This window comes from Seriola lalandi, unplaced genomic scaffold (genome assembly GCF_002814215.2).
Source record: "Seriola lalandi dorsalis isolate HSWRI2012SDOR001 ecotype SW California unplaced genomic scaffold, Sedor1 jcf7180002051960, whole genome shotgun sequence".
Taxonomy (NCBI): domain Eukaryota; kingdom Metazoa; phylum Chordata; class Actinopteri; order Carangiformes; family Carangidae; genus Seriola; species Seriola lalandi.
The window spans coordinates 46,823-103,038 of record NW_019522513.1 but is presented as its reverse complement, the minus strand read 5'-3'; the positions used below and the strand labels follow the sequence as shown (position 1 = coordinate 103,038).

The 56,216-nt window shown below is 39.9% G+C and overlaps 4 protein-coding genes across 8 annotated transcripts; 1 reads left to right on the top strand and 3 right to left on the bottom strand.

Annotated features, from left to right (window-relative positions):
- Positions 1-6,820: 6,820 nt before the first annotated feature.
- pigm (phosphatidylinositol glycan anchor biosynthesis, class M) lies at positions 6,821-10,562 on the bottom strand. 2 transcript variants are annotated; one of them, XM_023399468.2, is made up of 8 exons: positions 10,201-10,562; positions 9,176-9,349; positions 8,907-9,027; positions 8,549-8,792; positions 8,166-8,269; positions 7,739-7,896; positions 7,332-7,433; positions 6,821-7,074 (listed from the first exon to the last, which is right to left on the bottom strand). In XM_023399468.2, the coding sequence occupies exons 1-8, from the start codon at positions 10,369-10,371 to the stop codon at positions 6,907-6,909; spliced, it is 1,242 nt and encodes a 413-aa protein (XP_023255236.1). In that variant the 5' UTR covers positions 10,372-10,562; the 3' UTR covers positions 6,821-6,906. The 2 variants fall into 2 exon arrangements, with proteins under 2 accessions (XP_023255236.1, XP_023255237.1); XM_023399469.2 differs by having other exon boundaries at positions 7,739-7,893.
- Positions 10,563-13,628: 3,066 nt separating this feature from the next.
- LOC111649778 (leukocyte elastase inhibitor-like) lies at positions 13,629-26,013 on the bottom strand. 3 transcript variants are annotated; one of them, XM_087172074.1, is made up of 10 exons: positions 25,697-26,013; positions 21,166-21,354; positions 18,912-19,013; positions 17,515-17,655; positions 17,102-17,219; positions 16,579-16,721; positions 15,363-15,440; positions 15,014-15,103; positions 14,738-14,918; positions 13,629-14,550 (listed from the first exon to the last, which is right to left on the bottom strand). In XM_087172074.1, exons 2-10 carry the CDS (start codon positions 21,340-21,342, stop codon positions 14,324-14,326), a joined length of 1,257 nt encoding a protein of 418 aa, XP_087028200.1. In that variant the 5' UTR covers positions 21,343-21,354; positions 25,697-26,013; the 3' UTR covers positions 13,629-14,323. The 3 variants fall into 3 exon arrangements, with proteins under 3 accessions (XP_087028200.1, XP_023255241.1, XP_023255242.1); XM_023399473.2 differs by lacking the exon at positions 25,697-26,013 and adding an exon at positions 22,645-22,762; XM_023399474.2 differs by lacking the exons at positions 18,912-19,013; positions 25,697-26,013 and adding an exon at positions 22,645-22,762.
- A 2,259-nt stretch (positions 26,014-28,272) lies between these two features.
- Positions 28,273-36,457, bottom strand: LOC111649774 (leukocyte elastase inhibitor-like). The gene is made up of 10 exons (XM_023399467.2): positions 36,325-36,457; positions 34,959-35,158; positions 33,461-33,616; positions 32,580-32,720; positions 31,901-32,018; positions 30,467-30,609; positions 29,761-29,838; positions 29,387-29,476; positions 29,120-29,300; positions 28,273-29,031 (listed from the first exon to the last, which is right to left on the bottom strand). The coding sequence occupies exons 2-10, from the start codon at positions 35,151-35,153 to the stop codon at positions 28,805-28,807; spliced, it is 1,329 nt and encodes a 442-aa protein (XP_023255235.1). The 5' UTR covers positions 35,154-35,158; positions 36,325-36,457; the 3' UTR covers positions 28,273-28,804.
- Positions 36,458-37,700: 1,243 nt separating this feature from the next.
- Positions 37,701-51,029, top strand: snx16 (sorting nexin 16). Of its 2 annotated transcripts, XM_023399476.2 has the most exons (9): positions 37,701-37,858; positions 39,310-39,826; positions 40,393-40,479; positions 42,793-42,941; positions 43,180-43,249; positions 44,365-44,501; positions 44,721-44,843; positions 46,417-46,459; positions 48,018-51,029. In XM_023399476.2, exons 2-8 carry the CDS (start codon positions 39,446-39,448, stop codon positions 46,433-46,435), a joined length of 966 nt encoding a protein of 321 aa, XP_023255244.1. In that variant the 5' UTR covers positions 37,701-37,858; positions 39,310-39,445; the 3' UTR covers positions 46,436-46,459; positions 48,018-51,029. The 2 variants fall into 2 exon arrangements, with proteins under 2 accessions (XP_023255244.1, XP_023255243.1); XM_023399475.2 differs by lacking the exon at positions 46,417-46,459.
- The last annotated feature ends 5,187 nt before the right edge of the window (positions 51,030-56,216 follow it).

Genomic DNA, 56,216 nt, shown 5'->3' with positions numbered 1-56,216 from the left:
GCAAACACTTTAACATTCAAATTACTTTGTTCTAAAATGCATTAGATAATCCAGAGATAATTTTAACAATGGCAAATAATTATCATAGAGCTCAAACCAAATAATGCAAAATACAACAAGGTCATTCTAGTAACCTAATGGTTCCCTGCTCTCGTAAACACAATGAAAAATGACCAAATTTTATTGTTCAGTTAACGTCCTTGTCTCTTTGGTAGCTTTTGAATTTTTCACATGCAGCAAATGTGGTCTCATCCTTCAGATTTGTGTCTCTATTAATAATTAATACTCAGCAGAACAGGATACAGAGTATCTCTAGCCACATTGCCTGTATGATTAATGTGCTGTAAAGTTGGTATGACAGCTCCTTCACACGATCTGAGAAACTTAACACTCATCTCTCACCACTGTCTGGGACAAGGGCTAGAGTCAGGGAAATGTTGGCATCCACAGAGAGGGAGAGGGCAAGAAAAGAGGCAGTGGACGGAGAGAGGAAGAAAAAGCTGGGCTTGAATCCTGGTCCTCAGGATTCCCAGGAGAGCTGGATTTCTAGTGTACTCTATAGTTAATTGTATTCACTTAGCAGATCGGGTTTAAAATAGTCTAAGTTCTCCATTGTTCCTTTTGAACAGGTCAGCAATTTCAAAATCATACAGTTTGGATGTCATATAAAAACTGCATTGTGACAGAGAGATTGTAATCTCAATGCAAACGATTATAATAAGATTATTATGTAATTTATAGAGACTCTGAGAACAGGGTCAAAAACTGTCATTTTCTACACAGTAATAAAAATCTGTTCCTTTGACCACTCCTTGCACACCAACTGTCCCTGTTTCTTAAAAGTGCTTTTGCAAGGTCTAGCTGCCCAACAACAAACCATCTAATGTCCTTATATCTATATGATTTAGATAAAAAAAAAGAGACCTCCAGGATCATATGGTTGCAGATAATTTTATGACCCCTGATTTAGAGATACAAACAGAGCAAACACATTGTACCAAACATGGGACATGGAAATGTGAAAAAAGATTGAATTTAGATGAAAATGACTCACTGAAATGAATTTACAGTAACTGGTACTCGAGGAACAGCAGTGGCCAAAGTCAAAAATAAGGTCATTTGACACACTGGGGCTTTTTGCCAAAAAAAATCCAGAGTGTCACATTATTCTATTCTAAACTCTAAAACTATTTAAGTTATTAGGTCCATTATATATTTAACAGCCACCAAGACTAATATTAAGATTCTCTCTCTGACACTCGCTGGCCAGGTAGACACAGCAGGAAGTGAGTGAAACTTTTTCAGCACATGTGCTGCTGGAGTAGCAGAATGTCACACTCATTCCTAATCTGTTGTTTATCACAGCTACGTAACGTTAATTAGGTGCACCTGGCCTTGGAATGAAATGCTTTAAATTCCCTGTGCTGGCATCAGAAGGGAGAGGCTTCTTAACATGGAGACCTGTGATTAGCTGTTGTCTTTTGAATTTGTGTCTTTTGTAGTTTTGATCAGGTACTCTGGTTGTTTTGTATATTTGTTATTAACTTCCACGGATTTGGTGGTTTTAATGGTGTTTTCTGTGGGTGGTTTGGGTCAGCGGTGGAGTGTTGCATGCCCCATATAGGGTCACCCAAGTGTGGGGCGTAACAATAGGTTATAGGGCATTACAGGGTGCACCAGGATCAGTGGAAGGATTTCACTTATGGGGATGACTGTGAGTGTGTATGTTCTAGTGTGTGTGTGTGTGTGTGTGTGTGTACATGTCTTTCTATGGTTGTGTGGACACATTTTGGTTTGAAACCATCATTATGAGGACATTTTGGTGGGTCCTCATAATGAACTTCAAAAGGGTGTTTGAGGATTAAGACTTGATTTTAGGGTTACGGTTAAAGTTAGGTTTAGGTCAGGGTCAGGTTTAGGGCATTCTGTTATGATGGTTAAAGTTAGGGTAAGGGATTAAGGAATGCATTATCTCAATAACGGGTCCCCATTGATATAGTAAAACAAGGGTGTGTGTGTAAATCGCAGATCAGCTTATGTTTGTTTACAATTAATTAAAAGGAAATCTTGTTATGATCTTCACTTCTTTAGTAATATTATAGAAATGATATCCACTATGTAATTAAAAATACAACATTCATATATAGAACAGGTTCAGTGTAGTGTATCACATTTATTTTGCAGTATCATCTTTCTTTTTTTTAAAGATTTAGGCTTTTTGATTCATTTTATAAGTATCCTGTTTAAAACATCATAAAATGAAGCAACAGAACAAACAAGACCAGAGAAAATTCTTTTGTGGCTAAACTATCCTCTACTATCACTGGATTTAATACAGTAGCTAGTGGTTAATAACATCCTGCATCAAAAACCACATAAGCTATTCAGTGTGGTGCCTCACTGTTCTCTCATAGTCGCATACTGGTTTACAGCCCATCCCAGGATGGCACCACTTTTCCTCCCACCTTACTCTCGACTCCTCAGCCCCACAGAGGAACTCTCCTCCTCGTGGAGGGGGCATAGTTTATGACCAGATGCCCCTCTTGGACACAGCGACGCTGGATGTCTGGAGCTGCTATTTCTATATTTGTAGCTATTTCTATAAATGCACTGTATGTATAATGAATATGTATAGTATTGCATTAAATTACTTGAATCACTTTAGTTTCATTTTGTGCACTTGGAACTATTCTATGAATACAAGGCAAAATAAAGAAAAAATAATAAATAAGATAAAGCCTATTGAAATCCAATAATAGAATCTGGTTTCTGCTAAAAAAAAATAAAAATAAAAACAGGTAAAAGACAGTACTGATCCATATTATAATGTCTTTTTTCTTGTTGGGAGACAGATGTCAGTGTTGTGGTCCCAGAGTTGATCCGGTGTTTTGGTAACATTAGTGTGACAGTAATTTGGATGAGAGAGTATCTGTTGTGCTGAGCTGTGTGTCAAAAAAACAGAACTGTGTGTAAGAAATGTAAAAGTACACTTCCCATAAACCAAGCTAATTGCTCTGCAGAGTTATAAAATGGCCCTTTACGTGTCAGTGCTGATGTTTAGTACACCCATGTAAAGCCCAGACGGTTGTACAGGAGAACCATTCACTTCCTCTTGACAATTATCAAATTAAAAACCCACTTCCTCCTGTAGTCCTGAGAGAAAGTGCTGCATCCAGTTTAGGAACTTCAAACATTCACATTTCACCTTTACAGAGAATTTTTAAGGATTTGCCTCTGAGTTTGTTTACAGCACTGCAGGGCTGGTTGCACAGTTAACAGTTACTGCTAGAAAATGAATGAGGTTCATTACTTTGCAGTTGGCAAGGAGACGTAAAATAAAGTACGGGGGAATAATAGCAGTTAAATGATATTCATAAGTCATTCTGATCCATAGAGTAATAGTCCATGAAAGCTGTATGTGTTATTCAGTTTCATAACTCTGGCTTGAAAGGAAAACACAGTAAGGTTTGTGTTATTTATTTGTTACTTTTATGTGTGTGTACTTTTTTTATTGGAAGTACTTGTAGTTTTTCTGACTAGACTCAAACTGTGGTCAATGAATATGAAAAAGGATAATGAAATATACACACGGCTAACTATGTAGTTTAATAGTCTCAGAACAAAAGAGAAGCGCAGTGCTCTCCTGTGACCTTACAGAGATCAAGCTCTTTAATCTGAATTACAAATGCAATTGTGTCTCTTACACACATACAGTTCCTCATAAGTGAGTTCATGTGAAACAGTGTGTAGCCTTTCCCTCTCTTTTCCCCAAAGGAGCTCTCTGCCTTTGTCTCACTGTAGTTTCATGACTGATGATGTGACAATGAACTTTAAATGTTTAATATTCGTCTTCATGCACGCAACCTTCCATCACGCCATCTGTATGACACTTGTCCTGCCCAGGGAGGGGAAAGGGTGAGAATGACAAGGAAGAGAGAGAGAGAGAGACAAAGAGACAAAACCTAGAGGTGTGAAAAGAGAAGTTAGTTTGGGAAAAGGGTGAAAACAATGAAAAGAGCACATCCAATCAAGAGGGAGGAGTGACTGCTTAGGGCAACTGTAATATAAGCAAAGTGTTTGATGCTTGTTGACAGCTGTATCTGTGAGGGGGGTGTGTGTGTGAGTGTGTGTGTGTAGACCAAGACTTATAATCCTATACTATGCAAGGTTGCGTGACCGTTCATACCCCACTCTTTGCTGTTCCGCACACCATTTGCCCTAATTGGCCACACCGACTCTCTGTGTCTTTCTCCCACACGCTAATACACACTCATATAGGCAGATGCACCAATGCATACATAGACACAACAATGTCCACGTCTCCTCTCCCCATATCCCCGGTGACAATGAGGAGAATCCTTGAGGGTATGTCACAGACACGCATGTGCATATACATATGCGTGCACATTATCATGCACATATACACACACCCTACTAAGCATATGGAAGACAGTCACGCAACCCCCCCCACCCCACCCCCACACATAACCCCCACAACCTTGCCACTTCTTCACTACAATTAGCTAATGAACAACAAACAGACCTCCTTGCCTTATTGCTTACTTTCCTTAGCTGCGTCAGTGCCTCTAAATCAGTGATCTCCGTGTGTGTGATGTACCCCCACAGCCCTGTCATATGAACACACACATCATGCTTCAAATATATTCATTTGAAATGTTAATGTTTAGGGCAGTTTAGATAAGTTTGTAGTACCACGACTTAGATGTTTTAACCATTACTTTTAGCTTACTGTTAGCTTGCTAGCTATTCTCACTGACAAGTACATGTTGAGGTCTACAAGTACGCCTAGTTGGGAATAAGTGCTCTAAAAAATAAGATGAAAGAAACGTTCACAACCATTTTCTCAGTCCTAAAGATTTGAAAAATAATAATCAGCTGAATGTGATGGTGTTCAGTGTGAAAGTCAAATGGTTTATGTATGAGCCTAGGGGCGACTAGCCAGTTGAAAGGTTACTGAGTGCAACCTGGTGATTCATAAACTAGATATGCAGGCAGCAGCTGACCGTGAGTCATGAGCATGCACGCACATATGCAACACACAAGAAGGCAAACTCACTTCACTTACACAGATACCCATAGTGCTTTACAGAAATGTCCCCAGAAAGTCACCAATTCAATATCTCAAGTTTTCCTGCACATGCACATGTATCCACACACACTGCCACTGTCAATCCCCTGAGACAGGACCAGCAAACATGCTCAGAAACTACAGGATTTAAGTGAATGCTCTAATAATTTCCATGTGAGATTAGGAGGAAGAGTACAGTGAGATTATGGAGTCACAGCCTGCACTGTTTGTTTTGGGTTGCGTTCATGCTCTAGTTGACAGATTAATCTGTGAAGGTTACAAAGATAGATGCTGCTGCTGCAGTCTCTTCTGCTGGGAAATGCTTCTACCTACTGGTCACAACTGCACACTGCAGCTGAGGAAGCGCCTCATTTAAACCATGGATAAAATTTAAACTGAAAAATGGCACCGGCTTCCACACAATTGCACTTTTCTGTTGTTCATCACTCTCAATATCCCAGAAGCTTCTGGGGAGACACCCACTTGACACTGAATGTTTCAAAAAGTAGCTACATGCCTGGTCCCTATCATGATTAGTTATTCTGTGGTAGTAACCGGCTAATATAAAATCTGTTAAAATAGAAATCTGATTATTGTTTGGTCTGGACTGTACCTAATATCTTGATCTGTAATCACATGGTGGGTCAATCTAGTTTCAGTCACCTGGGTTCATTAGCTCCTCACTACTAAATTCAATTTATTTAATTGAGTAGTTGTCCTCCTGTATGCTAATGAAATTCTCAGGAATCTTTTAACTTTGTTCCTCGTTTCACTGTGTTGGACCAGAGTTTAATCCAAATTCTAACTCACTGCAAGACTTTCCTTACATGTACAAATACAATTACAGCCACAAAATACCTAAATCCTAATAACTAGAACCCTAAAAAGAATAACTGAATGGTCCCAAAACGTCCATCCCATTCCAGTCCAAACATTAATCCAATAGGCAAGATACACAATCAGAAAAAAATAGTAAATGAAAATAATAGCACTGTAACCAATTCTGAAGACCCCAGCCTTTCATGGTAAACAAGTTTTAAACATATTTTAGTAGCAATTTTTTATCCTTTGCCTCGATTTAAGTTTTCGACAAACTGTTATGGGCAATAAGACAAAAACAAAGTCATATCTTCAATTCAATGTTTCTGTGTACAAACATTTTATTCCTCTATCATCATTTTAACAAATATTCCCAACTACCGTTATAAATAATGCCACATTTTGCCTCAAATCACACCAAAGAGCATCTCTTTGTAGCAGTAACTGGCAGTTCTCCACAGCGATACATCAACACATGCATTTGATCTGTTGGAGCAGTGAACAACAATACTTTAAAGTATTTTTCTCCAAACTAAGAAAACATGCCCTGTGGTTGTTAGAACTGTGGGGAAACTTCATGTGATCTCTGATCTGCAGCAGGTATTTTGCCCCTGCCAGCAAATGGAAAACATCTGCTTGGTCATGTGGTACGGCCACAGGTGGAACGGACTTCAAAGTTTCCACCTAGAGAAAGCAGCGCACCAGCAGTTTTCTGCCCAGTGTGAGTCACTGAGGATTTAAGGGTTTTGACCTACAATGGCAAGCACTTAATCAGTGGGTTTAACTCGGAATGACTGAAAATACCACTGTGGTTTTGTCGCTCAGAGAGTGGTGCTATATGACTGATTTGTGCTAAGATTACTAAGGTAACATGAGAAAGTAATTACCAGTAAAGCAGCTGGGAGACTAAGATTCAAGAAAATACTAACTTTATTTTTGTATTTACATCCATAATCTTCTTATTGAAGCAGCGTACAGACATTCATATCACCTCAGTATTATTCAACCTTTAGTCTCTGTGGAGTTTGTGTAGGTTTGTAGTGGGTTATGATCTGAATCAGGATGAAGCAGTTGATGATCAAGAAAAGCAATCCAGCGAGCCAGATCAACAGGAAGGTGTTGTAGCCCTCAAACTCCAGGAAGTAGGCTGGGCCCAACCAAATGCCCTGGTATTAGAGAGACATTATAATGAGGTCAAATTTAGCTATTTCATTCAAAACCTTTGCAAAATAAATTCAGTGGTGTATCTACAGAGTGCAACATAAGACCACAGACGGATGCAAAACAACTCCCAGCCACATTTGGAAAGCATCAGGGGGACTACCTTTTAAAATGCATAATTTTCCAGGGCATCTTGTTATGATGTTAAGATTTTGCTGAAATCAAATTTAACTGTAACTCAAAATGTGCTAAACTGAATTACCTGTCCAGCAAACCAGAGCAGCAGCAGTCCCACTCCCTGTTTTAGTGACAGACTCAGGTGAGGAATAACCAGAGGGAGTAAGCACAGGTACCACAGGAAGTACTGCAAAAGGATAACAAGCAACTTTGTTCGTCTATGTGAAGTTATGTAAACAAAATATTAATACAAACATGATATTGAACTAACTAACTAAAACTAATGACTGTTTGATATCAAATTGAAATTAAGAAAATTAATTGTTGTATATGTATATTTCATTTGTATAGTTAATGTAATTTATTTTTTTACAACTCATCACAGCCCGAAATGTAATCTGGATGACTGACAGGGGAAAGGGAAAAAACAGAGAGGTCAGGGCGCTGTCTGATATCTACTTAGACTCTGTTGGTTGATGGTGGTTCATGTACCTGTGAAGTGCAGACTTTGTTGAAGGAGACGAAGATGGCTGTGTGGAGGAAACAGGAAAAGGCCAGGTCAGAGTGAAAGGCCCATGATGCTGCCAACAGCAAGATGAGCTGTGGGATAAAGGCAGCCAGGCCAAGCCACTGGCTCCACCTGCTGTCTGCTCCAACATAAGACAAAAGAAACTTAAAAAGCTGCATCACCTCCTCTAAGTTTACACTCCCTATTTATTAACACAGACCAGCAAAGAAAATGCCAAATGAACATACGTGCAATTTTATAACTGATTTTATAAACAAGCACCTCATCACTATTGACCACAAGCAATGTACCGCTGCATGAGCTAGAACTTTATGCTGGTCTTTGCTCTGTGGTTCTATATACTGCAAGATGTCACACTTGGAAGCTATAAACGGTCGAATGGATGAATACCTGCAGTGAGGTAGAGCATGTAGAAGTATGGAGAGAAGTTGTGTCTGATGTCCCTTCTGGTCAGATGGTACAAATAGGTCTCATGAAGGAACTCCCAACCATACCTGACAAGACAGGAAAGGATTATGATAACATGATTTGAGAATTTCTATTCAAAGAAATGAAAAGTTTGTGTATTTGTTCAGATAAGAAGACATGCCAATATTGAGTCAAATCAAAAATAGATAAATCAGACATTTCAAGCATCCATGCTCCACATTTTTACCATTAAACTACTATTAATACATCTGAAAAACTTGGACTAATTATGTATTTGGTGTTATTGCTAGAAATGACAACTCAATATTTAATACTTGTCTATGATGGAAAGCAACTACACTCACATGTAATAGAATAGGGCTGTGAGCACACAGAAAACTCCCCCAGCCACACTCGCAAAGAGGAACAGCTGTGCGTTGAGGAAGCTTCCAATGAACCCAATAAACCTCCTCCAGCTCTGTCTGTCCCTCTCTGCTCTGGTCTCTGGTGTGCGCAGGGTCAGAGCAATGGGCAGAGCATATGTAATGGGGTAGATCTTCATATGGACTGACAGGCCGTACAGAGTAGCTGCCCATATGAGACGCCGGCCTGGAAGAAAAAAGGTAAAACGATTAGCAAGGAGCTGTTTATTTACATTACAATATTAGCAATATTGACATTATTTTACAGAGCTCAAGACACACACAGCAGCCACCCCCTTACCTTCCATACAGAGTAATGTCCCCAGCACCAGGGCTGCCAGGATGGACTCAGCGTTCCCCCGGCTGGATACTCCCATGGGCAGTGGGTTGAGGAGCCACAGAGATGAAACACGACGTGCAGTCTGAACATTAATCCCCCAAAACACACAACTTTATCTGTACTGCACTTTTTCACAAAACAAGATTAAAGAGTTGTTTGTGATTGTAGTCAAAAGTTATGAATCAACTCTTCTCAAATATTTCTGGTCCAAAAGGGTCTGACTGACAAACCTCAGAGTCCAGACCTCGCAGGTGAAGGATTCTATAGATGAGTAGTCCGGACAGGACGTCACATAAAACAAACAGGATCTTGCCAAACACCAGGCTGAGATAGATGTTGGGGGTTAGAAGCCAGGCTAGCAGAGGAGTGTAGCGGTAGGTTGACCTGTTGTACGGCGACTCACCCTGTGCAAAAATTGCCCACATTGAAATGATGAATGTAAATATGAGCATGATAAAGAATTTAAGAAGGTATCCAGTAAAAACAGCCTGTTTAACTGTTATAGATGACATGTCTGTTAATCACAGTGTAGAGATACTCTATTACATGTAAAAGCGCATCCTGCATCCGTGTTATATTATTGGCTCATTATTATTGATGTATGAACATGAAGTAAGCAGTACTGAGGGGGAGCAATGTTTATGTGCATCATATAAATGTCAGGAACTTGAATTTCTAAGAAGCATCACATTTTATTCACTTTTCATATGTTTTACTGTAAAAGCTTAATCTGAAAGGTTTAGTTATAGTTAATAAATATATGTGGAGGAGTAAAAAGCAAATAAAGGTTGTAAATTCTGCAAGAAAGTAGTAGTGCCACAGAAAAGTACAATAAATGGCAAATAATGGAGTAAAATTCAAGTACACCACAAAAGTCAGTATCTTCCACTACTGTTTTTTTTTGTTTGTTTTTTTTAAACCCAGTGACACTGGAGTTAGATCCCAATTCAGCAGTTCAGGGGGAACTGAAGTTTTTCCCAACCAGACCACTTCAGACCAAAGCAAAGACCACTCTACAATCAGGGAGTTTATATACCTTATAAATCAAAGTTAAAGATTCGTGAAACTCGTATTCCATTTTAGAAAAGACTAAATAGGGAGATTTCTCAGCTTTCCCCCCACCTACACTGTACTTGAACTACATCTGAACTAGATTATCAGGGAGGGTGTAAACATTTTTAAAACCTGACACATTCAGGGACCTGACAGCTTTACCTGACCACTTTATTGCTGTCACAAGTCATTATTCAGTTACCTCAGTGATGAACCTTGCAGCATCGGTGAACACATGGTAGTCAATGTCGGTGTACTTGACCACCATAGTCCGGTCCTGGTGGTCTCCATAAGCGACCAAAGCGAGTCGCACAGCCAAGGAAGCCGAGAAAAGGACGTGTTTGTCCGTGAGCCTGGAAATCAGCCGCTCCATCACCGGCCGAGCAGGGGAACCAGATTAGCAAGAGAAGCTAATTCGACTAACTATTTTGAGCTGGAGCACGTTGACCGAACCATCCGTTCCTCAATGGCCATCTCAACCTCCAGACATGTCTTAAAATATTACCGACATGTTTCATTGACAAGTTCTTGAATGACCAGATTCCAAACTTGACAACCAGGAAGATTTCCGGAACTGCTTTTACAGACACTTTGAGGCACCAGCACCACCTACTGTTCTGGAGGACGACGCTGCACTGACAAACCTGATCCACTATGTCGACCAATATGTCCAGTATGCATCACTGCGACACTGTTCTCCACCTATCAGCGGTGTAAAATCCAACCCTGTTTGTTTCCACAGGTGGAAAGTAACTAAGTACATTTACTCGAGTACTGTAGCCTACTTAGCTATACATTTGTTTTTTCACGTAAGCTTACTTTATACTTATACCCACATCTCCCCTCTGAACTTCTCAGATGGTTTCATTTAATAGTTTGAGGACTATTACATTTTCCTATAGAGTGTGATTTTTTGCAAATGCTAAGGTTAAGAAACAGTACATGTAGCCTATGCTTGTTTTTTATGGGTGGGGGTGTTAACCTGCCCCATAGGTGAATATGATAGTGGACTGTGCAATGTGCGCAGACTGTGGGTCTCAGCCTTCCTTATTGATTGGCGGGTCAATCGGTCCGTCTAGGGGTACATAATGCATGGGGAGCTGCACTTCACTCTCACTGCCTGCTTACACCCTGAGTATGTTGTTATGGAGTCTTTGGATCTGAACTATGGCCCTGTGTTTTTGTGCATTGCTGGGGAGTTAAGTTTAGCATTGTACCCTTTTCTTTTGTGGGTTTCAGGCCTATTGATGTTTCTAGTTAGGGCCGTTTGGTTTGTTATTTTGGCCTGGGCTCTCTCTGAAGATAAATTATGCATCCAAGACTGGCATTAAAAGATTGAAACTTAAACAAAATGACTCACCATAGCCTTCATTCAGTTTTAGGTTATTCCCCTTTCCCCTCGACTAACCTGGGGTTGTATCAAAACTTCAATATTTCACAAGATTAAAACTTCTTCTTTCCTCCCTCGCTAATCATCTCATGACCTTTACTTTAGTAAAGGTAGCTGGTACTTCCTTCAAAATGTTTCTACAAAATAATTCTACATTGCTCAGATAAGATACTTACAGGCGCATTTAATCCATCTAAACATATCAATTAGATTATTTCATGCTTGAAGCTAAAGCCATAGGGGTTCAATCAGTGTTGTTTTTTTTTAAGAACATATTACTCTTGTGCTTTGAGGGTAGAAACAGTAGTACACTAAAAGTGGTTTCTGTAAAATTTTATAAGAACAGATCATATATTTTAGAAATGTTTTAATCGGGTTTCAGGGCAAACCAGTACAGAGACTTAGTACTGATGCCAATAAGGTCTCTTTTCTGATTCTTCTGGATGTAAGTGCTGCATTTGACACAACAGACCCTGAAATTATTTTGGATTGCCTTGAGAACAGGGCTGGGCTCTTTGTTTTAAACTGGCTCTGGTTGTGGGAGGAAGTTCTTTGTTGTGTCACAACCTGGCTCAAGGTTGGAGAAAGGAAGGAAGACCAGACATACAGTAAGTTATAAATAAAAAGAAGTTTATTTTACATAACTGAAGACGAAATTAATCTAAAGACAAATAGTACAACAAAACCAAACAGGGTGGAAGCCAGAGGAGAGAGAGAGAGAGAAACTGGTGTGACCAGCTTATGTAGTGCAGCCAGACCAGGTGGGCTGAATCTCCCTGGCAACCGAACTACACAACAGGATCCTTCAGGGAGAGGCTTAAAGAGGGTCGTCACAGTTGCAATTGGGTCAGGAAAATGTGATTTGTCGCCTTACAGTGAGAAGATTCTGGGTTTGAATCCCAGGCCTGAAGTCTTTCTGTGTGGAGTTTGCATGTTCTCCCCGTGTTTGCGTGGGTTCTCTCCGGGCTTCCTCCCACAATCCAAAAACTTAGGTTAATTGGTGAGTCTCAAGTCCCCATAGGTGTGAATGTGAACATGAGCGGTTGTTGGCTGGGATTGGCTCCAGCCCCCCCATGACCCTATAAGGATAAGCAGTATAGGTAATGGATGGATGAATGGATGGAAATGTGATTTACTTTTCGGTGTTGCTCAAGGAAGCTGTCTTGTTCCACTTCTTTTTTTAATGTATATGCTTGCTATGCTTAGGTGATATCCTCAGGGAATATAAACTCAATTTTTACAGTTGTGCTAATGACATACAACTGTATATTTCCCTTGAGCCTGATGATGACGACAATACCCTGTGTTCCTTTAACACTGGGACGGCAGAAGTAAAAAACTGGATGACCAATAACTTCCTGAACTTAGGCATCTGGCCCCTGAGGTTAAATCAGAATTAACATGCCTGGGCATTATTTTAGACTCTGAATTAAATTTTACTTCATACATAAAGAAGTTAACCAAAACAGCTTTTTACCACTTAAGAAATATCGCAAAATATCATGAAATAAGTACAGCCGTACCTATCCCATAAAGATTCTGAAAAAAAATCATGCTTTTATTTCAATTAAATTATTGCAATGCTGCAATGAAGAGAGAGCATATCACCTCAGTTTTAGCTACACTTCATTGGCCCCTTGTATCTTAAAGAACAGATTTCAAGGTTCTTTTACTTGTTTATAAAGGTTTATAATGGTTTGGGACTGGCTTACATTGTAGACTGTTGTTCTATTATCCCTTCACAAGCTCTGAGATCTTCTACTGCTAGGCTCTTAAAAACACAAAGTGTTACACACGAGAAAATAGGTACGCACAACTTTTTTTTAATTATTAAACTTTACCCCAAAGCTGTGGAAAATCCTGTCAAGTGCTATAAGAGATATGGGCTTTGGACATGACAGCTGAAAACCTATTTACATAATTTTTTATTCTTACTGGTTTCTATTTTTATTTAAATTTTATTTATTTTTATCTTTCATCTACATCTCTTTATTTAATTGTTCTTCTATTCGACTTTGTTTTATTGTGCTATTTAATTTTCATTCACTTGCATGAAAAGTGCTCTATAAATAAACTTTAATTTTGGTATTATTTTATTATTATCAACATTAGCAGTAAGTAACAAGACTTTTCATAGACAAGAAGTGTATTATTAACACTGCCACATTGAATAATCAAACTGAACAATATCATTATCACATGTGGCTGAACCAGATCTGCAAAAATGACAATAAAAAGGATTTCTTTCTTTGAAAGTGATATACAATATTTGTGAATCACACACTTTTATTCCATGTGTAAAAGCATAAGGATACATGAAAAAGACCTGGACCCAGTTCAAAACTTCATGCAAACCCTTGTTCTTTCTAGTGTATAGTCATTATATGCATTATGGTACAATTCCATATAAGTGTTCGTTTCATTAAAATACAACATGGATCCCTTTTTCTTAGATGCCTCCCTTATTACTGTTCATGATAGATAAAAATTGTGTATGGGCGCGGCTTTTTACACTTCCGAAGGGGGGCATGCCAGAAAAAGTCCAAGAACCACGGCTCTAATGGGATAGATAAACTTATGTAGGGTGTGAGGCAGCAGCAAATAGGGCCAAACATGTATTACAGACATTAAGTAAACCAGGATGAGAGCAGGAATCTAGTGCTCAGGGAGGCACAGGATAAACACAGAATCACTCAAGAAAGAAGTGATGCAGACAAGAAGCCACAGAAAAATCCAGCACCATAGTTTTTACACATTAATTGGTGCTGAAAATATAGGACGGGAAGTCAGGGTGTGATTAGCTATAGGAAACTCTAGAGCGGTGATTCTCAACATTTTAAAAGTAATACCAAATTAAATGCTATACTATTGCAATTAAAGATATACTGTAACCCCCCCCTCCAGTTGAGATAAACTGCTCTCAGTGATATAGTCCTCACTCAGGGGAGCAGTAACGGCCAGCAAACAGAATGCTCATGGAGGGGTTATGTCGGATGAAGAAGAGGAAGGGGTGATCCGCAATGAAGGTGGCTGGACGAAGTGCACAGCGCAGCATCATGACGGCGGCAGTGGCAGCAGCAGCCTCGGTTCCCTCCTCGTTCACCTCCACGAAAGCCTTGTGGACGACCTTTGACAGCGCCAGGTCGTTGGCAGGAGACATGCCTGTCACAGAAGAGAGAGGCAGAGAATATTTTAAATAAATGTAATACCTCCTCTCACCCTTCATGTTGATGTTGATTTGGGAGAACTTCAGTATTTTTACTTGACAGGAGCCAGTTCAGGTTTTTCATGTCCTGATCTTTACAATGAAATATGAACATTTCCAATATAGTCCAGGTACGTGTCCTACCTGAGAAGTCACTCATTATCATGTCAAAAGCATCCACCATGCCCATGCTGACCAGGACATCCTTCATGTCATAGTTCTCCTCCATCTTGAACCGAGGCAGGCCGACCTGGACCTCAATTTCATCCATCATGTCTGAACGAGTCCACTCCACAAAGTTTTCATAAGTCAGCTCCTTCTCCAGCTGGAGGTGGACACAAAATGGACAATCAATTATCAGTTTGTCTGTGTCTTGTGGGCGTCTTTATGTGTGGAAATGTAATAGTGTGCATGTCCTACCTTTTCAAGACCAGTTGAACTGTCCTCTATGTCCATAGGTAGAAAGATGAGCATGCTGAGCTCCTTCCCTTTGTAAGGCATCTCCAGAATCTGTACAACAGCATTTTTCCAATATTGGATAGCTTATGAGTTTACATGCAACAATCAAAAACAGAGATAGTTTCATAGTGATGGTAAAAATAAAGTTTGGATCATAACCAAAATCTCATCGGTTTTTCTTTGACTCATGGTCAGTCTCATTCATATTCCATAACCTCATTAAGAAAGGTAATAAATGATTGCCTTTGTTGCCAGGTCAGTTAACAGACATACTGTATTACCTGATTAATTAAGTGAATTTCTTGATTACCTGGCAGTTGGCTTCAGGGATGTAGGTCAAAGGGAACTTAGTTTTCTGGTGCATCATCTTAACTGGCTTAGCGTCATTCTGAAAACAGCAAACAGAAACATGTGTAACATAACAACAGCTGAAATCTAGTACATATGACCATGTTGCAGTGATGTATAAGTGTACAACAAGGTGTGATTGGTACACCATGACATCATTGTTGAGTGAGCGAAACATACTCAGGCAGCAAAACACATAATTTCAGTCTAGTGTGAAGTTAACAACATACACTACAGAATATTTAAAGCTGCCTTAAGCTGCATTTTGGATGTTAACGTGAAACAAAATGACAGAAAAGCTGGTCCTGCTGATGTCACAAAAAACAGTCATCACAGTTCACATTCAGGAGGCAGATGCACAACACGCCTCATTGAGAAATGTTTGAGCTCTGGAATAAGTTTAATATTCAGCATCAAAATCTCTTAATGAAGCTCAAACTTTTTGTAGACCAGTTCAAAGCCAAATCACTTATTACTTTATTACTCTGACTAAGGCCCAGTGTCTTCAATTTTTTTTTTTTACTTTGGTAAATCATTTGTCAATAAATAACGCAATATCTACAGACTCAAACTCTATACTTACTTAAGCAACATTTTCTTATGAACACCACATAGTCTAAGAAAAGGCGTCGCCCTAAACCAAATGGAAGTATAACAGTGTCCTTTTTACTGACCACAGTGACCCATGATTAACACTCACATGTTTAAAAAGCTATTGGGAAACGTTTTCTCCTGATCTTGACTAACATGCAATAGAAAAGGGTCCAACAAATGACCTTTTGTTAAGTGACGAGACTCTCGCCCTTTTGCCCCTGATTTCCACATTCTCCTGTGGTCAGGTTTCGTGCAATGGCCCTGAAGTTGAACCCTTTTCGCTACTTTTCATTAAGAAAGTGGAAATAGAACCTTAGACTGTGCATTTTCTCTTTTCATTTTCACTTGTTTGACTAAAAAAAGATGAATTGGTTTTCCAATATTCCTACAGCATACGCACCAGAACTCTCATTTTCACTTGATTCTACTGAGCTGTGGTCAGATCAGTAGACGGACAGTATACGACTGCACATGTCTGATATTAATCTCTGCGTCATGGTATCATGCGATATAGTTTCACAAACCCAGACTTGAGTTCAGTTAACAGCGTTTGTCCACTGAATGTTTTCTCTGTGCAGTGTTACCTTGTTGAGTTTGAACTGAGCATCATGTGTGGAACTCTGCTGAAACTGCTTGTTCCAGTTGCCTTTGAAGTAGATGGCATTTACCAGCACCAGCCTGGTCATGTTATCAACCACACCTTCGGCCAGCACATCCTTAATTTTACCTAAGAATATGAAGCACACAATTTGAAATGATTTGCCATGTTTCCTCAGTGTAGAATTTAGTTCAACCACATTTATTAGAACACATGGAAAAATTGGAAAGTGGCATCGTTTCAATATTAATATGTAATCTTTCAGGCTTAATACAATTACAACTGGATTAAAGTAACACTTGCCCTTTCTAACTGAAAGGAATTCTGGTCCCTTTCAGGCCACCATAGAGAAATCTTTTAAACTCATGGCATTGTAAGGTCATAAAAGTTTGCACATCAGTATGTAATTCTGGAAATCCAGCTATTTCTCCATACAAAGATGAGACTGACACAAAACTGTGATTAAGCAACATGAGGTGTTAACAAACTGATAAGTGTGTATGACCCACCTTGTGTCTGGCTCTCCACCCAGCTGTTGATGTTGAGCCTGGCTGCCTCGGAGCTGTTGCTGAAGTCCACAGACTCCAGCTCTGCATGGTAGTGCTTCCTGGTTTTTTCAAGGAATCCCTGGAACCACCAGCAACACATTTACTGATTCTGATCACCCAATATCCTCTTCACCTGACTTAGTGGAATTAAAAGCCATTCCAGCTAGAGAGAGTATTTCCACAGTCACTGCTTTACTTGCTTGTATGCTGGCCTGCTGCCCACTCCCTAATTCATCATTCCATTTTACTACACGCTTTAAGATTCCTATCTGAGCCTCTCATTCACTCCAGCCACACATTCTGTAAACAACACCACACCCACACATGAAGATGCATAGTCACATATATCCTGAAATACACACACACACACAAACCTCAACAAACTGGTAAGATTGCTCCCCGTACAGTCTGTTGGCAACACTGAGGGCGTACGGAGCGTCTGGCTTGTTGAGCTTGTTCAGCAGGAGGGCAAAGCTAGTGTGGACATCATCCTGAAGGTCCTTGGTTTTCAGACACTGTGGACAAAGTAGACAAGAGGTGTTAGAGAGATGCACTGAGTCAGTGTTACACCAGTCTAATAAACAGAGCTTGTGATGACAATATTGACAACATCAGCAATTTTGTCTTGGTCCGTCTTTGGTGCTCCATGCTAAGTATTTGCCTACACTATGTTAAATGATGATGGATCGGAAAGATTTCCAAAAATGAACTTGATAGATTTGGTTCTAAATCTCTCTCTTGTAAATCAATTGGTCATAAAAACGAAAAGGTCAGTTATCTAAAATTTGGACATGCAAATGGCATCAGCACAGAATCTAGTATAACACAGCACAGTGTATAGATTGGGCCAGTTTGGTATGCTGGAAAGAAATGAAAGCTGATGACTTCCAGTAGTAGAGTCTGAAAATATCTGAACCATTGACATGTCAATGTTGATGCACAAAATCTCAACTTTGAATGAAAAAAATATGGCAAAAATGAAAATACAAAAAGAAACTGACATGGAAAATATAAAGAAAATATTAATATTTCACACCTTTCACACTGACTTTAAAGAACCCATGGAAATGCCTGCCCAGGCACTGAAGCCTTTCCAGAAAAATTCCCATGAAGACACACAGCATCCCTCCACCATGGTGTTAAAGTATTTACACGGTTATTTTACAAAACAAAGGCCTGTCTTTTTAATAAGAATTTCGGATGGTATGTTTTGGCTGGTGTGCATCCATATCAGCAAGACATAAACCACCGTCTTCTGTAAACTGTAATAATGATGTTTGCCAAATTTGGTTTTATCCACATACAAGGGCATTATCAGAGTAATACACAAGACATACAAAAGGAAACAGATTCATTTGTGTGTACTCGATTTTCCTAATGCATTTTTGATGGGTTGTCATTGCTTAAAACGTTTTAAGTGTTTAATCTCACTGTGGTTTCTAGCAGCTTCTTATCCGAGATAAACAGCACACCCAAAAAGAAGCCATACATAGAAAAGCCAGTACTACATTCCTGTGAATTATGCAACACTATGAGGTTTGGAGCTGACAGTCGACGCATACACTAAACCTTCAGTAGGGCTACTCCCTTGCATTGTTGCGTTTCTCTAAATTCATTTCAAAATAGCGGCATATTGGAGATTAGTAGAAAAACAAGTGAAAGATCCCTGTCTCCAAAGATCCCCTCCACCACATGACACCACCTAGACCACCTGTTAGTAAAACGCCCCTCAGGTAGTTTATCATCCCTGCACTCTTGGCTTTGTAACCACCTCCAGCATGTCTGGCAGCTTGAAGTGGACCAGCTGCTGCATCTGCATCATCTGCTGTGCTCCCGCATGCTGTGGCTGCTCTGCCTCACGGAATCTGAGGACCTAAGGGCGCAATTGGTAGTGTTCACTGTTAAGTTAGACATAATGTGTCTCTCGTTGTGTACAGGAAGTTACAATTTCATCCAAGCAGCGATGTGTGGGTTGAGTCATACTCAGCAGGCCTTGTACACTACCCTCAAACTCAAGCCAGGTCAAACAGCTGATCAAAGAGAAGTGCAGAAAATTTTGTTTTTTATACAGCTGTGGGATAAACCTCTCTTCAACACAAAGACACAGGGAGATGATGATTGTAGTTATATATTACTGGACTGGAAAGTAATTGCATTGGTATCTACCGTCATGACTTTCATTCTATGTTACATTGTCTTTCTGTGTGGTGCTAGAGCGACCACACCCAAGAATGACGTCAAGGTGCACTGACCACACCTTGCTGCAAGGCAACAACTTCAACCTCTGCAAGATCAGAGATTCTCTATTTATTCACTGACGGTTCAACTGTTTGAAAAGTAGCATTTTTATACAGCTGGTTGAGTTTAATGACATCTAACATATTTGGAACATGACAGGTGATGTATATGAATGAGTACTTCGGTTCATCTGACCGGGCTGTGGGGGCGTATTACAACATATTTTATATAAACTTATTTAAGCAACTTTGCAAAACTATACCTATAACCTACATTCTTCATTTTCCTACAATACATATTCATTGGCTTTCAGCTACGTTGCTATTTTGTGTTGCAGTGAGCTGATATGTAGAATCACAGCGACAGAAAAATAATGTACCAGGGAATAAAAGTACCAGTGTTGCACATTTTGAAATTGGACCAAATCATGAGGGTGGTGTTTGGCAAGGAGATAAATAAAAAGTTTTTGCAAATTCAGGTGGCATCATTCCTGATGCACATATTTCTTTTTCCCATCAACTTACTGCAGTATTTGTACAGCACATGACACTGACACTCCCTCCCTCCCTCCCCTCTGTCACTTTGGTTCTTGGTGCAGCTCTGGTGCAAGTTCAGCTACTGTCAACACATCTGGCTGGAAGCCCAATGATTCACATCCCATTTGTTGACAATTTTACCACATTTTGGAAGAAGCTCAGCCTTTATATGCAAGACATGATTAAGTCAAAACAGGTTGTCTTTTGTCTTTTTAGACCAGACCATGTCCCTGTTTAACAGCCAGGTAATACCCCTAGTTCTGTTGCATCAGATGAAAGAGGGGCACAAACTACAGAAAATACTGCTATTATCTGCTATTATATTTCACTGTCTTGACATAAACTTCACATACTTTGAATAACCTTATTACTCTTAACTGTCATCCTTCTCTTCCATTACCCATCATCCCCCAGAACATGATCAATTCAAATGACTGGAGTTGTTTCCCGACCCACGGCACATGGATGGTGGATTAAGGGCAAGGGCCTGGCCCTCATACATACTCACACTTCCTGGGTGTGGTTTTGCTTTAGGAATCGTTTAGAAAAATGTGAGTAAATGTTCGTGTTTTACAGCACATCAACTTCCACATTTCAACTACCTGTTTCATTGTACTGGTTATTACAGAGGCCTTTCTGCTGTTTATTCTACAGACGGCCACTGTCTGAGGGCATTTTTTTTTTTTTCCCTAAGGATCTCCATATTTCTTAATAATGAGATGAGACAGTTGTGAGCCATTCAGTGATTAAACGTTGAACGATTCCCAGGTAGCCAGACAAGTGAACATATGGATATGCACATAATGGGAACTGATAAGGTGTACAGATTGCTTTATTGTACCTAGATCTTTATTGCCCCTACACTTCCAAATTATGTATCATGTTCCTATAGTAACACAACACAGATCTGCCCTCCATAAATCCTGGTCAGAGTCTGAACAGAGCAGATCTTTGTCATTTTTGCTGACACTGGAAAACAAAACTGGTGATTCATACTGAATGTGGGTTTACACGCCCCCAATGTTCCACTCCACCCTTTCATTCCTATCAAACTTAATCAAACGCTGTCTTTCTGGAGCGTTAATCTTCAGTGTCAGAGAGGTGTCACATCATGGGAACTTGAATTTCATGAGAAATCTGCATCATTCCACTGAACAGGCAATACAATATCAAAACTGAACAACCAGGTGCACCAACCTCTGATATCATGTTACATTTCACAAAAACAGTGTGTGTGTGCGTGAACTGTACCTCTGACATCTGTTTGGCCGTGTTGCCTCCAGACCCCAGCATAACCATAGCCAGGGCTGAAGAGATGCTAAAAGGAGAGAAAAAGACATTTGCGGTCTTGTCGTTATCGCTCAGCTTGTTGAGCAAAGCCAGAGCGAAGCCGGTGTTGGCCTTGGACAGAGGGGTTAATGATGCCATTGTGTCTTGTGTCTGCAAAGAAACGAGGGCAGAGCTTTCATTATTACGCTACACATTTTAAAATCTTTTATCTCTAACCAATTTACTATCTCACTCTGTAGGTGAGCCAAACTTTACTGAAAGTTAATCAATTTATAATTAAATTGTTTGTGTTTGAATAGAAATGCCTGATAGACGATATATTCACATCATTTAAAATCATTCAATATAATTCTTCAAAACTTTATATTTACCCACCTTAAATATTCCCATTATTTGTGGCACTGGGAGTCTACTCAATTTTATTTTATGGAAATAATAATATTAATAGTAATAATAATAATAATTATAATCTTAATTATATAGAACTTTTCTTAATATACTAACAAAGTGCTTTACAGAAAGAAAAATGGGGAATTAAACTAAACAAAATATCATAAAACAGAAGTAAGTTACATTCAAATATTGACTGAATTAAATAAAACACAACAACATATCAAACATTTATAAAAGCTTTCTAATAAAAGAATGTTTTAAGAAGAGTTTCAAAAGACACTTAAGATCTAGCCTGTCTGAGCTCAGTGGGTAGACTGTTCCACAATTTGGGGGCTCAAGTAGCAAAGGCCCGGTCACCTTTTCTCACCAGCTGAGTCTTCAGAATAACCAGCAAGGCTCCTTCCACCGATGTGAATTGTGTTATTTCGGTTTAAATGTCTAATTTTACCGCCTAATTTCTAGTTTTTCATGTTATACTGCTGTCGAAAAGCACTTTGACACTATGATCTATAAGTTATTAGCCTATTACTATTAAAAAGCAATATTATAGTAATATTATAATATAGTAATACATTACTATATAGTATAATATGTGGTTGTTACCAATAGTAATTTAGGATTTTATTGAAATTAGCAGGAGTTTTAGTGGTGTTTATGCAAATTCACCACAAGATTGTAAATATATTATTACATTTGGAGATTTCTGAATGGAATATGGTAGAAAAATAGAGGGTTAATATATCTGTTGGATTTCACAATGAAAACGCATTCTTTTACAGGCACTAAAACGTGATTTTATACTTACAACTACATATAGCACCGTTTAGATAAACTATAATCTACACATAACGCCACACTTGACTGTATCGACCAAGTTCACTGTCAAACTGGAACTTTACACCTGTAGCATGAAGAACTTCCTGTTTATACTATCCGGTAAAATCAATGAATAAATCCCTGTGCCTGCACCCTTAAACCAGTTAAAGTCTACAAACTAAACATTAAACCCTCCGGTCACGAGCAGAGTGTGACGCATCCTTTACTTACTAACAGGCTCTTTCCTTCCAGTGCTGGGATGATCAGGAGTCTTTCAGTAACAGACTGACTTCACTGTCCAGCGCTTGTTTTATTATTGACGAGCTGACACGCCCCAAATGCTCTTCCGCATTCTCATGTGTCATTCTATGGAAGCCGAAGAGATAAAAACCCTTTCTTTCGCCCCCCCCCCTTCTCTGAAGTTATCTCACTCAAACGGTAATTATTGCTAAGGTTTCAGAGTCAAACGGTCCAAACACTGACTCACTGATTTGTGAACACATGAGTATACTCCCATTCATTTTCTAAACAGTTTCACACAGTCTGAAATCACATATCCATCACACTTTCCCTGATGACTTCATCCCTGCTAAAGCAAGTGGGTTAGTTTAGTTTATTTGATTGGGACAATGCAATTTAACATAGTTTCAAAACAGGGTATGAAACTAATGTGTTGCAGAGTTTATAGCTATTGCTAATTTTCTTCTGCTCCTTTTCCAGTTGACCTTTTTTTTTTTTTTTTTTTTTTTTAACACATGTTAAAAAGTCAATAGTAAAACCAACACAAAACAGGCAACACAGTTGGTGATACCGTACAATTAGCTAAAAATAGAAGAGTCTAAACAAATACAACTACAGCACGCTAGAAGTAGTCAAACAAAAACAATTAACAATATATACAGTTGCCTAGAAATGAGTAGAGCTCTGTTTTGTTTTTAGCAGCACTTAACCTTTATTGTGAAGGAGTCTATGTCTGGAGTTAATTTGATTTCAGTTAGTCATTTGTTCCAAAATTGACAGCCCTTTATGGAGAAAGTTGATTGTACAAATTTAGATCTTCAATGTGATATTTTACAAACACTAAGAAATGAAAGTACAGAAACAGACCTAAGAGGGTACAGAGGCTTTGTCGCTCCAGCTGTACTCCAGCAGGGTACAGCATTGAAGCTTTGAACATCGGTACATTTTATACCTTCTTGTCTGTTCCTCTAAAAGGACATTTCTTTGTACCCCTTGTGACAAAAGTGTACCTTCATGTCATGGCACAAAAGTATATCCACTGGAAAGGTACAGATTTGGTACCTTGTTTTTTTGTTGTTTTTTGGGGGGGCATTTTTGCATTTAATTTGATAGGTCCAGTGAGAGAGACGCGGGTCAGAGTCAAACCCATGGCTGTTGTGGTTAGGACTAAACCCATGTGGTACACGCCCTACCAGGTGAGCCAATGAGGCGCCCCCAGACTTGGTACCTTATGAGGTACAGTTGGAGCGACATGTCATTTTGTACCTTTATGGAGCAAAAACATATCCCTAAATTCAGAGACAAAATCATTTACAGTTAGTTTACATTTTTTTTAAACAAAATCAGCATTTTATATGTAAACGAACCCATTTTGGGTGCATGTATTGTATTGTTCTGGTAAAATGTATTTGTCCTTAAAAAAAGTTTGAGTACATGAGAAAAAGCAGTGCTTTTCTACATTAAGCTGAAGCATAAAACCAAAGGAGCCATTCGCTATAAGTGCAAAACAGGAGCAAGGTTAAGTAAAGTACACTTCCAAAATGTGTGCAAAATTCATAACTCACATACTGTATTAGATTCAATTAATTCAATGTTTCAATCACTAAAATGCACACGCAGCTATGTTGGTAGCCTATTTTATTACAACAAACCCACCTCTCTATTTAAATCAAGATTTTGTAATCACTGATTTGCAGCATCATCTGCCTCTACAATAATCTCCTTTGCTGTCAGCAGTGGTTTTTTACCTTTAAAATCAAAGTCAACAGTTAACACCCTAAGGACCATTTCAGTACCTTACAGGGTACTTTTCTGAAAAATGTAAAAGAAAGATACCACTATTTCTCTGTGTGAGATTTCCACACACCACGCTCCTGGTTGCTCTGTTACGTTCTTACCTTTGGGTATATGTGGAGAGAGACTTTGGCTAAACTGTTGATACATTTATAAACTAATTTCAGAAAGAAAAGATGAATAAAGCCCTCAAAACTAAGTAGATCTTTTCAGTATGGGACAGTGAAGTCATCAGACAGGCTTTTTGTCCATTATTTTCAGTGCCTGATTATAAGGATAAGGATGTGAGGGGTCTGACTGTAGATCGTGACGTTTGAGCCCATACTGTGATACAATATGAAAAAAAAACCCACACTAGCATACTTCCTATGTAAAGTTATGATTTTATACATTTAAATCAGTATGGGATTGAACCAAATATTGCAGATAAACCCTCAGTAGCAATGGAAAAATTAAGCAACTTAAACTCAGTTATTTGACTCACTCCTTGCAATAAAACTATTTGTACCTTTAGGATTGCAGTAGTGTAGAAGTTAATTGTACCGATTGCTGATATTTAATTCTGATGCATCAGACTGCCAGTTCTTCTTGGAAACCATTTCACCATAATTCTGTCATCAAAACAAACATGAGACCAGTGAAGTCAGAGTTATTTTCATATGAGATGCAGTAAAAAAGCAGGTTCAGGGAAAGTGGCACGCCTAAGCTTAAGGGGTAACTGGATTAATTATGTCATTGAAAAAAAATTAATGTAGATGTATTGACAGTGTCACAGCACCATCCCAATCTGACAGTGTTAGATAAGGAGTCAATGAATTAAAATGCCAACAGCAATGATTTGTTTTAATACTAAAGACACACACAAAATTGCAAGAGGAAATATTAAGGACTACAGAGTAGAGGTGGGAGTTAAGTGACTGCAGCTGAGAGCAAATGGAAAAAAGCCAAAGATATATCATGAAAGCAAGAGCCGTTAATGAAACAGGTGTAGTATGGACCCAGATGCAGCACACATCTGGATATAGTTTGTTATGACCTTTATTTATGAGCCAGCGGACATATTGCACACAGGTGGATATTGGGGACAGGGGAAGGGGTCTGGAGAGCCGTGGGTAAGGTGCTGAGCAGGTGAGTGGAGCGGGCTGGGGAGGCTCACACACACACACACACACACACACACACACACACACACACACACACACACACACACACACACACACAGGTAATTGTTGAAGCGAAGCAACGGTACCGTTAGGGGGCAGGCTGGAGACGTCGTCGAGGGAGCAGGAGGATCGGAACCAGGTGATCGGGGCGGACAAACCCAGGAAGGAGCAGGCGGGCGGGTAATCAGAGCCAAACGCCAGCAGGGAAGTACTCACAAGACGAACCCACCAAGAAAGCTAGGTTGACGAGGCAGGAGTCTCTGGCAGACGGGAACCAGGGAGGGCACAGGCAGAGCTCGTGGTCAGGGACAGAAGGCTGACGCGTTTGCCGGGGAAGAGACGAGGCAGGATGGTCAGAGACAAGCGGGTTCGATACCAGGAAGTCAGTCCGGAGATGAACGCTGGCAAGTTTTGCATGAATACGGAGAATAATCTGGCAATGAGTGAGTGGACCAAGGCTGCTTAAATACTGGTTTAATTGGAGCTGGAATGCAGCTGGGAGCAACAGGTGGGGACGGTGAGGCTGATGAGGAGGTGTGGCAGAGTGGAGAGTGAGACGGAGGCGGGTTGAGTGGGAAAACACCAGAGATATCAGGTAGGAGCAGAGGCCGATTTTGTCAGTTTAAACTGGAAAAAAAATCAATGATGATTATTTAAACCATCTAATGAAAATAATTGTTGGCATAAGTCAAACATACAAGTCCCTCCAGTTCCTTCAAGCAGGCAAGGTGTATTCATTTCTGACATATAAGCCCACTCACCACTGATTATAAGCCTTGGTCCAGTAAGGAAACAAATAAAGTAAATTTTACATCACAAACAATAGGCTATATAGTTCACCTCTCCACCTCCTGTTCCCACAGCTGAGCAGACTCAATAATCCCACAGGAAACAGCTGCAGCACCTCCAGCAACTGTGAGACTGTGTTCAGATCTGAATACTCTTAAATTTTGTCAATACAATGAAAGATACTAATCAGATGAAGAGATAATACGATTGTAGTATCTGGATTGTCTGCTTCTCTCCTGTAAGCATTGCTTCAGCTCTGGTGATGCCGGGGCCCAGAGGCAACCCAGATGTCAAAGGTGGTACAGACACAAACACACACAAGTCTCTGTAGTAATTAGAGTGTAGAATTGCATTGCAGGGTGGGCTGGTGTTAATCCTCTATAAGCAGCTGCCAGACAAACTGAGTCCTGATTAAGATGTCTAATCAAATTAAATCATCACATCATCACAGACTGAATGAAGAAATGAGATGATTTAGTTGTAGTGAGATCATAAATATGTTGTCCGTTGACTTCAGAACCAGCTTTGAGGCAGCCAGAGTCAACATCAACAGCAGGGTGGAGAAGCATACACAAGCTGGATCACACACACACTAACATACACACCATCAGTTTATTGCAGTGTGTGTGTGTGGGAGTCCACCACTTTTTCATTAAATCAAACTCTCCTATGTGCCTGTGTGGTAAGTTATGTAGTAAATAGGCTTTGTTTATGTTTCATAAAACTACATTCTTTGTTTGGATGGAAACACTGTTTGGACTGTGTGGTGTTACTTCCCACTGGTTCCATGTGGTTTCAATATTGTCACCAGGTAAAGTCAAAGACGAGACGACCAAGCTGGTGCTAGTCAATGTCATGTACTTTAAAGGCACCTGGAACAAAACGTTCATGAGGGGTGATCTTGCTGATGCTCACTTTAGACTCCACAAGGTGAAACTGTACAAAGATGAACACTAACTAACAAATATCAGCCTGAGTCAGTCAGTCAGGCTGTGTCACAGCCTGCTGTGCCTTCACCTGTGGCTTCAGTAATTTTCCACCTACCCCGCCTCCGTCTCACTCCCACCGGCCGGCCACACCTACCTTTCCCCAGTGTGTGCGAGTTCTGTCACCTCGCTCCTGACTCACAACTCTCCAGCCCCGACCCCCGGGTCCAACCCAAAGCCCAAGCGACTATTGTCCTGTGTAGTAACCTGACTATACTGCTGCTCACCTGCTCCCCCTCATTCCAGCAAATAAAAGTCATTACCAGTCTTACCTGTGATGTGTTTTGCTGCAACTGGGTCCTACCAACATCCGTTACAGTCTGAGAAACTACATGGCAGCAGGTCTAATAGCTGGTATGTGGAGGCCTCTGCTTTAGAAACTGCACATAGTTTGTGTCTGTAAACACAACTGTTAAAAGTTAAAGCAAATATTCTCTAATCTTCTGCCCCCCTCCTGTACGTGAATGGCAGTAGATAACATATTTGAACCTATAATAACGTCCTTCACAATGATATTAATTTAATGTGATAATTGCTCTTTGTTTTTCAGCTTTATAACAATGTTTTCAACATTAATCCGGGTGTGAACACCTGTTCTGGAGCTGGGTCTTCATCCACAGAGGGACACAGGTAAAAGACTGAGGCAGGGAAATCTGCAAGCGTTAGGCAACTGGAGTGAGTGTGCAAACAGACACACTACATCATAATTTGCAGCAACTTGCAGAGCAGATTTGGTCACTTTGGCAGCACCCCCCTCTACTGGTTTTACTGGTTCCAACCTGAGGAAATGTTGGTGGCTACAACATGAAGTCTGAGGGAATCAGCACAAACTTTTTTAGCTGTAACCTAAGGAATTGTAAGATAAAAGGAAGACAGGGCACACAGTGTTTTCAAACCTAACACCTTTATTTTATTCATGTAGGCATAAGGATAAATACTGTGGCCTTAGTTTGGTTCATTAACTCTTTCATTAAACTCCATGCTCAGCATACTCATATGGTAAAGGTACATTTCAATGCCTTTTATTGTGATGTGATGGTGCAACATTTCAACAGCCTGTCTGAGATTGCAAAAGAATACACACCTACTCACTTACAAGCAAAGACTATTTCAAAACATACAAATAATCAGGAAAAGTTTGGGATTCAGCACAAGCACACCTGCAAACACTCCGGGCAACAAATGCTACACCTGTTTTGTAGATGTGGATGTAAATGTGAATGTGAAGGTGCACTGTGTAGAACCACATTCTACACTTGAATGTTTTCCTGCAAATTTGTAAATTTGCGCTGTGGGATTCATATAGGATGGTGATTTAAATGTAACTCGGAACTAGGAAATGGGATGTATAGCTAGAGCAAATTAAGAGAGGCTGTGGACTCACTGACTGGAGTCACACTGCTCTGAAGGGCACCGTGCTCACACAGGGGAGCAGAATCGGCCAGCAAAGAGGACACTCATGGTGGGGTTATGTCGGATGAAGAACAGGAAGGGGTGGTCTGCTGTGAACATGGTAGGAATCATCGCAGAGCGTTCCGTCATGACGGCGGCAGTGGCGGCAGCAGCCTCAGTTCCCTCTTCATTTACCTCCACAAAAGCCTTGTGGATGACTTTTGACAGCACCAGGTCGTTTGCCGAAGACATGCCTATCAGCAGAGGAGGGAGGACGTTTTAAACAAATACAACACTTGATGACACAGGCATGTGTATAATGTATTATAATATATGTCTCACCAGAGAAGTTACTCTTTGCAGCATTAAAAACATCCTCCATGCCCATGCTTTTCAGGACATCATTCAGGTCGTACGTCTCCTCCATCTTGAATCGAGGCAGTCTCACCTCCACCTCGGTTTGACCCATTAAATCTGGATGAGTCCACTCCACAAATTTCTCATAGGTCAGCTCCTTCTCCAGCTGGAGGTGGACAGAAAATCCATTTGTAGTCAGTCTGTCTGTTTAGAATTGTGCATTTGTCTATTGTATGTGTGTATGTGTCCTACCTTCTCCAAGCCTGTTGTATCGTCCTCTATCTCATTGGGCAGGAAGATGAGCATGCTTAGGTCATTCCCTTTATAGGGCATCAGTAGGATCTGCCCAAAAACATTCTGTTTTTAATGTCATTTCATTTACAGATTATCTGTTTTTTTCCATCATGAAAAACAGGTTGCTGTTTAAAATACATCTATTAGAAGTTACAGCTATGGAAATCATCTTAAAAACCACAAATCTAAAGGTTTGATGCAAAAATTGAACCATTTGTTCTTTGAATCTTGGTTAATCTCTCCACCATATTTCATTGAAATCTGTTTACAAACTGTTGTAATATCAAATTGCATGGCAGTCAAAACCACATACTGCAAAACATGGACATTACCTGGAAGTTGGCTTCAGGGATGGTGGCGTGAGAGAACTTACTTTTCTGGCACATCATCCTCACTGGCTTGGTATCGTTCTAGAGACAGGCATGAAAGGCATAGTTTTTTATGATATAGAAATTAAATATCCAGAAAATATATGAAAATATATAACAAAAGTAAAAGCACTCATTATGAGGAAAAACCATGTTGCAGCTGGTAAAGGCTAATTATAATTAGTTAATATACTGCTGGGTAGCTTGTGAATTTCCCAAGGCAAAAAGGCTGGTGTAGATTACTATCACCACATTGTTCCATGTATTTATTCAGTGAAACAGTTTTAATCCTGCTTTTGACTTGGTGGGATTAAATAAATGGAATAATTTAGATTTAACTTGGCTTTCTGTGTCACCTACCTGACACACACTGATCCACTGCCAGCCTAGTAAGGCACAGACAATGAGCCCTGTCACTATACTACCATGGGGTGACTGGGACTATTCTTCCAGTCAGCCAGTCAAATTAAAGCCAGTCATTTGTAAAAAATTAAATAAATAAAAAAATAGAAACAGCTTTGTCATGGTTTACTATCAGAGTGTCCTGCCACATGCTACAGTATTACAGACCTCAGGTAAACTGTAAACTATCACACATCATTTCACAAACCCAGACTGCTGCTTTTGTTCCTCAGTGTCTCCATCCAGTGCTGGGGTTGTGCAGTGTTACCTTGTTTATTCTAAACTGAGCATCAACAGTAGAATCCTCCTCAAACCGTTTGTTCCAGTTGCCTTTGAAGTAGATTGCATTGACCAGCACCAGTTTGGACAAGCCATCCACAATGTGCTGGGCCAGCAGGTCCTTGATTTTACCTGTAAAGTGATGAGCAAAAACATCATGATCAGGCACTAAAAATAAGTTACTGTACGAATTGGTATAAGACATACAATTAAAAAAAACAAATCAACATTATGGAATCAACTAGCTATAAAAGGGTTAAAAGTGTGAAGTCTAAAAGAATGTGTTCAGTTAAACTGTGATTAGGAACTTCTGATTTTCTCCAGCAGGATGTGCCAGACCCAGATGTGCCCTATGGTTCTGAGTCTGAGACCCAGGAGCCTCTGAAAAAGCCTTATTGATAGATTTCATGCTGCACTCAGGCACATGTTGGGAAAGAAGGTCAGTGTGTTAAGGAGCTAACCCCATACAAGCCGTAAATGTGACTTCCAGATTCACAACACGCATGTAGAGAGGGTGGAAATACCCACGTAGTGTCATGTACCCTCTGTGGTAGATCTTGTTAGAAGTTGGGCTGATACAGTTTGAAGTAATTAAAGTCTGGACAGTTACTGTACTTACAAAAAACTTTAAATTTAATTAATTTAACCAAAGGACGTTCCAAGATATATATTTTCTCACCTCGCTGAGGGAAACCAGAGGAAATTAAATTTAAAATGGAAACAAGAAAAACTGGAAATAGAAAATTAGATTACATGTGGATTATACAACCCTATGGTAACTTGTAAACAGAGAATAACAAAGGACCAATATTGGCTCAAATTAGGGTCAAAAAAAATTATGAGCTCCTTTAGTGATGTAGAGAAAAGTTTTTAGTTTTAAATCAACCTTTGTAAATCTGTAAAATAAATCTTCATGATAAATTGATTGAACTGTCATTGTCCAATCAGATTACGGTGTGACCTGTCTTTGTGTAACCTCACCCCTGACATCATTTGTTTTTATGTACACAATCTCATTATTATTTTTTCAAATACAAATCTTTTCTACAAATGTACAAACTTGAATTTGTCATGCAGATTCATTTTACAGGTTTACAAAGATTTTACAGGTTCGTTTACAACTACAAACTTTGGAATTATTTCCGAACATCACTTTACAAGCGCAAAATCTTTCTGACTCTAATTTGAGCCCATAAACTAAGGACTGATCCCTGAGGATTCACAGAGGCTGAGGAGGATTTCCAGACACCAGTGCTAGATAGAAAACAAAACCAGTGAACAAAAATGGCCACTAAATTACTAATATACTTCAGTGAAATCAAATCATGAACTCTAAAATAGAACATCTAGAAACAAAAGTGACCACTTTGAGAGAAGGGATGTTTGGATTTACACACTGATGAATGTGTGTTCTGAGACCTACCTTGTGTCTGCTCCTCCACCCAGCTGTTGATCTTCACCCTGATCTCCTCCGAATTGGACTGGAAGTTCACAGACTCCAGCTCAGCATTGTAGTGCTTCTTGGTTTCTGCTAAAAAGCCCTGGAATCATAAAACAGCACATTTGAATACTCATGCCACAGTTAAATATTCACATTAAGCAGCTCAGGTACAAGACTCTTCGAAAAATACTTAGGGACGCTCCACCGATTTTACATACGGAAGACAGTTGATTTATCATGTGTAGACCTGCAGCTGTATAATGTTTTCTTTGGCTATTACATACAGACATACATACACAGTACTTTTAATTCTGTAATTAACAAAACTGCTAAAACCAGCAATAAACCTTTTATCAAAATGTACCTTTGAAATTTACACCAATGGATTTCCATTTCATTGTCAACAGTGTACATGTTCTCATCTGAAACTATAATTATATACCAATTATATTTGCTTTATTGGTGCTTCGAAGGAAAGGAATGAATGTGTAGAATTTTGGAAAGATAATGAGCTGGTTATCTGGGAATATGCCTGCAGGTTTGAGCTCAAGGCCATCTTGAAATATTGACACACTAAATTATAGGATTACAGGTCACCCCTTCAGCAAATAATTCATTGGCACACACACACACACACGCACACACACACACACACACCCACCTCAACAAACTGGTAAGATTGCTCCCCGTACAGTCTGTTGGCCACACTGAGGGCGTACGGAGCGTCTGGCTTGTTGAGCTCGCTCAGCAGTTGGGTGAAGCCAGAGTGGACATCGTCCTGACAGTCCTGGGGTTTTAGGCACTGCAAACAGCCAGAGAACACCTGCGTGTTACATAAGCACACTGTGACAGATGAAAGACTACTCTTGTATTAGATTAATGCTGATTGTTGGCTTTATGGTTAGTTTTCCTGTTAAATGATAAGAATAGACACCAACTGTTACTACTGCACCTCTGCTGTATTGATCTTCTATTAATGTTAGTTTGTCTTTGCTAGCATGCTATCATGGTGTGATGTCAAGTGATACTGGACCGCCTGGGTTTAGTGTCAGTGTTCTCATAATTTACTGTAATTTGAATGACCTTTGACCCCAAGATCCTGAAGTTTTCATTAGTTTGATTTCTCTTTATGAGACCCCAAGCACCTTGTGGAGAAAATATATGGAAAAGGCAAACACAACAAATAAAAATATCAACACTATTAACATTAATATAAAATATTCCATGGGAAACCTTTTTAAAAGCATTTGCACACAAAATTACCCACCATTTATCCCCCTTCATGTTCTTTTACACGTCTTCTTCAGTGTGGAACAAAGAAATTTTAGGATGGCCTGCTTTTGTTGGAAAGTTAGGGCACTGAATTTCCCATAAATCTGCTTGTTTTGCTGTTTGAAGCTTCATATGAAGGCTTGTGTTTCCAAGAGGTTAAAACAGTGGGAAATGAAGCGTGTAACACTCAGGAACCAAAATCTCAGGTTTCCTCACCAGATAACCACACCCACACCCTAATCATTAATCATCCTTTGACTTTGTTACCACCTTGAGCAGATACTGTGGCAGTCTGGAGGTGCGCTGTATCTGTGTCTGCATCTGAATGCGCGTCTGTATCTGTGACTGCATCGCCGACTGCACTGATGTGTGCATCTGTGGTTGAGCTTCTTCCTGCTGTTGCTGTGTCTCAGTGAAGTGGAGGACCTGAGAGGTGCAAATGGTAGTTTTTCTTATCATTAGGATCCCTCCTGAGTTCAACACATGGCAGGACAAATTACTGGATAGGTTAAAAACAAATAAAGTATTACAATTGCACTCTCTGTTGACTGTGGAGAAAGGAAATCTCACTGCAGTTTGTATAAGACAGGGCCATACATGTACAGACATGTTGGCTTCATTATACCTGATGACTCTCAGGCAAGATCACTCTCTTCCTTTAACCCACAAAGACATAATCACTTAGTAAAATTCCATCATAGTTCCATCAGAGCCTGTCAACACCTACGTTAAAACATTCACTACCACTCCCCAGTGAAACTGAAGCTTGCCCTGCGCTTTGCTTATCAGCTGTATCCATCAATCTCACATCTGGCTGACAGGCAGCTGTTGCTCCATAGGCATTCCCAGCTAGGAACAAAACCAGACTTGATTCTCAACACATGATTAATCTAAATCAGGTTGCCATGTATGCAGTGTATCCAGTAAAATAAAAATAACTATAACATTAAACAATGAATTAACCAGCCAGGGTGTATTACCAGTGTACAACAGTAGATTAATCCTAGCCTTTTATTTTTTCATTAATCTCAGACTAGTTTTGTTATTTGCACACAGCGTTACTGTAACAACACACAGGTATCCAGATCCTTTAAGTTAAGTAGTAGTACTACAAGTGAAAGTCCTGAATTCAAATCTGAATGTTACTGAAGTAAAAACACAAGTGTTATGATCATAAAGTCTCAAAAATAAAAGTAACCGTCAAGCAGAAAAACTGTCCCGTTAGTCTAAAATTATGTATTATTTTATTTGATTGTTATTATTGATGCATTAACATATAAGAACATGTATTTATAGTGCAGTAAATTCACTCTCCACCACTGACATTCACTATATATCACTTCCATTCTGGCATCACTGCTTTGGCTTCTTTAATCCCATTCTGACAACAATGAATTTATGTTTGCTACCTTCTCATACTCACAATTTAAACTACCCCAGGACATTTGTACTACTGTTATGCAAAACTCCTGACTCATGCCTGTCTCTTTGCGTCAGATATAATAGTACCCACTGTCTTCATTCAAATTTCCAGTATACTATACGCCCAGTTCCCTGAGAACATGACAGAGCTTGAAGCCTGAGCCCACACCTTTTTCCTTTTCTTTTGATGCAATAATATGCCAAAGAAATTACAGCCACAACATCAACCAGTTCCACTAACTGCCTGTATAATCACCTTAGTCTAGATGGATGCATTAACATGATAGCGGTAACTTTTCTACAGTTAATTTCCTCAGCATTGTGCTTTAGTGTGTGTGTACAGTACCTCGGATATCTGTGTGGCTGTGTTGCCTCCAGCCCCCAGCATCACCATAGCCAGGCCTGAAGAGATGCTAAATGGAGAGAAGAAGATATTTGCAGTCTTGTCGTTATTACTCAGCTGTTTGGACAGAGCCAGAGAGAAGGCGGTGTTGGCCTTGGACAGAGGGACTGATGATGATGATGATGATGATGATGCCATTGTGTCTGATACAAAGAAAAGGCATTGAGAATAGAGCATTAATCATTGAATTAAAACTGTACTGTAGCATGCACTGTATCTGTTAAGTAGCACTCCCACACAAAATTGGATAAAATCATGTTCCCCTGATCATGTGAAAACACAAATGTTTGTGCCTTTACATAAATGTTACACCTGTTAGAAATCAATTCAACTATAATGTCATTTGTGCAGATAAAACATCTTCTCTGCAATGAAATGCTTAGAATGAGACTTGGAAGAGTAAAATAAATAATAAAGATAAATACATTAAAACTACTATAGATGAGGAATAGAAAGGTAAAGGAAACAGTGAAGCCTTTGAATTATGAAGGTTATCAGATGCTGTGAGTATGGAGTATATAGTCCTGCACTGCCTGCCAATCTGTTGCATTATCTTTTAAATTACATGTACTCATTTGGCAGACACTTTTATCCAAAGCGACTTACAAGTGAGAGACAGAGGGACATGTATTCAATAAGTGCAAGGAGATCAAGTTAAGAAGTAAAACCATAGTAAGTGCTAATTAGGCATTTTAGGGTGTTAGAGGTTGCATGGCAGACAGTTTGTATACTGGTTGCCTACAGTCCTTGATGATCTTACAAGCCAAGGTAACACAGATGGTAAATGTCTAGTATGGCAGGGAATGTACTACTGGTGAAAACCACAGTCTCTTTTATGAATGAGATATGCAAATGTTTCATCTTGTGCATTCTTACACGTTTTATGAGGATGCTCAAGCATCATGTCAGTGTTTCAGCTTTTCATGAAATCCAAGTCTTTGGCCTCTTGGTTTAATTTACCAATTATTAAATATTGTTAAGCTTTAAAATTTAAGCTGCCTGTGCAGACCTTTAAAATGCTCTTCTTCATTGATGTTTTATTTAACAACTCGGCAGAGTTCTCCAACAACAATATCTCTTCTCAGACATGTGTAGAGAAATCCCCATTTTCCCCCACAGAATTTTTACTGAAGAAATCTCACCAAACCCAATAAAATCACACAGATGTTGCTCATCATTAGTTAACCCCTGCTGCCTTTGCAAACCAGGTGAGGGCATAAATTAGTTACATAAAGCCTGGTTGACCCGTTATCATGCCTTATCTCTTTTATTATGGAAATCAGGTGACAATAAGACAATCTGTACTTACTCACAGACACTCTCCTTCAGTCAGCAAGGGATCCGTAGTCTTTCAGCTATTGGAGGAACTGTTCTGTTTGAGTCAGTGCTTTGTAATGTAAAGAGCTGACACACCCAAAGTAAAGTAGGTGGCTGCACCTTGAAGACGTATCTAGAGCTCACACCCATCAGTGAAAGGAACAGCCGCCCTTATTATGGTTACTGTGCCAGTAGGAATTGTGAGGAGATGCCCACGTGACCCTGATACAGAAAAGGGATGGATGGATGGATGGATGGATGGATGGATGGATGGATGGATGGCTGGATGGATGGATGGATGGATGGCTGGATGGATGGATGGACACTGAGAAGAAGACAAAGTGGAATCAACAGCTGATTAAGCAATAATTTTCAGAAACAGTATCAGTATAGAGACGTGATTATAAAATTTATGAGGACAGTGTGAATCAAGAAATGTGTCAAGTGGTCTGAACCAGATTAATACAAAAATGAAGATGCACACACACACACACACACACAATTATTTTATTATCTCTTTGTCTGGTGCATTAGCACAAGTAGTATACGAGTTTCCTACGTTTAAATTTATTACAATAACTTTGGCCACAGGAAGATGAGAAAGTTCAGGATTTGATGACCAAAGCCTGAAGTTACTTGCATCTGCTATAGGGTTCAGCAAAGTCATCTCAACAATCACCAACCAGATTTTCCCCCTCCAGGTTTTATAAATTTTGCACTCACCCACTTTTAATGTGTTCTCCAGCTTGCAGAACCTGCATCAGGGTTATGGATTTATAACTACTGCATTTACATTTTACACTGTATGTTGCCTCTTAGTTGCCAAATTGCATGATAGTAATATTGCAACATCCATTCTACTTAGGCCTACCTACCAATCTGTTATTGCATATAATTCCTTCATTCATGTTGTTTCAGGGACCATTAGTGCTACTTCACATGCTGCAACAGGAGCGGTTATTTACTTTGTTTATTGATTTGTTTACATCGGCACAGTGACCATTGGGTTAAAGAGAAGATGAAAATCTTCTCAACTTTTAGCCTACATGTAGTGTAAGGACTTCTTGTTTGTAACCAATTTGAGAGACTCATAAATAATGTTCAAGATCAATTTAAATGAAGGAACTTATTTAAGAAATTTCGTCTTATGAATATGACATTTTCCTAGTGAAATTAGGATGTTAATAATATTGCATACATTTTTATTTTTACATTCAAAATAAGTGAAAATATGTTTCTGTTCAATATTAATGACATGTGTTCATAAGATCAGCTGACGACCACCACTTCGGTTTTGTAAACGTTACCGTGGCACTACTTTCTTTATGTGTGATACAGTGCCCCCTTCTGGCCGTCTGCAAGCACTGATGCCGCCGTAGTCTGAATTCAAACAAGCTAACATGACCAGGGCAGGGAAGGAGGAGGCAGTGCAGTGTGGATAAACAGCCACCAGACAATCACACACCAGGCTTTATGTGTATAATAAAAAAACATTTTCTGAAGGGGAAGGATATTGGCTTCCTACGGTAAGCGAAACTCCTTGTCACCATCCGTTATCTTAGCTTAGTCCGCATGGGCTCTTAGCTTGCTAGCTAACGTGAACGTAACGTGATAGCTTGTATCCCAGGATCTTACAGTGGGACAGAGGACAAGCCAAACACCGTTCATAAATCTGTCGGTTAAGCGTTTCTGTTTTTATTATCAGCAATATACCTGAACAAAAAAATAATAGAATACCCCTTTACGAACTATGAGGGATTGATACTCCATTCGGCATACATCTAACATTATCAGCAGCTGCTTTTTTTAGCAAAACTTTAGTTAGTCTACTTTTTGGGGCTGTTATGACCAGCTAGCAACTTTGACTAGGTAGGTTTGTTTTAATTGTAGCTGATGAGGTGATTTTATACTCAAACTGTTTAACTCCCTGTGTAGTATTTACTATAATACCTTAACTCACCATTGCTACTCTGAATCCCCGACTAGTGTCACTACTATTAGGGCCTGAACCGAAAAGCAGGGAGACGTTATACTTCTAACTACAATGTCCCATTTTGTGAATGGAGTTCTGTAAACGCACGTCACGAATCATCGCAGTTAAATCACTTCCTATCTTCACTTACTAAACGCTTGTCAGCCAGTTTCCTTTAAAACCATTAAACACCAGAAAAGTGTGAAGCGGGATGCTAGGCAGCCAGCGTTTTGTTGTTGTTTGCTCCGGTCTCAGGTCTTTCGTCAGGCGCACCAAAATAGCTCCACGAGTCAGTAAAAGTGAGTGAGCAGTAATGATGTGTCATCTTCTTATATTCTTCTACTTTTCACCCTCTTGTGTTTTTTTTTTTTCTTGTCCTCCAGCCTTAATATGACATTGATATTTTCTTGTCTTTCTCCGCATATTTGCTATACCCCCATTAGTGTAGTGAGTATTATCAGCATGTTATTTGGCTTCTCATTTCGAATCACACAGAGGTACAGGGCTGGTTTCTCTCAACTCCACTGATGCTGGATTAATGTGAACAAGGTTGACAGGTAGCTCCCAATCTCAGTCTGAACAGAAACTGGTTTCAGGCCTTGTCCCTCCATGAAAACCACATGCAGACTCCTCTTCCTTTTATCTCAAATCCAAGCATTATCAGGATAGGTCAGACTTTGACTGGAACAGGTGGAGAAAAAAAATGAATCAACTGTCAAAATGATTTGACACATTCATTATCTACAGATGTTAACAGGCTTTTTATTCCACCATAGATTTTACACATGATGTACAAATCCATAAATTATGAATGGCATTTGGCTCATGTCAATAATTCATCTGCCCTCACAGTCTGGTACCCTTATTTCAGGATAATGTTTGATGACAGACTGTGCTCTATTTATGTAAGTTACAGGGAATTCTGAGTGTCCCAGTGTGCAACCTGTAGCCAATTTAAATCATGATAAATGCAATGTAGACACCTAATAATTATTTTTTGTACAGGGTGTCAGCCCCTTAGGGTGAGCATTACTGCTTCACTCTATCGTACAGCGCCACTGAAGCAAAAGAAGGTCAGCATCTGTGTGAAGTACCTTGTTGACTACTGCGGTGGCGGGGCAGGAGTGCGCAGCTCAAGAAGATGGCATCACCGTTTGTGCCTGTCCCTGTGCCCATGGACAGAACCCTGTCAGGTGGTAGCAACAAGCTGAGACGGCCACAGCGAGCTTCATCACTAGGCAGTGTCTCCAGCAGCTTGGAGGACAACGGAAGAGGATGTGGAGGACTAGGTTCCCAGCGGCAATCCCGCTGCATGGACAGGGGCAGCCGCAGCCGGACGCCACCACCCCTCCAGAGCCCTGTGACACGGGCCAGGGTCAACGGGACTCTGGAATCCTCTGTAGAATATTCCAGCTGCCCTCGCTCCATATCAGATCCTGCTGGAAGCCAGCAAGGCGAGGAGAGGCCCATCACACCTACTGTGCTGGGTTATGAAGTCATGGAGGAGAGGGCCAAGTTCACGGTATGAAACCAGCTTTTGGAACCTGTGTAGTATCACAGTGTGACACCTCTCACTACAGATGAAATGCTAATGTTATTTATCATGTAATGACATGTATCGATCCGTCTGCTAAGAACTATAATAACAAGGGAGCACTTTAGCAAATGGGATAGGCATGCACACTGGAGGACAAGCACACAGCCTGGTGCATATTAGAGATTAAAAACTAATGTCAACATTTACTCAGCACACAGACTTTTATACAAATCAACTTCCAACACTTCCCAAAAGCATGGAGGAACAAGTTTTGCTGCGCTCTCAGTACCTGCAGAGAAGTTGTCAATAGATTCTGTTTCGTCTAATTTTGGGCCATTATGAGAAAAGAGGACAGAAATGCATTCATACAGTATCACAAGAAGTCAGTGAGCAGCCTGGCAAAGGAGACAATGTGATTTCACGCTTCAGTTAAGTCTTATTTACTTTAGTATCTTGCTTTATGTGATAGTTGCAAGCATCACATTTGTCAAAAGATAAGTTGGTAGACACCAGTTTCTGTATATGTTTGTGTTGTCTTTACCCTGCTCTAGGTTTACAAGCTCCTGGTCAGGAAGACTCCAGATGAGAGCTGGGTTGTTTTTAGAAGATACGCAGACTTCTCCCGGCTCAACGACAAGGTGTGTCTGAGTGTGTTGTCTGTACATACATGGAAAGTATGGGCAATCCGAAAATAGAAGACGGCTTTTGCCTAGTTTTGTGATCATCCATCCATGTTTGCAGACACTCTTTTTGACTATCAACTCTTTGTTTTCAGCTGGCTTTCTTTTGTTTTTGACTGTACTGTGGAAGTGATTAGAGCTGCACAAAGAAGCCTACTGTTCCCAAAATGCCCAACAGGCCAGAGCCAAGTAGGGGAACAGGTCTCTCGTGGTTTCAGGAAGGACAGTTGGGTCACAGATTACAGAAGGGAAAAGTACTCAGCCATGTGATGATACTGTCTGACAAAAAAAGAAGCTACAACAAAAAAGTTGATTGTTAGAAAGCTGCAACTAACAGGATCTCTGCAGGCCTGCAAAATATTGACTAAATCAATTAATGCAACCCGTAATTTTAAAACAGGTGGAACTTGTTGGTACGCAGTCATTGAAAAGAGGAATGGAAATAGGAGATGGGAACACCCTACATTCAACAAGGAGAAAGAGGGTATAGAGGGGGGTGTGGACATCCTTTCCTCCATTCATTACGGCAGCTGTAATGTTCACCCTGTGCTGAATGGTCTTTTGCTGTAACTGTAGAAGCCTTATACTTAGCCTTTTTGGAAATGTTTCAACATTTTACTTCGCTGAGGCACATAAGCACAAACATTTAGATGTTTTTCCCATGTTTAATTATTTAGAAGTATTGCAAAAAACAATTAAGATTAACGATTAGATTATTAGTTGTGTTGCAGGTGACACTTAGAGAAACCCAAACACACATGTATTAGAGATAAACAGTAGCATATACCCAGCACGGTTAAAACATGATCAGGTTTTACAATACGCAGCACTGCCTCCACACTGTGTGGTTGGTGCCAAACATTGTTTTTGTAGAAGTTTGGACCTCACCCAGCATTGCTCCACTCTACGTTTATGCACATGGCTCAGGCTACCAAGTGGGACAAGTTAGTGTGCATACACACACACCAACTCGCTTCCTGCTGAGTAAACTGATATCCACTATTTCCCAAAGCTGATCTGCATTCATCTGTTTTGAGAATTTTGTAAATTACCAGTCATTTATTGAAGATTTACAATTTGTTGTAATTTTCGGCTTTGAAGGCTTCATGGCTTCATCTACGAAGCCTTGCGTAGACTATTGAATACGCGGCGTACGCACGAAGCCCAAAAGCTGCGTACCCACCTTAAAATTCAGATGTATGAAACTGTGTGCGTGCAGGATTCCACGCACATTTTCTTTGTACATCCCAATCAATGTAAAATTTAGCACCAAAGCACGACCATGGCACTCCACCCTAAATTTAATGTGCTAATGAGTATAAATACGCCTGGGCTTCTCCTCTCCTCAATAATGAGAAAAAGGATGTTATTCTGCACTCTGTCCTCTGGCATTAACAATAAAATAAAATAAAACAAATGGAGTGGGAGAGTGTGGCTGAGGCTGTTAATGCACCAGAATGGAGGATTCTTCTTGTACTATATGCACTTTTTCTTTCTTGAAATGACTAAAATAGTTTACAGTAGTATTTGGTTTATGTCACATACTATTTACATCCACCATACCCTATTTTCGATATATACTGTATACATATGGAATGAAGCAATGCACCAGACAAAAAGTGCATACGTTTATTGACAGATTGGTCATAACTTTAAAATCCAAATTTAAGGGTTACTTGAAAACATTTATGTAAAAATCAGAAAAAATAAATTATGTTTTGATATCAATATTATATTAGTAACGTGTCAGAAATTAGTCTGTGCAGCAGTATGACACGGCACATTGTGGTTTGTCTTACACAGCCAGTAACACTATGGAAGCACAAGTGGAAATGGCTCATATTCACTCACAGTTAATTAGAATAAAAGCTTGTTTTAGCCAATTTATAGATTTATGTGTAATTTGAAATGGATGAAGATATTTTAATGCAGAAAAATTCAAAAATCAAATGAAATTCTGGCCACAAATGTCAAAAGTTGTTTATCAGTGACACCCCTACATGATGGATTTAGTATGGGATGAAGGTTAGAGGTGAAGGACAGCACAGTTTGCTTCAGTTATTGTTTTACTAGAATATATGAAGCACATGAAGATTGTCACTAACGCTCTTTCTCTGCATCATGGTCATGCAGGTCAATAACCTCATTCTGCTGCTGAATCATATTCTTTTACTGTAACTGAATGTAGATCATGTGATACTCACTTACTCTTTATGTGTGTGTGTGTGTGTGTGTGTGTGTGTGTGTGTGTGTGTGTGTGTGTGGGTCTAGCTGAAGGAGATGTTTCCAGGCTTCCGCCTCTCGCTGCCTCCTAAGCGTTGGTTTAAAGACAACTATGACAGTGACTTCCTGGAAGACAGACAGTTAGGACTGCAGGCTTTCTTGCAAAACCTGGTTGCACATAAAGACATTGCCAACTGGTATGTGACATGATTATGTGGTGATTTCATTGTTTTAAGTTTGAACTTTTTTTGCTTTTGAATATAAAGCATTCAAACTCAAATGACAAAAGACAGAAAAAAGCAAACATATTATCAATTAGATATGAGGTACCAGTGTCATTGTATACAGGTATTTTTGTTTTCTTGTATTGCTGAGCACACTTTCTTGCAACACAAACACATACACAGATATCACACCATTCTTTCTCCTCGACAGCCTGGCAGTGAGGGAGTTTTTATGTCTGGATGACCCACCTGGGCCCTTTGATAGTTTGGAGGAGAGCAGGGTAAGTGTGTGCATATACATATGAATGTATGTGTGGTAATGACATGTATGTTTGTGTTCATATCCATGTCTGTGTCTCTTCAGTGCCTTTTGAAAGAGGATCATTTCTTTACAAAGTGCTCAGCCACTTTAACACATCATCCATTTGTCCTTATTGACACAGGGATGAGAATAAAACATTAATAGTTCTGAGGACTGACTGTAAAGGAAAGGCACCAATCAGGCACTTCCTCAACACCAGAAGATCTTTGTTGTCATGGTCACAATAATAACAACATGGTTAACCTTGTTGAATGATCATGGATAAAAGAAACAACATAAACTGCTGTTTTCACATGGGAATCAAACACTACTCTCCTGTGTCATATTCCTGTGTTTTGTTGATCCATTCATCCACCCCAGCCTCCTCCTGACGGGTGGAGACTTTGTCTCTATACTATGTCACTGCACTCCTGTCATATTTACTACGGCCACTAGGTGTCGCCTAACAACAAAATGTAAATATAGGTCATAATAACCTGTTGCACAAATGACCTATGTGCTCATTTTTCACAGAAGGCCGGTCTCGTTCACCCAGCTTAGTTTAGTTGAATGTTTTCTATTAAAAAGTCATAATTTTGTTAATTTTACACAGTTTTATTCAAGAGTAGTTCTTTCATAGCTGTAAGTGAAAATACACATTAAACACTGATGCTTACTGGAAAGTGTTTATACTGAACAAAATAAAGTATGGTATTAAGTATCATTTTCATGTCACTACTGTACCAAAGCCCCCATATCATATTGGCACTTTATTCAAGAATTTAAAATGATCCCCAGTCCAGGATTTTACTGCAGTGTGAACAGGCAATAAATACAATATGTTTCACTTTTCCCCTGTAGCTGCACTTGTCCATTTTGTCAGGCACCTCAAACACCTCGAACTTGTATGTTTAGAACAGTTTAATTAAAGATGTAATAAATGACTTGAATGTGCAGACTGTCCTTATAGGCTTACATGATGACCTACAGTCTGTTTTCTTCCATTGCCTGTCACTTTGTTTGCCCTCCAGCCGTTGTTTCCACTGTCCACAAACATCTTCTGTGCTTCTATCCTCCATTCTTCCCTCCCTCCAGGCGTTCTGCGAGACTCTGGAGGAGAGCAACTATCGTCTCCAGAAGGAGCTGCTAGAGAAGCAGCGGGAAATCACCTCCCTGAAGAGGAGGTTGGAGGAGAGGGAGCAGGCCATCCTGCGACTGGAGAAACATATCAAGTCAGTAAACACACACACACATCAAATAAATACAAGATATGGAAAGATTAGACACCCACTTGACTTGCATATCACATGTGGGTCACATTATGTGCCACAGAAGAAATTACTGTAGGAATTGCATTCCACACACAAGCTCTCAGTGCTAAAATAGCACAGAATATAGCAATTATATCAATATGAACCGTGTGGTTGTGTGCCTGTCTCTGTGTGTCCCAGTGGTGAATGTGTGAGCCCAGAGTCTCCGTGTGGTCTGTCAGCTCAGGGCAGTGAGAGCAGTGCAGATGCAGATGTGGAGTCATCCGCTGCGGAGGCTGACCAGGACATGCCTGACGACACTGGGTAACAAACAGAATAAGCATGCACAATTCACATAGCTACATGTTTAATTAAATAAGTAATTGTTAAGTATTCAACCCTCTCAGGTGAATCTCACAACATCCTTCCCATTGTTAACCAGAGGAAATGATAACAAAATGATATTTTCCTATTTGGTGTTTTCTAATGCTCAGGGGTTGAGGGCAAAGTTGAGTAGTTAATGTGTAATGCTGCACATAAATCATCTTAAGGAGCAATCATGTAGTGAGACCTTTGCTTCCTCCTGTCAGTTTAACAGTTTGTCTACACAGGAGGTGTATCAGAGCAAAATGAATTCTGATGAGCATAAATTATTTCCCGAGGAATTCTCTTGGTGTTGCTAATGCAAACTTCATTTCAATGTTTCTCAATTAGCTTTCAGTGAAGTAAACCCATCAACCGCTGAAAGCTGCTCATGATGCAAACTCAGTTCATCCTCCATCTGTTGCACAACAGCAAATTAACATGGCAAGCGGGAGCAGATTCAAAAACCTGAAGGATTCTTACATAAATATCATCACATATACAAATGTAAAGTAGGAGGAAATGAAGGCCTGGATCTCTCAGCAGTCTACATAAATAAGTCGACTTGACACTCTATCTATAGTGAACCTGATTGAACCTGATCCTGAGCAGTGCTTCAGCCTCTACCACCCAATCACATTAGATAGAAGGGCGTATTGATTTCAAACAGACACACGACTAATGCACTTAAACCCTGAGTGCAGTTTCTTCATTGCTACCTATAATGGGAAAAGTCTTCTGATACCTAATCAAGTAGCAATAGAACAATGGAAAACCAGATAAATGAAAGATAGTTTCACTAAGTGTAATACCAGGTTACCATGGTTAAGGTTGATTTTGTTGGGACTTGTACCAAACAAGCTTGTTCCTTTACATCTTGAGAATACGATTTGTAGGCTGGGGCGTCTCTGGAGCACCACAACAATTATGCTGTTGAAAATGCACAACAATGTTGTGACACATTTTACCTTTTATCAAACAAATTGCAGCTCCTGCAGTTTGGATATTGCAGTTGGTCATATTGCAATTTCGATTATATTTTGAGTAATTGTGCAGCCCTACACCAAACTAATCATATTCCCTTTGATTCATTAGTCCTCACCAACTATCCATCTCCTTTTTTGCACTGCCTTGATTTATTAATTCTTACCAACTTGTCAGCTTCTCTTCCCATTTACGTCAGACAGAGACATAAAAGTCGCGGTGACATTTCTTGATGACTTTTTTTTTTTATCATTCACTGACAGCATCTCTTTCTCCACATGATGCTCAGATATCCACGTTCATTCCCAGCAACTGATCCCATTACAGGATATTGGGTGGGATTATGTCTCTGGCTGTCTAATATCAAGAAAATCATAACCCCAAGGCCCAAATGAGACCATACGCTTGGACTTGACACTTTTTAAAAACGCTTAATCTGTTTGTACATTTATTAGCATTACCAGCTTTCATGCTAGTCAGACCTCATAGTTTGCTCTTTAAAATGTTTTCCCTTCCCTTCTTGTTTTTTTATTTGCCTTATATTTCACAGCAGTGCTGCTCCAATCTGAAACCAGAGCCCCATAACATTTGAGGTACTTCATATACCAGCTCAGCAGGCTAACCCTTTTAATGATTTCCTTCTTCTAGTAACATGCATCCTGCTGTTAACGGCTATACTATAATAGAGGTGTACTGTTTGTTTTTGGTATCGGGCTGCCAAAGGATAGGTTCAGATTATTTTCAAGTCTGTGTTACTGCAATGCTCACATGCTGTATGTGTCGTGAAATGTAGCCATATTGTTCCTCCTGTCCGCATTGGCACAAATGACATGTGAGTGTTGTATTTAAGATTTACTTGAAAAAATCCAAACCTTTCTTTTGAATGTTTGCATTCAGGATGTTTATCAGTGTTGGGGTGAGTTCACTTTCAGTTCACCTAATTGAGGATCTTATCTTCTCTCCTACCCCCTTAAAATTACAACAACACCACAGGCCTGAGAGTTTCTGTTATTTATAAGAACAGTGTTAGAGGCAGCAAATTTGATTTTGATAGGTAGGTGTCACGACAGTTGGCCAAATAATAGACAAGTGAAGTGAAGTATTATTTCCACTTTTTGTATTGAGTGACCTGAAAATGATTTGTCCCCCAACTGTGGTGCGTATTCATTGTACTACAATGTTCTGTGCTCTGTGTACCTTTTTGTCTGTGCCACACTGCTCCCCTGCATCTTGTGTGACTAACACATTCTCTTAGTGCCTCTCCTTCACAAGTTGGTTTATGCTACACTCAACGAGCACTTTATAAGGAACACCATACTAATACTGGGTGGGGGAGGCTCTGCTTCATGTTGACATGACTGCATCACATCAGTTTGGCAGATTTGCCAGCTGTACTTTCATGCTGTCAATCTCCTGTTCTATCACATCCCAAAGGTGTTCTACTGAATTCAGAGCTGGTGACTGAACTGAAGGTCACTGAACTCTCTGCTGTTGTAGTCCATCCACCTCAAGGTTCTGAGAAGCTTCTCTGCTCTGCTGCCATGACTGGATAGTTGCATAGATAAGCGGGTGTAAAGCAGGTGTTCCTAATAAAGTGCTCAGTGAGTGTGTGTGAGCATTGTAGGTTGTTGGAATTTGGGTTTTCCTCTTTCCTCTTCCCATCTGTTGTCTTGATAGTCTGGGAAAAATCTTAATACATAATAAATAGCATCTGTCTAAAACAACTACATTTGATTTTTCTGATGTTTTATGAAAAAATCCTGTAGTTTCTTGTCTTTAATGCTACATATATATACAGGATATAATCAGCTAATCACAAATTGTGTGGATTCCTGGCACTGTATCCGGGGATGTAGACCAATAGTAAAAGGACCTGATATGTTTCTTTATCATCTGTCATGCTGTGTGAGATGGGAGAGAGTCAGAGAGAAAACCTGTCTTCCTGCTGTATTTTCAACTTGTAACTTGCTGGTGTTGTGGCGTTAATAACGTTAATGTCCTATCTGCCTCTTTCTACTTGAAAAGCATTTCTTCCTGGATTCTCTCATTCAGTCTGTCTTTATGTTGTATGAAGTGTACAGTTCTCACATTGTGATTAATTTGAGTCAGACGCTGACTGTGTTTCCTCTGCTTTGATCTCCCTCTCTCCAGCGGCAAGTGTGAGGTCCAAGTGGTGCGGTCCTCTGCCTGTTGGTGCGGGCCGTCGCTCAGCACCTCTCCTCCAGTCATTCAGGTCACCCAGCTCTACCACCAGAAGCCGAAAAACTGACAATCAACACTGGTCTCTTGCCCGTACGCCTCAGTCTCCTCATCCCTTATGTTGGAGTTGGAGTATTAAATACTCATCCTGGGTTTTTCCTGACTTCTCTCCAACCTTACTACTCCCACATCCCATCACAACTTCAATCTCCACCACTGTTTCACCTTGCAATTGGATGTGATGCAGCTTTTCCCTCAAGTTCTGTGTATTGGGTGAAAAGGGAAAACTTTTATGCTGAAACAACGTGTTTCACTTATATTTAACCCTTGACAATGGTCCATGGAATATTTTATCTGACACCCATGGAAAACTTCAGTCTGAAGACCTTGTGCAATGTCCTGTAAGAGTTATATCTGCACCTACATGGGTTTACTCCATCAAACCTCAGACTAAGTTAATTCTTTCATAAACTGTGTGGGGATTTGTCAGTCCTCCTTGTTCACTCTTGAACCTCCTACCGTGGCTGTCGGACTGGATCGATTTGATCCTTCAGTCACAAAGCCAAAGCTTGGCTTCTTGACCAAAAGAATAAGATAACGCTGATGGTTTCATGACTTCCACAACTGTGACAATCTACAGAAAACCTGAACCATCATTTCATCAGTTTCTGCAGACATGCATTGCCTTATGGCTCCTCACATGTGACAAGAGGCCCTCTTCTCTAACTGGAGAAACATTGCCTTCATGTGGTTATTGACGTAAGAAAACATCTGGATAAAGTAAATGTCTCAGGATAATTATTGGTAACCAGGTGGGTATAACAAAGGACTTATAACTTGCTTTTCGCAGGTACATCCATGTCACTGTGTTGTACTGCCATCCACTGTCATTGGTGTAGACAGACTTATAAACTAACGTTGTATCTAAAAAGCCTACATTCCCTCATAGTTTTTGTGCCATGCGTTATTTGTCCTGCTAGAGGCAGTAAAATATGTAACACTGCACCAACAGAGAGCCAAGGAAATGTGGCCTATCATTGCTTTTTTGAGGAATGTAATCCTGTGTGTACACTAATCCTGTCATTTCCCATTCACATTGCAACATTGCTTGTACACCTACACGCATGCATTTGTACATTACCCAGTTTGCTTCTAGGCACTGATCATACCAATTTAAATTAAGTGCATACATAATTGCAACACTAAACCTCTCCCGGCACCTTGCCTGTTAATAGAGTGTAGACTGGGCCTGGACTTGTGTCGGATTCCTCAGGGTCTATTGTGACATGGGTTATGATGAAAGGATCAGGCTATTTGCAAAAGACACATTTTTATACTTTCTCTGTGCAGATAGTCTAGCTTTATGTACTGAAAATTTTAAGATTTCTGCCTCTATTTTACATGAAATAGATTCTGCTCATGGTGCTCAAATTATTTTAAATTACATTTGAAAAATTCAACAGCAACTTATTCTTGTTCATCATAGTAATCAACAGACCTGATAGTTGATCATTTTAAATAAAATTGCTGTTGGAAAAAATAGTTTCAGTTGACAGCAAGATATCCTGAGTAACCATGTGACCTCCATTGTATTCGGGTGGTGGCAGAAGTTTGCAGAGCCAGATGTCTGAAAATCCCAGCAAATAAAGTAAAATTAGAAGATACCCCCAAAGAGCAAGTAACAAGTTCTTTGTAATTTGGGTGAAATTTCCCCTTTAAGAGACTTATAAACAGTTGATCATTTATTTCTTTTAAGATGAACATCAGCTTCAAGCAAGAAATGCATAAAGAAGCCCCCCCATAATACCACAGTGGTGCTAATTTACCTGATAATAATCCAGAAGTTACGAGCTGAGATTTCTGAAACAAGGGAGAAATGCGTATATTGAGATAAGGGCCTGTCGATTCATTTTACTAACACAGCCTTGCTTTTAAGAAATCAAGGCTGGTATTTAACAAAGAACTGTGTGACGCAAGTGACTGATGTTGAGCCTTGTTGGCACTGTATCAGCATGAAGACTGTTTTTTTCCAGGCCTACACATCATGCCCAAAAGCCATATTCTTAAACCCAAATAACACTTAGGGGGCAAAGGTTTCACATGTGTTAGTGTGTGCTTACCAGCTGTTTTTTTGTTTGTTTGTTTTTCCCAGTCTTTGATGATGAGTAATGAAGTGTGTCAACCACAGCTGATGTTGAATTGTCTCAAAATAGGCCTGAAAAAGGCCATGTGATGCACTTTATGGATGAATGGTAATGCATGTTTACTAGGATATGGTTTTTACTGTTTCATTTGTTTAGACAAATACGTGCCTTTTCATTCACTGAATCTGTTTTCATTCCCAACTGGAGCTATTTTGTCAACATGTGGTTAATGTATATGTAGTTTGGTTCAAGATGTTTTTGCTCTGTAAATTCCCTTCACACATTCGAAGTGCCTTGATTATCTTTCACTTAACTTTTCTTTTGATGTGTGTGAATAGCTTTATAGAGGTGTCGGACATAAAATAGTTTCACCATGTTCCTCTGATGGAAATAATGTTTTAAATGACACTCATGTTTAAGTCATTGCTTGGAAATAGACCGAATGACATGTTTTTGTAATAGTACATAAATTAATATGGAGTCTTAGTTCACATATACACACATAGTTGCACTATTAAAGATTTATACAAATAACATTTGGTATCACTATGAATGCCCTGGAATTAAAGGGATAATTCACGGAAAAACCTGGTCTGAAATGAATACTGTAAATACTATAACACATGCTGTAGCAGAGATGTTTATCAGAAATATTTAATTCACATGCAATTAAACCTTGAATGGTATATTTAAAAAAAAACAAAAGAAAAAACATGTATGTTTCTTGTTTCCTCACATTTAAAGTCTTTGCTTTCATGCAGCAGGATCAGTAGTTTGTGAAACAAATTGGGTGAAATAAACTGTCAAGTAAGTGGCCTTACATGTATTCTATGGAGCATTTTAGTATCCTACTTTAAAAATATAATAAATTCTTACCTCAGAAAAATCCTGCCTTCCCCGCTACAGTATGTTTACAGCCACAACCCCAACAACACCAGGTCAAACCTAGTATATGACTTGACGGCATCATAGGCTATTTGCTTCCGCTTAGTGGCAGCTGGTTTCAGCCCTTTATCTGTTTACTTTTCTCCCACTCCCTGTGCTCACATATACAGTATTTTAATATTATAATTATAATACAGCCAAAATCCCAATGAAGCTGTTCTTATTTACACGTCTTTCTGTTTCTGTTGTCAAGTATGAAATAGTGACTGAAATGTGGCCCATCAAGACTAGATGTTACCAGCAGTCACTTGGAAGCTGCTGCTCTGCTGCTGCTAAAATCCTGATTTTCACACCCCCTGCCTCTCCCCACTTCTCACCTATCGCTGTGTGTAGTGGTGGTTTCTCTACACGGCATGATTCAGTTTCTGAGGTGGATGTTTTTACTGATATACATGCTTCCCCGCCTTAGCCTCTATGGTCCCATTGGCTGCGTTGAGCAAACACAAAGATGTGCGCTCACCCACTCATTACTCAGTCTGCTTTCCATGAGCAATTGGATGAACAGATTAATAAAAAAGGGCAACACTCTTCAGTTTGCCAACCCCCCACCACTATTCAATGGGGTGCTGGAGACAGTAATGTTGTCCCCAGCAGAGAAAGCTTATCTGGTGACAGAATGAATAGAGCTCTTGGAGAAAAATGCAATCTCCAGAGTTTCACCAGGCGAGCAGAATAAGAGTTATTATTCCCTTTATGTCTTAGTCCCAAACAAAATGGGTAACATGAGACCCATTCTTGACCTGTCTCTCTTAAACAAATCTGTCATGAATAAGCAATTCCACATGCTCACCATAAAGCACATACTGCATTTCATCCGCTGCAACAACTGGTTCACATCCATCCATCTAAAAGTCCCGTTTCAGTAAAACCGTTTACCATTTGGTTATTTTCTGGACCCAAGAACATTCTCCAAGAGCATGGACACAACCCTGGAGCCGTTGCACAGTCTGAGCATCATTGGTAAAAAAAAAAAGGCTCACCATTGACCTCCATTTGGATTCAGCAAGCATGACAGCAAAACTGTGTCTTGCAAGACTAGAGGCGTTTGTTTCTCGCCTGTCTCTTCTCACACAGCAGTGACAGCTCTGTCTGTGATGCGCCTGTTGGGAATGATGTCAGCAAGCCATGTGGTGATTCCTCTGGGTCTAGTCCACATGGGAAAACTTCAGAGGTGGCTGGACCCAGTTCGCCACAAAAGTTGCATGGTGACTGTCCCTTCCTTATTACAGTTGGGCCTGTCACATTGGGGAAACCTCTGTCTCCTGTCCATAGGAGTTCCCCTGGGCAGCGAGTGACATCACACATATCACTGTACACAGATGCTTCTCTGTACGGATGTGTGTGGAATGTGTCAATCTCAGCTTGTGACAATGGCCATATCCTCATTCTTGCCAAATAGACTGCTTGGAGTTGTGCACAGAGTGGAAAGTCCTGACACTCTACTGCTGCTTCACTGCTGAAAGACAAACATATGTTAGTGAGGACAGACAACAGGACAGCCGCCACTTGTATTAATTTCCAAGGTGGTATTCACTCAACTCGACTGCTGGAGACAGCCAGGAGGCTCCTGTTGTGGGCTCATGTTTATCTGCACTCATTCAGAGCTGTATTTTAAAGGCAAGCAGAACCGAGCTGCCGACCTGATGTCACAGAAGGAGTGAAAGCTGGATCCCATAGACGCTCATCTATCATCAATGATTCAACTGTTGTCGGGCAAGCAATGGACATTCTTGAAGCACAGAGATGCACTGTCTCAGGTCAACAATTCAATAATTTTCCCATAATAAGCCTGCATCTAAGGGCTTAGACCCTGAACTCTGTCTATGGTCAAAACTTGGTGGTGCTATCGCATTCTACCATGAGTGTTTTGGGTCCTTGAACACCGGATTAAACACTTTCTGAAGGGAGTCAGAAGACAGCAGCCTGCGACACACATACGGGCATGTTCATGGTATTTACCAAAGGTTTTGGACAAGCATACACTCCCATTAACATCGTCATCACAGCTGGGCTAACAGCTTGGTCTGTAACCCAAGGCTAATTCAATTGCTGGCTAATTAGCTAGTCAACAAGCTAAGTTAACATGCTGGGTATAGTGAGCAGAGACACTGATACCTGCTAAACACTTCCTCATGTTCTGTTTGTCAATTAACTGCTCAACAAGCCGTATTATTTGTCCTATATTTGCACGACAATTCCTCCAAAAGGCACCAACAACACAAAGACGGTCAAGAGGTCACTTTCAGTGACTCAAATTAGCTGTGGTGACGTGGAGCAGACAGCTAGCAGACTGAGATGTTATCCACAAAGCGGCCACTCCCTCAAGTATGCATAACTTTAAGCATAAAATGAGTGAGTTGAACGACTCCAAAAGTGAGTCAATCCCTACAGACTCCCATGTTAAAATGCCCAACTTTACAGCAGAAATAAACCTGTTTACAGCCTATAGCAAAAAACTGTTTTTATCTCTATAGTTAATTTCTACCTTCATGACAACTGTATGGGGGGTGAATTTTTATATAACTCACCTGTTTAAATTTTATTAGGGCTTAAAGTTCTGCATAATTGAGGGCGTGCCCCTTTGAGTGACAGGTGGGTGACCATATCATTGCCTCAAGCTTGCATGCACTGAAGTCTCGGCTGACGGAGCAGCCCACTCTGAGCTTCGAAACCGCTCTTCAGAAACCTATTGGTGACGTTACGGAGGCTACGTTAATCTTTATTTATAGTCTTTTGTTATCACCCTGATTATTTCAGGCAGTGCTTACTACAAGGGATGGCAATTGGCCTCATTTCACTTCTTATGTGTACCACTTATGGTGCTTGTGAAATGGGTGTTCAGTGCTTTGGACCAGCGGGCACTGACCACATTCAGCTTCACCTTTATCTCAATAGCGACAGCTGTTAGAGGGCGAAAATTTAGGCCATTGGTTAAATGCCCCAGATTCTATGAGTATAGGCGTAGCCTATGTTTGAGGCCCCACTGGCTCAAACTATGTTAGCAAAGAAGAAAAGCTCAGGTCACATCAATATGCCATAGATGTGAATCTTGGGTTATAGTACTTGACCAAACTGCATGCTTCTTAAAAATTTAGGCCACAGGTATACACATTCACCTTAAGCAATGTTGAAAAAAAAACACTATTTGGGTTTGTGTTGAGGTAATAATGCTCTCGCTGGTTACTTCAACAAATGTCCAAACCAGGGCTGTCAGGATATCAGATTTTCACTACACATGGCCAAAAGAATTTATGACAATGATATTATTGAGATGTCTATAGAAAATTAGAAAAACGAAATATAATACTATCAGTCTAATTCACTTCTAACTGTGTTTTGTCTCTTTTCGCAAATGAATTAGACTCAAACATGAGCATAGGGAGGAGGGGAGAGAGTCTGTAACCGTAACTGTATAAAAGCCTACAAAAGAACAATTACACTTAATGGACAGAGAAAATTCAACCAGATGAACTGAAACAAGAAAATCCTAATCCTAATATCTGTCAACACAATATTATAATATGTGTATTAATAAAATTATATCAATATTCTTTTTATCAAATGTCACAGTTATCATCAATACCGTTATGTCATAACACTGCTAGTCCAAACGGGGATTTTTTCCTCCTTATAAATTTCTACTTACTCTGACAGAAATGATTCTGACCAATTCCTTACAAGTATGGGTAGTCCAAGCTACAGGCCATCCAATACTTGTCTTATTATGGGTCTATGGGAAGAGAAATTAATTTGTAACCCACTCCAAAACACATTTGATTGCTCTATGGAAAAGATATATTGATGATATCATGGTGTCATCAAACCGCTCAGTGACCCCTTGTGCCCTATGAGTGGGGCATCTTCTTCCTGTTTCTCCATTCATTTTGTCAGGTTTTTCCTTTAATTTGCTTTTTTTTCTACTATGGAACAACCTTCGGTGGCTTTCTAGACCTTAAACTCTACAAGGGGATTAACAGCACTATTGAGATTAAAATTTATTGTAAACCCTTAAGCAGAAACACACTTCTAAAGCTGACAGTAACCATCCAAAACAAGTCATTCACAGTGCTGATATTGGCCAGTTCTGGACATTGTGCAGAAACTGCAGTACTGTTACACATTTCCAGCTAAAGCTGTCAAAATAAATTGTTTCCAGCAAAGCAGTTTGCCTGCATCATATATCTCCTTGGCCTATCAGAGGGCCTCACATACAGAGAGAGAATCCCTGCTAGTTAAGAAAACTATAGATCATTATAGATATCATAGATCAATTTCTATACTGAAGGGATATGTTATGTTTAATACTGTATGCTTTGTATGATTAAAAAGGCAAGTCAGCCTTAAACTGATGATTATGATTGTTTATGAACATTGTGACATGTGAACATTAAACATTGTGAACCTGATTGCCGTTTGAGATTGCAGAATGACGTACAGGGACAGACAAGAGTAGTAGACAGTACAAGTATTACATGTTTAGATAACAGGTTCAGGTCAGAATGGTGTGAGGAGAGAAGAGGCGGAGTGACCCTGTTACACAGAGAATGTTTGTATAAAAATGAATGTCTGAAACAAGAAAGTACTGCATGCTGCTTATACAGGCGAGACGAGAGCAGGGTGGTCCAGAGCTCTGTAAGCAATCTCAAACTTATATGCTTGACTATACTTTTAATAAATTAGTTGTGTTGAACTTTATCTGTTGTCCTGCATACTTCATCAAACGAATGCGCGAGTCCTGTTTGGTTATATATGGATCTGGACTCAACAATACTGAGTACTCTCTTCTAGCAGGCAGGGTCAGAAAAATAATCCTTAAACATTGGAATTGAGTTCACTCTGATGCTAGAAGACCACCTAATACTGTCTCTTGGCTGTATAATAAACCAGCAGGTATTTTCCACTGTGGCCACTGCGCACAATGTTCCCACTCAACGGACACCAAATACTTCACACATCCTCGTACTGTTATAAAATGCTCCATTAAATCCTTCATTAACTGCAGCAGCACACATGTTGTCTATGTGTTGAAATGTCACTGCTGTCTGGTTTATGTCAGACAAAC

Coding starts and splice junctions, on each gene's coding strand:
- pigm (XM_023399468.2), bottom strand. CDS start 10,371: ATGGAGCGGCTGATTTCCAGGCTCACGGACAAACACGTCCTTTTCTCG. Junction 9,350..10,200: donor CTGCAAGGTTCATCACTGAG/GTAACTGAATAA, acceptor ATTTTTGCACAG/GGTGAGTCGCCGTACAACAG. Junction 7,075..7,331: donor TGCTCTGGTTTGCTGGACAG/GTAATTCAGTTT, acceptor CTCTAATACCAG/GGCATTTGGTTGGGCCCAGC.
- LOC111649778 (XM_087172074.1), bottom strand. CDS start 21,342: ATGGCATCATTAACCCCTCTGTCCAAGGCCAACACCGGCTTCGCTCTG. Junction 17,656..18,911: donor AGCTGCCAGACATGCTGGAG/GTGGTTACAAAG, acceptor CTTTGTCCACAG/TGTCTGAAAACCAAGGACCT. Junction 14,551..14,737: donor GATAATGAGTGACTTCTCAG/GTAGGACACGTA, acceptor CTTCTGTGACAG/GCATGTCTCCTGCCAACGAC.
- LOC111649774 (XM_023399467.2), bottom strand. CDS start 35,153: ATGGCATCATCATCATCATCATCATCATCAGTCCCTCTGTCCAAGGCC. Junction 32,721..33,460: donor TGCCACAGTATCTGCTCAAG/GTGGTAACAAAG, acceptor GGCTGTTTGCAG/TGCCTAAAACCCCAGGACTG. Junction 32,019..32,579: donor AATCTTACCAGTTTGTTGAG/GTGGGTGTGTGT, acceptor TTATGATTCCAG/GGCTTTTTAGCAGAAACCAA.
- snx16 (XM_023399475.2), top strand. CDS start 39,446: ATGGCATCACCGTTTGTGCCTGTCCCTGTGCCCATGGACAGAACCCTG. Junction 39,827..40,392: donor AGGAGAGGGCCAAGTTCACG/GTATGAAACCAG, acceptor ACCCTGCTCTAG/GTTTACAAGCTCCTGGTCAG. Junction 44,502..44,720: donor CGACTGGAGAAACATATCAA/GTCAGTAAACAC, acceptor TGTGTGTCCCAG/TGGTGAATGTGTGAGCCCAG.